Source organism: Bos grunniens, chromosome 15, assembly GCF_055505025.1.
Source record: "Bos grunniens cultivar Pamir isolate PY7600 chromosome 15, Bosgru_T2T1.0, whole genome shotgun sequence".
Lineage (NCBI taxonomy): Eukaryota > Metazoa > Chordata > Mammalia > Artiodactyla > Bovidae > Bos > Bos grunniens.
This window is the reverse complement of record NC_141179.1, coordinates 49,537,186-49,591,899: the sequence shown is the minus strand read 5'-3', so window position 1 is coordinate 49,591,899 and position 54,714 is coordinate 49,537,186. Positions and strand designations below refer to the sequence as shown.

At 38.4% G+C, this 54,714-nt stretch overlaps 3 protein-coding genes, 1 non-coding gene and 2 pseudogenes across 5 annotated transcripts in view; 3 read left to right on the top strand and 3 right to left on the bottom strand.

The window, feature by feature from the left end:
• The window catches only part of LOC147358045 (olfactory receptor 51G2-like), a 933-nt gene extending 449 nt beyond the window's left edge, over positions 1 to 484 (top strand). Inside the window, exon 1 of the mRNA XM_086340412.1 lies at positions 1 to 484. This exon is cut by the window's left edge and continues 449 nt beyond it. Coding sequence (XP_086196538.1) covers positions 1 to 484 — 484 coding nt within the window.
• Positions 485 to 5,392: 4,908 nt separating this feature from the next.
• LOC147358044 (olfactory receptor 51A7) lies at positions 5,393 to 6,331 on the bottom strand. The gene has a single exon (XM_086340411.1). The coding sequence runs from the start codon at positions 6,329 to 6,331 to the stop codon at positions 5,393 to 5,395; it is 939 nt and encodes a 312-aa protein (XP_086196537.1).
• A 15,178-nt stretch (positions 6,332 to 21,509) lies between these two features.
• LOC147358043 (U6 spliceosomal RNA) lies at positions 21,510 to 21,614 on the top strand. The gene has a single exon (XR_015142548.1). It is a non-coding gene; the product is annotated as a U6 spliceosomal RNA (small nuclear RNA).
• Positions 21,615 to 25,489: 3,875 nt separating this feature from the next.
• On the top strand, positions 25,490 to 27,163 carry LOC147358042 (olfactory receptor 51A7-like; annotated as a pseudogene). Its single transcript, XR_015142131.1, has one exon. The product of XR_015142131.1 is annotated as an olfactory receptor 51A7-like (transcript).
• A 10,718-nt stretch (positions 27,164 to 37,881) lies between these two features.
• On the bottom strand, positions 37,882 to 38,919 carry LOC147358041 (olfactory receptor 51T1-like). The gene has a single exon (XM_086340410.1). The coding sequence runs from the start codon at positions 38,917 to 38,919 to the stop codon at positions 37,882 to 37,884; it is 1,038 nt and encodes a 345-aa protein (XP_086196536.1).
• A 6,582-nt stretch (positions 38,920 to 45,501) lies between these two features.
• On the bottom strand, positions 45,502 to 46,451 carry LOC147358040 (olfactory receptor 51H1-like; annotated as a pseudogene).
• Between the last annotated feature and the right edge of the window lie 8,263 nt (positions 46,452 to 54,714).

Genomic DNA, 54,714 nt, shown 5'->3' with positions numbered 1-54,714 from the left:
GGGTCGCAGTGTAGCACTCATTATTCCTTTACCTTTTATGCTCAAAAGATTCCCATATTGTGGCTCCCGAGTCCTCTCACATTCCTACTGCCTCCACCAGGAAGTGATGAAGTTGGCCTGTGCAGACATCAGAGCCAATAGCATTTACGGCATGTTTGTCATCGTTTCTACAGTGGGTATGGATTCACTGCTCATTCTCTTCTTCTATGCCCTGATCCTGCGCACCGTACTATCCATCGCATCCAGGGCCGAAAGGCTCAAAGCTCTTAACACCTGTGTTTCCCACATCTGTGCTGTGCTCCTTTTCTATACTCCCATGATTGGTCTGTCTGTCATCCACTGCTTTGGGAAGCAGGCACCTCATCTGCTCCAGGTGATTCTGGGCTTTGTGTATCTTCTCTTCCCTCCTCTGATGAATCCCATCATCTACAGTGTGAAGACCAAACAGATCCGCGATCGTGTGACCCACGCCTTTTGTTCCTAGCTGGGTCTAATCTTGGAGGCACTGTTTTTTTAAATGTACCCTTACTCTTCTACTCTTTATAATATCTAATGTGCATGAAGTGGAAGAGATTGTTATTTATTTACTGAACAAATAAGTCACAGCTGTCATGGAACCCTCACTGTGGTATCAAGGAAATACATGGCAATAGGACATGGTGGCTTGTATTTTCCAAAGAAGGACACAGGGTTACGTCTCATCCTCAATTCTCTTCCAGAAATGCCCGAGTCCTCCAAAAGGGGTTGGAATATATTGCTTCTCCCCTTGTAACTGGCTCAGACTCAGCAGCTTAATGGATTGGTTGCTGAGGTAGACTTCTGAGGCTGGGTCATATGAGGTGATATGTTACTCATTGATATTCACTCTCTTTCTCTCTCCCTCCTTTTCTGTCTCTCTTTCAATATGTATCTATAGCTTTCACTCAGTGCTTGCTTTTGAAACCTGGCCATCATACTGAGCAGAAGCTCAAACCCCATGGAGAGGTCACATTTAGGTGTTTTAGCCAATAGACTCAGCTGAGGCCTCAGACTTGGTTGGATCATTATCAGCTACTAATGTCAATAAATCTTCAAATTATTCTAACACCCAACCTTCCTGTCTTTCCCACTTGCACCTGGTGAAACAACCAATGTACTCTGAGTCCAGCCCAAATTGCAGATTTGTAAGTTAAATAAATATCTGTTTGTTTGTTTGTTTTGTTGTTGTTGTTGTTTGTATGTATGTATGTTTTTAAGACACTACCTTTTGGGATTCTTTGTTAACCATACGTTAACTGTGTTCCGTATGTTAACTGTGTTAAAGTGAAAAATGTTTATATAGAAGCTAAAAGAAAGATTTCTTCCTCCAGCTAGGGAAAGAAATGGAATGAAAGATTTCCTTGAGTTGGCATAGAAGGCAGCCTTCAGGGATGTATTGAAGTTAGACAGGCAAACTGGAAAGTGATGGTCCAGCCTGAGAGAACAGCATTTGCTAACCTGACACAGAGGTGAGGGAGAGGACCCTGTCTTCAGGAAAATATCTGAAGTTGTTCTTATTGCCATTGTTCTTCCCTAGCAAGTCAGAGAAGAGTAGATAACGTGGGGCTGGGTGGTGGTAAGTGGACTGAGGTGGAGGCACTGACCCTATCGTTATAAGCCAATGAACTAAAAGGAGAGAATTCCTTACACCCTCCTATTGTGCACTGCAGCTCTACTACATTGCTCCAGACTTTTTTTTAATGGATCTTTTGAATAATGCTTGTCAGAACAGTATTTGTAATTTTGACTTGGAGATCTTTGCAAGGAAAGCAGGCCTGGATAAGATACTACCAAGGGTAGTTTTGAACATCTAGAGAGAAGCATGAGGATGTTGTGTTCCTGCATAATTTTAGTTCAGGGTCTAGAAAGAGAGTGACAGAGGGCCAAGGATAGAATTCTCTACTAGGACCTTTATGTGGAGGCTGTTCTCTCTCACTGGAAGTTAGTCTCATTCAAGGCTACCTATCACATTTGGCATTTAACATTTCATGTGTCATGCCCCACTGCCAACCAGTGCTTCATCCAGTCTGGCATAAGAAAACTGTTTCCAATGACAGCTATGTGGGAACCTTCGATGATACCACTTGAAAGATCCAAGATTACTTATAGACAGCAAATAGAATATGTCCTTGAGTATCATGAGTGGTTTATGGATTGAACCCACTGCTCATGTGTTTCCCTCATTGTCAGGCAGGTTCTTTATCACTAGTTTCACTTGAGAAGCCCCCACGAAACTTCAAAACAATCACAAAGCCACTACAAATACTGAAGCATACATTGCAACTCCACATCTGCAAACAATACGTATGCCATCTACAGGCAATTTCAATCCTTCAGTGGGAGTCATGTTCTCTTATATCTTATAATGAATTAAAGAGTTATTGTGATATACTAGTCAGTAGAGTAAACTTGGAGTCAGTTTTGAGAAAGTTCTGCATTCTAACTGTGAACTTAGGAACTTTTTCTATTAAAATGGATCTAACAATGTCTATCCCACAAGGCTTTTTACATAGTCCAAGTATTATATATATATATATATATATATATATATATATGAAAGTTTCAAAACAAGTCTTAGCATGTTTTTTAGCTTCAAATAAATTTTAGTTACTTTCATTTCTAAAACAAAGCCTAATGACACAGAATAAAACATACCATGGAGACTGTGTAATCAGTCAGAGAAGAACCTCTGAAACAGCCCTGAGGTGAAGGAGAACAACTTCCTACAAAAAAAAAAAAAAAAAAAAAAAATGAAAGAATTTCCAAGGGGAATGTCCTAGCTGATTCTTAAAGAACAAGCAGAATTTAAGTAGACAAAACTCTGTGCTGTACTGTGCTATGCTTAGTCATTCGGTGGTGTCCAGCTCTTCATGACCACATGATCTGTACCCCACCAGGCTCCTCTGTCCATGGGATTTCCCAGGCAAGAATACTGGATTGGGTCTCCATTTCCTTCTCCAGTGGATCTTCCTGACCTGGGAATTGAACTGGGGTCTCCTGCATTGCAGGCGGATTCTTTACCAGCTGAGCTACCAGGGAAGCCCAAACTGTGTGAGTGAAGGAATGTTCCCTCAGGACACAAGTATTTGTTGAGTGTGTGTGTGTGTGTGTGTGTGTGTGTGTGTGTTTTCCTAGGCAGAGTCTGCATCCTAGAAACACAGTGGGCAAAATATTAAAGAAAGACTTTGTTCTTGGTTTATATTTTTGTTTTTTTGTTTTATTTTTAACTGGAGGATAATTGCTTTACAGCATTGTGTTGGTTTCTGCCAAATATCATCATGAATCAGCCACAGGTATACCTATGTCCCCTCCCTCTTGACTATCCCTCCGCCTCCTTCCCCATCCCTCCCCTCTAGGTTGTTACAGAGCTGAGAGACACAGACAATAGAAAAATCAGTGAGTAACCATTTCAGATAGCACCAAGTGCTCTGAAGGAAACCAAATGGGGGGGGTTCAATAAAATTCTAAATTATGTGAGATATGAAATGATTGAAAGGAAAAGCATTCCAAAAATGCAGAATAAATGTCAATGGTCTGAGGTGGGGAAAAAAAACAAAGACAAAGAAAAAAAACCCAAAACTGAAAGGTTGTAGGAAAAACAAAAAGACCAGTGCCAGTACGGCTAGAGCTAAGTGAGTAAACATTAACCAGTGGAAAATTAGAAAGCAATAATTTGATATTAGATACAGGGGACAGGAATGCTAGGCAAAGCTGATGTTTTAAGGTCACTGTCAGAAAAGATTCCTTGATTTAGGCGAAACACAAGCTGGAACCAAGATTGCCGGGAGAAATATCAATAACCTCAGATATGCAGATGACACCACCCTTATGGCAGAAAGGTAAGAGGAACTCAAAAGCCTCTTGATGAAAGTCAAAGTGGAGAGTGAAAAAGTTGGCTTAAAGCTCAACATTCAGAAAATGAAGATCATGGCATCTGGTCCCATCACTTCATGGGAAATAGATGGGGAAACAGTGGAAACAGTGGCAGACTTTATTTTTCTGGGCTCCAAAATCACTGCAGATGGTGACTGCAGCCATGAAATTAAAAGACACTTACTCCTTGAAAGGAAAGTTATGACCAACCTAGATAGCATATTGAAAAGCAGAGACATTACTTTGCCAACAAAGGTTCGTCTAGTCAAGGCTATGGTTTTTCCTGTGGTCATGTATGGATATGAGAGTTGGACTGTGAAGAAGGCTGAGCGCCAAAGAATTGATGCTTTTGAACTGTGGTGTTGGAGAAGACTGTTGAGAGTCCCTCGGACTGCAAGGAGATCTAACCAGTCCATTCTGAAGGAGATCAGCCCTGGGATTTCTTTGGAGGGAATGATGCTAAAGCTTAAACTCCAGTACTTTGGCCACCTCATGCGAAGAGTTGACTCATTGGAAAAGACTCTGATGTTGGGAGGGATTGGGGGCAGGAGGAGAAGGGGACGACAGAGGATGAGATGGCTGGATGGCATCACTGACTCGATGGATGTGAGTCTGAGTGAACTGGAGTTGATGATGGACAGGTAGGCCTGGTGTGCTGCGCTTCATGGGGTCACAAAGAGACAGACACGACTGAGCAACTGATCTGATCTGATCTGAGAGTTTAAAATGCTCTGAGGGACTTAGGATGAAGTCCTTTGTGTCTAATATTGTAATTGTTAAACTTTGCAACGTATGCAACCCAGAAATTATGGGAAAAGGGAAGAAATGAACTGCAACTTCCTGTGAGAATTCTGAGGCTCAGACTCCTGTGAAGACATTTAAAAGTACCAAAATCTGGTTCACTCATACTACTTATAAATATTCCATCACTATTTGTCAAATTAAATGCTCTATTCATAATGTATTCTTGACTTTATAATAAATTCCATACTGCACAGCTTTTCACTGTCCCCCCAGTCTTCCATTAAATGGTAAATGCTGTGGCATTGAGTACACTGTGTGTGCTTAGTTGCTTATCCATGTCCAACTCTTTGTGACGCCATAGACACTACCTTGCCAGGCTCCTCTGTCCGTGGGATTTTTCAGGCAAGAATATTGGAGTGGATTGCCATTTTCTTCTCCAGGGGATTTTCCTGACCCAGGGATTGAACTTGCATCTCCCGTGTCTCCTGCATTGCAGATGAATTCTTTTACCTGTTGAGCCATCGGGGAAAGTCCTGAATATATTGTAGATGCCAATAAATACTGGTCAACAGTTTACTGCCTAAATATTCAGTGCTTATCTCTTGTTGTTGTCGATCAGTCACTAAATTGTGTCCGACTCTTTGCAACCACGCGGACTGCAGCACACCAGGCTTCCCTGTCCCTCACTATCTCCTGGAGTTTGCCTAAGTTCATGTCCATTGAATTGGTGATGCCATCCAACCATCTCATCCTCATCTTATCTCCTATATATGTTAGATAGCTTCCCCAAGACCTTCTCCCAGATTTGTTGAGTCTTTACACAATACACAATGGGGTTCATTAGGGGTGGCAACAACAAGAATATGTCTGCAATAAGGATTATAGCGAGGGGGCTTTTGTGCTTGGCAAAGCGATGCATGGCAGCCAGAGTAATGATGGGCACATAGAAAATGAGTACAGCACAGAAATGGGAGACACAGGTGTTCAGGGTCTTATGTCTCTCTGCCAAAGATGCAATGCTGAGTACAGTCTTCAGGATCAGTGTATAAGAAAGAATAATGAAAGCCAAGTCCAGCATAGTACAGAGAGCAACAAAGAAACCATAGATAACATTGATCTTGTTGTCAGAGCAGGCCAGCTTCATGGTATCCTGATGAAGACAGTATGAGTGAGAAAGGACATTCTTCTGACAATATTTCAATCTCCTTAGCGTGAAAGGAAATGGAAGCACTAAGAGAAGGCTCCTGGTGGCTAAAATCGGTCCCATTTTAGCAACTCTGTTGCTAGTGAGGAGAGAATTATATCTCAGGGGATTGTGAATGGCAAGAAAGCGATCCAAAGACATAACCAGCAGTACTGAGGACTCCATGACTGTGAATCCATGGATGAAAAATTCTTGAGCAAAGCAGGCATTGGGTGAAATTTCCATGGCATTGAACAAGAAGATTCTCAGCATGGTAGGGAGAGAGGAGAAGGACAGGCCCAGGTCAGAGATAGCCAACATGGCAAGAAAATAATACATGGGTTCATGAAGTGAGGGCTCTGTCTTTATGATAAAGAGAATGGTACTGTTGCCCATGATGGCAACCAGATATAGGAGGCAAATGGGAATGGAGATCCGCTCGTGGGCATGTTCCAATCCTGGAATTCCAATCAGAAGGAAAAGTTGGACCTCAGAGTTATTGAGGACAGCCATGAGAAGTGGGAATATGAACTCTTTAGCCAGATCTGAAATCACATAAACAAAAAGCAGTAACACTTTTGGATAAAGCTCAGTGCTGACAGGAGTGGGGAGGGGCAGAGGGAGATGAGCAGTTTTTCTTACACTATATACAGAAGCATATATTTGACAAAATATTAATAAAAAGGAACTGCCAACATTTATCAAAAAGCCTTAAACATGTTCGTGTCCTCTAACATAGAAATTTTACTTACAGTAATTTATCCTAAGGTGGTGGTTTTCCAACATTTCTAGCCAAATATGAAACTCATGTCAAAGCAGAGCTGCTTTGATTGAGGTACTGACAGATACTCAGAATCTTTTCTACAGCTTTTCCACATGATCTTCAGTAGTTCTCCTGCACAGAGATCCCTGTAGATATCTACACTATGGTGAATATCAAATGCTAGAAAGTAAATTTATAAACTAATTTAATTCTTAAATTTATGATCTTGGTATTTATTATTCAATTTTATACATGAGCATAAACACCACTCTAGGCTCAAAAAATCATGAACAAGTATCTGTAGTATACTAATATTGATGATATAGTGGTTTTCAAATGAAAAGCTAGGAGAAATGGAACATGGATACACCCTTGGGAGTTATTTATCCATAATGCCTTCATTTTCAAACACAAAATATGATAGTTTCTAGCTCAAATACCTTTGGCCCACACTTCAAGTTATTATTTATTATTTCAAGAGAAAATGGTGAAGCCATACATTAGTATCATTTTCATCTTGTTTCTCTTGATCAGTTATCTTATATTTTTATCTCTATGACTGAATTAGTCAAAGAAATTCAAAATGAAAAATATCCCAATCATTCTATTTACCTTTGTAAGGTAAAAATTTTAACTCCACCTATGCATTAAACTAAATTTTGATTTTACTGTTAAAGTCTCTTACATGAATCTGAACAAACTGGGAGACAGTGAATGACAGGGGAGCCTGAGTGCAAAGAATTGGACACAACTTATCAACTGAACAATGTCATTAAAAAGTTCACAGATTATGTTTTCAAAGGTAAAATATACAGTCTTGCAGCTTATGAAAGTTTTGAGCTTTAAGATATCCCAGTGTTGGATAACTGATATAAATTACCAGAGAAATACACATATTTAAGCTAACCATTATAAATCCCATTTGTATTTGGTAAGCATAATGAATACATGCATATGTAAATACAACTTATTAAAGTAATAACTTCAATTGCACAAAAATAATGGCAAAACACAAAAATAAAGGGAGAAACAAAGGAAGTCAAGAGTTCATGTGAGGCATTAACCTCATTAGAGAATTTATTTTCAAGTTCAAATTGCAACAGATGAAAAATCATCAGTCTCCAAGGGAAAATATAGGGGACATTGGAAATCATTTGGCTAAATTGAAGTTTGTGAATTGATATTTTATTTTGTAATTCTTTAGAGGATAACCAAGAAAATCAGCAGCCCTTGGCTCATATTATATATCAACATTTTGGGGTATTTTCTATGCAGTTCTGTTTTGTCAGCTTGTAAATGAGCCTCACCTGCCGACTTGGAGCCCCTAAGCAGTTGGATAGATCTTATTTATCTCCCACCATGGCAGCAAGCCTCCTTCCAAGTCCAAAGAAAGTGCATTTTGGAGATGGTAGTAGATTTTCAAATGCTGTAAACCTCATTCTGTATGTAATCTGTCAAACTTTGCCTATTTAGCAAATTTTACGGTGATCCTTCCACCCCAGGAGGAAGTCCTCATTTCCCAAAAGCATATAACCCTTTACTTTTTTGCTTTTTTTGGCTAAGGGGTATTGCTTTTGGTCTTCCAGGGAATATTTAAGCTGTGCAGTTTTTACTATAGTCTCTTCTATACTTTTATAATGTACTATTTTCATGTATACCTACCCAATCAAACCCCCATCATATACACAGACTGCTAAATACTGTAAAACATAGATGGGATTTTATTTGTCTTCACATATCTGCCATCAACATAGTTTCTAGAATATGAAAGTTTCTTGGGAGGCATGCAAAGAGTGAATGTGAGTGGAACAAATATAAGACATAGAATCATTTCTTCGTGCCATCTCCCTTTCTTTTGTAGTGGTAAACAAGGGATATTTATGCTCAGTCCATTCACGTACATTTTCAGTGGTAAACTTGTTCTTACACACTATGCTTTTGAATACAGAGTCTGAACTTCAGGAAAAACAGCTCAACAGAAATACTGGTCATCAAATCAGAAATATTGAACTGGTAGTTGATATCTATGGTCATTGGAATAGATGAGATCCCTTAGGACACTGTGCAAAATACAAAATTGAAATCTCAGATTGAACCCTGAAGAGTAACAAGATTGTTGAGAGCATCTTGCTCAAGAACATCCAGACATCAGGAAGAAAAATTATGAGAGTGGGATAGAGTATACTCCCATGGAATATTTCAAGGAGATGGTCATCAGTTCAAACATTGCCTAGATTTCTTAGAATTTCCATTCTTTAAGGTAAAAAATAAACCCTCAAGTCTGATACAGAAACATCTGGGTACATGTCTCATCTTTGCAGATTACCAGCTGTGTGAACTTGGGTAAGCTTCTGGTGTTTACTCTTCTGTTAAATATTGTAAACAATAATATCTATCTAACATAGTTATCTTAGAAAGTCTGATATAGTTTTTGCATACTGAATATATTAGTAACTATCAGCTACTATTAAATATTTCAACAAAAATTTCCTAACCATTTCTTCTTCACATCAAGTCCTAGACTGGCCAAAGAAGGTTTTTTATTTTTTCAGTTGACATTAAGGCTTGTTATTACTTTTCATATTATCCAATAAATGGGATCCTGCTAATATCAGATTTAATAAAATTATTTTTAACCATCAGACCACACAACCCCATCAATACTCCCTTTATACACACACACACACACACACACACACACACATACAGAGACTCTCTCTCTCTCAAGCTACTTCTTCCTCCTCATAGTCATTTCTTCAAATATGAAGTGTTTCACAAAGCCTTAGCTTTGGGTTTTCAAGAGGAGTTTTAACTACTTGCACATACCAATACTGGATGCTCAGTATATCCCTGAATGACAAGAGCAAGAAATTTCAACTTTAACACTTAATTTATCTAGATGCACCTACTTCTATTTCCCTCTGGGATGCAGCCCCTTGGGTTGAATAAAAAAGTAGCCAGCTCTCTGTAATTTCCCAGGAAACTTAAGTAGAAAGGGTTTGACATAGTACATTAACTCTTTGGTACCCAGGAACCCCAATAGGAGCTAGAGACCAATTGAGGCAAAATACAATTAGAAAACTACTCAAGTTAAAAGTATGCTGGAAATCATATTGATGAAGGATGCTCGATATGTGTCAGTCAGAGACTAAGCAATATAGGCAAAAGAATAGGCTATTTGTTATCAAAATATTTGAGTTCTAATTTGAGATTATACCACCTACCTTTTACTTCAGTTTAATCATCGACAAAATGGAAAAATAATACACAAAATATCAAATGTTTATGAAGGCATTTTATAAACTATAAGATAGTTTATCAGTGATTTCACTAATTTGACCCATTTTTGGCAAATGTGATTAGATGAGCCTTGAAATAGATATGTTCTGCCACTTCCTGTTAGATTTCTAACCAAGTATTCCAAAATTATACGCACTCCAGGATGATGTAAAATAGTACAAGATGGAGACTTAGATTAAACAGAAAAGAATGACATTTATTAAAAGGGGTGAATATGTGAGTAAACATAAAATATTTTTATCCTTTCTCATTTGCTAGGAAAGAGGATTAACTTTTTAAGGTTAAAAAAAAATACAGTACATTGAGAGATTTGTAACAAAGGTAGAAATATGTACTCAGCAATAATTGCATACAGGTCAAAATGAGATAAACAAATGTATACTGTTAAAAGATTCTTACATTACCTATGGGGTAGTATAATATTTTATTTTGTTTCTTCAAATTTATGTTTTGATTGGTGAAAAATTGCTTTTCAATTTTGTGTTGGTTTCTGCTGTGCAACAGTGCGAATCAGCCATAATCATACATATACCCCGTCTCTATTGAGCTTTCCTCCCCTCCCCTCCCCCACCATTTTAGGTCATCACAGAGCTCCAGGCTGCAGGCCGCCTTGTGTTATACAGCAGCTTCTCACTGGGGATCTGTTTTCCATACGTAGTGTATATATGTCAGTGCTTTCCTCCATTTGTCCCACTCTCTTCTTCCCCTACTGTATCCACAAGCCCATTTTCTACATGTGTGTCTCCATTTCTTCCCTGTAAATAGGTTCATCAGTATCATTTTTCTAGATTCCATGCATTAATATATGACATTTGCTTTTCTCTTTCTGACTTGCTTTACTCTATATAACAAATTCTAGGTTCATCCACCTCACTAGAACTAACTCAAATGTGTTCTTTTTATAAATAAGTAATATTCCATGGTATATATGTACCATAGCTTCTTTATACATTCATCCATAGACGCACATCTAGGTTGCTTCCACAACATGGCTATTGTAAATAATGCTGCAATGAAGATTGTGGTACACTGTGTCTTTTAGAATTGTGGCTTTCTCAGGGTATATGCCCAGTAGTAGGATTTTTGGGTGGGCTAGAATATATTAATTCATGGGTGAACTCTGATAAGTTAGGGTGGCATTCCATAACCCACGGAGCAACTACAAAAAACAGAAACAAAAAAGTATAGCCAAACAGTCAACTGAATAAATAAAATGGAATACCAAAACTTACTTGAACTGATTTGATTTAAAGACTCAAAAGAAGTGAGTAAAGTTGTGACAGAGAAGAGAAAACAGATGACATAATGAGGAAACATAAAATAATGACAAACATAAATCAAAGTATTAATCATTGTATTAACTATATTGGGCTAAAGATTCCAAAGAACTCGTGTGACACAAGATTAAAAAACATTCTGACTACATTGCATGGGAAATAAAAAGACACAGATAAGTTTAGTGTAAAAGGATGGGGAAAATGTCATGCATTCCAATACAAATGGTGAGTGTGACCATAAATTCCAGGGCACATGGGATTTAAAGTAAGAAAAGGCAGAGGAACAAGAGATCAAATTGCCAACATCCATTGGATCATTTAAAAAGAAAGAGTTCCAAAAAAATATCTACTTCTACTTTATTGACTATACCAAAGCCTTTGATTGTGTGGACCACAACAAACTTGGGAAACTTCTTAAAGAAATGGGAATACCAGACCACCTTACCTGCCTCTTGAGAAATCTGAATACAGGTCAGGAAGCAATAGTTAAAACTGGACATGGAACAACAGACTGGTTCCAAATGGGAAAGGAGCACATCAAGGCTGGATATTGTTACCCTGCTTATTTAACTTATATGCAGAGTACATCATGAGAAATGCTGGATTGGATAAAGCTGGAATCAAGATTGCCAGGAGAAATACCAATAACCTCAGATATGCAGATCACACCACCCTTATGGCAGAAAGTGAAGAGGAACTAAAAAGCCTCTTGATGAAGGTGAAAGAGGAGAGTGAAAAAGTTGGCTTAAGACTCAACATTCAGAAAACTAAAATCATGACATCTGGTCCCATCATTTCACGGGAAATAGATGGGCAAACAGTGGAAACAGTGACAGACTTTATTTTACGGGGCTCCAAAATCTCTGCAGATGGTGAATGCAGCTATGAAATTAAAAGACACTTGCTCCTTAGAAGAAAAATTATGACCATGCTAGACAGCATGTTAAAAAGCAGAGACATTACTTTGCCAACAAAGGTCCGTCTAATCAAGACTATGGTTTTTCCAGTAGTTATGTATGGATGTGAGACCTAAGCGCTGAAGAATTGATGCTTCTGAACTGTGGTGTTGGAGAAGACTCTTGAGAGTCCCTTGGACTGCAAGGAGATCCAACAAGTCTGTCCTAAAGGAAATCAGTCTTGAATATTCTTTGGAAGGACTGATGCTGAAGCTTAAACTCCAATATTTTGGCCACCTGATGCAAAGAACTGACTCATTTGAGAAGACCCTGATGATGGTAAAGATTGAAGGTGGGAAGAGAAGGGGCCAACAGAGGATGAGATGGTTGCATGGCATTACCAATTCAATGGTCATGAGTTTGAGTAAACTTTGAGAGTTGGTGATGGACAGAGAGGCCTGGCATGCTGCAGTCCAGTTCAGTTCAGTTCAGTTCAGTCACTCAGTCATGTCCAACTCTTTACAACCCCATGAATTGCAGCACACCAGGCCTCCCTGTCCATCACCATCTCCCGGAGTTCACTCAAACTCATGTCCATCGAGTCAGTGATGCCATCCAGCCATCTCATCCTCTGTCATCCCCTTCTCCTCCTGCCCCCAATCCCTCCCAGCATCAGGGTCTTTTCCAATGAGTCAACTCTTCAAATGAGGTTGCCAAAGTACTGGAATTTCAGCTTCAGCATCATTCCTTCCAAAGAACACCCAGGACTGATCTCCTTTAGGGTGGACTGGTTGGATCTTGCAGTCCAAGGGACTCGCAAGAGTCTTCTCCAACACCACACTTCAAAAGCATCAATTCTTTGGCACTCAGCTTTCTTCACAGTCCAACTCTCACATCCATACATGACCACTGGAAAAATGAAAGCCTTGACTAGATGGACCTTTGTTGGCAAAGTAATGTCTCTGCTTTTGAATATGCTATCTAGATTGGTCATAACTTTCCTTCCAAGGAGTAAGCGTCTTTTAATTTCATGACTGCAATCACCATCTGCAGTGATTTTGGAGCCCAGAAAAATAAAGTTTGACACTGTTTCCACTGTTTCCCCATCTATTTCCCATGAAGTGATGGGACCAGATGCCATGATCCATGCGGTCGCAAAGAATTGTACAAGACTGAGCAACTGAACTGAACTGAAGTGAACTGTGTCATCAAGTTAAAAGGAAATATTTTGCAATGATAAAAGCTTCAGTTCATTAAGATGTCATAGCAATCTTAATATTATACATGTGTGCTCAGTCATGTCCAACTCTTTGGGACCTATTGGACTAGCCTGTCAAGTTCCTCTGTCCTTAGACTTTCCCAGACAAGTATACTGGAGTGGGTTTTCATTTCCTTCTCCAGTGGATGTCCTGACCCAGGGATCAAACCCACATCACTTGTGTCTCCTGCTTTGGCGGGTGGATTCTTTACCACTAGGGCCACCTGGGAAGCCCCCCCCCCCCTTTTTTTTTTAATTTTTATGGCTATACAGTTGATTTACAATGTTGTTCTAGTTTCTGCTATACAGCAAAATGAATCAGTTATACATACACATTCATCCACTCTTTCCTACATTCTTTTCCCATGTAGGTCATTACAGAGTACTGAGTAGAGTTCCCTGTAGATACAGTAGGTCCTTAGTAGTTATGCATTTTTTATATAGTAGCGTGTATAGGACACATGATTTCTCATTCAGTGGGTTCATTACCATCATTTATTTTGATGCTCAAATTTCCTGAGGTTTGATTTGCAGGAGTCCCATCCAGACAGCTCCTAAATCCTTTTGACCTGCCTCCCATAATTTTATTGAGCAGTTCCTTCTTTTCGGGTACAACAAGATGTTCTAAACTCATCTTTTACCTTCTTTTCTCCAGACTGGAAATCAGCCATGTCTTCAAGGAATTCTTTTGTTTGTTTGTTTGTTTTCAGTGAGAGCTGGTATTTCAAAATCAAGATCTGAATGCTGGTTGCATGCATTCATTGCTACCAGTGTGTCACTGTTTCTAGATCCTTTCAGGTGCCATATAAGAGGTTCAGAAACATGTATTTTAGAAATTATGAATTCATAATTATGCCTCCAGTTCTAATCCTGCCTTGCAGTATTCTTCCTTGGCTTCCCAACTGAAATATTTACTTTCAAAATTATTGAAATATTTACTCATTTCCTTAGTTCTGTAATATACAAAAAATAGTTTCAGAATTGCTATATATTTGTACTCTGAAAAATAAACCTATTAAGAGTTCAAGATTTGTAGGGACTTCCTTGGTGGTCCAGTGGTTAAGACTGCACGAATTCAATCCTTGGTTGGAGAACTAAGATCCCACATGCCATGTGGTGTGGCCAAAAGATTAAAAAGATTTCAAGGTTTGTATGTCCTTTTTGTCTTTAAATGCATGTATATGATCAAAGTATTCTCTTCAGGAGTTATGTGGAATAGGTTCTCACTTGCTCCTCCTCCCTTCACCCCATAATTTTTATTCATTTGAAATGCTTCTCGTTGAATTGAGTTTTTCCTCTAATGTTGATTTAATTTTCTGAATATATAAAATTATTTCAAAAGTCAAAACTATAATAAAAGTTGTATTCGTAGATATCATTCCTTCCCTGACTCCCATTACTCATTTCCCTCACTCCTTAATCAATTTCATTAATTTCTGGCTCACTCTTCCAGTGTGATTTGCCAAGATAAGCAGAAAAAGTGGAATGTTCCAAATTTAAATCAAAAAAAAAAAGGAATGTATGTGAAGGTAATATGAAACAATTAAAATATCTGTTGCTTACAATGAAAAACAAGTTACTTTATTTCAAAGCCAATTAGATTTTCATGTCTTAATTGCATGGTAAAGCCCTTATCTTTATTTTGAATCTAAAAATATTTTCTTCACTTAAACTAGGAAACAGCAAACAATGGTTCTCAGGTCGAGTATGGTCTACAACTTGCTTTTATACAACCGATGAGTTACAAATGGCTTTACCTTTTTTAGTGGTCAGGAAAAAAATAAAATAATATCTATAACATGTGAAAATTATACAAAATTTAAATTACAGTGTCCATAAGGGAGGTTTCACTGGAAGACATCTATGTCTTTTTTTTTTTTTTTTAATTTTTTATTCCTTTATTTCTCATGTGTTCCCCATCCTGAACCCTCCTCCCTCCTCCCTCCCCATACCATCCCTCTGGGTCATCCCAGTGCACCAGCCCCAAGCATCCAGCATCGTGCATTGAACCTGGACTGGCATCTCGTTTCATACATGACATTTCACATGTTTCAATGCCATTCTCCCAAATCTTCCCACCCTCTCCCTCTCCCACAGAGTCCATAAGCCTGTTCTATACATCAGTGTCTCTTTTGCTGTCTCGTATACAGGGTTATCATTACCATCTTTCTAAATTCCATATATATGCGTTAGTATACTGTATTGGTGTTTTTCCTTCTGGCTTACTTCACTCTGTATAATAGGCTCCAGTTTCATCCACCTCATTAGAACTGATTCAAATGTATTCTTTTTAATGGCTGAGTAATACTCCATTGTGTATATGTACCACAGCTTTCTTATCCATTCATCTGCTGATGGACATCTAGGTTGCTTCCATGTCCTGGCTATTATAAACAGTGATGCGATGAACATTGGGGTACATGTGTCTCTTTCCCTTCTGGTTTCCTCAGTGTGTATGCCCAGCAGTGGAATTGCTGGATCATAAGGCAGTTCTATTTCCAGTTTTTTAAGGAATCTCCACACTGTTCTCCATAGTGGCTGTACTAGTTTGCATTCCCACCAACAGTGTAAGAGGGTTCCCTTTTCTCCACACCCTCTCCAGCATTTATTATTTGTAGACTTTTGGATCACAGCCATTGTGACTGGTGTGAAATGGTATCTCATAGTGGTTTTGATTTGCATTTCTCTGATAATGAGTGATGTTGAGCATCTTTTCATGTGTTTGTTAGCCATCTGTATGTCTTCTTCGGAGAAATGTCTATTTAGATCTTTGGCCCATTTTTTGATTGGGTCATTTATTTTTCTGGAGTTGAGCTGTAGGAGTTGCTTGTATATTTTTGAGATTAGTTGTTTGTCGGTTGCTTCATTTGCTATTATTTTCTCCCATTCTGAAGGCTGTCTTTTCACCTTGCTAATAGTTTCCTTTGATGTGCAGAAGCTTTTAAGTTTAATTAGGTCCCATTTGTTTATTTTTGCTTTTATTTCCAATATTCTGGGAGGTGGGTCATAGAGGATCCTGCTGTGATGTATGTCAGAGAGTGTTTTGCCTATGTTCTCCTCTAGGAGTTTTATAGTTTCTGGTCTTACGTTGAGATCTTTAATCCATTTTGAGTTTATTTTTGTATATGGTGTTAGAAAGTGTTCTAGTTTCATTCTTTTACAAGTGGTTAACCAGATTTCCAAGCACCACTTGTTAAAGAGATTGTCTTTAATCCATTGTATATTCTTGCCTCCTTTGTCAAAGATAAGGTGTCCATATGTGCGTGGATTTATCTCTGGGCTTTCTATTTTGTTCCATTGATCTATATTTCTATCTTTGTGCCAGTACCATACTGTCTTGATAACTGTGGCTTTGTAGTAGAGCCTGAAGTCAGGTAGGTTGATTCCTCCAGTTCCATTTTTCTTTCTCAAGATCGCTTTGGCTATTCGAGGTTTTTTGTATTTCCATACAAATTGTGAAATTATTTGTTCTAGCTCTGTGAAGAATACTGTTGGTAGCTTGATAGGGATTGCATTGAATCTATAAATTGCTTTGGGTAGTATACTCATTTTCACTATATTGATTCTTCCAATCCATGAACATGGTATATTTCTCCATCTATTAGTGTCCTCTTTGATTTCTTTCACCAGTGTTTTATAGTTTTCAATATATAGGTCTTTAGTTTCTTTAGGTAGATATATTCCTAAGTATTTTATTCTTTTCGTTGCAATGGTGAATAGAATTGTTTCCTTAATTTCTCTTTCTGTTTTCTCATTATTAGTGTATAGGACTGCAAGGGATTTCTATGTGTTGATTTTATATCCTGCAACTTTACTATAATCATTGATTAGTTCTAGTAATTTTCTGGTGGAGTCTTTAGGGTTTTCTATGTAGAGGATCATATCATCTGCAAATAGTGAGTTTTACTTCTTCTTTTCCAATTTGGATTCCTTTTATTTCTTTTTCTGCTCTGATTGCTGTGGCCAAAACTTCCAAAACTATGTTGAATAGTAATGGTGAAAGTGGGCACCCTTGTCTTGTTCCTGACTTTAGAGGAAATGCTTTCAATTTTTCACCATTGAGGATAATGTTTGCTGTGGGTTTGTCATATATAGCTTTTATTATGTTGAGGTATGTTCCTTCTATTCCTGCTTTCTGGAGAGTTTTTATCATAAATGGGTATTGAATTTTGTCAAAGGCTTTCTCTGCATCTATTGAGATAATCATATGGTTTTTGTTTTTCAATTTGTTAATGTGGTGTATTACATTGATTGATTTGCGGATATTGGAGAATCCTTGCATCCCTGGGATAAAGCCCACTTGGTCATGGTGTATGATCTTTTTAATGTGTTGTTGGATTCTGATTGCTAGAATTTTGTTTAGGATTTTTGCATCTATGTTCATCAGTGATATTGGCCTGTAGTTTTCTTTTTTTGTGGGATCTTTGTCAGGTTTTGGTATTAAGGTGATGGTGGCCTCATAGAATGAGTTTGGAAGTTTACCTTCCTCTGCAATTTTTTGGAAGAGTTTGAGCAGGATAGGTGTTAGCTCTTCTCTAAATTTTTGGTAGAATTCAGCTGTGAAGCCGTCTGGACCTGGGCTTTTGTTTGCTGGAAGATTTTTGATTACAGTTTCAATTTCCGTGCTTGTGATGGGTCTGTTAAGGTTTTCTATTTCTTCCTGGTCGAGTTTTGGAAAGTTGTACTTTTCTAAGAATTTGTCCATTTCTTCCTCGTTGTCCATTTTATTGGCATATAATTGTTGATAATAGTCTCTTATGATCCTTTGTATTTCTGTGTTGTCTGTTGTGATCTCTCCATTTTCGTTTCTAATTTTATTGATTTGATTTTTCTCCCTTTGTTTCTTGATGAGTCTGGCTAATGGTTTATCAATTTTATTTATCCTTTCAAAGAACCAGCTTTTGGCTTTGTTGATTTTTGCTATGGTCTCTTTTGTTTCTTTTGCATTTATTTCTGCTCTAATTTTTAAGATTTCTTTTCTTCTACTAACCCTGGGGTTCTTCATTCTTCCTTTTCTAGTTGCTTTAGGTGTAGAGTTAGGTTATTTATATGACTTTTTTCTTGTTTCTTGAGGTGTGCCTGTATTGCTATGAACTTTCCCCTTAGGACTGCTTTTACTGTGTCCCACAGGTTTTGGGTTGTTGTGTTTTCATTTTCATTCGTGTCTATGCAAATTTTGATTTCTTTTTTGATTTCTTCTGTGATTTGTTGGTTATTCAGCAGGGTGTTGTTCAGCCTCCATATGTTGGAATTTTTAATAGTTTTTCTCCTGTAATTGAGATCTAATCTTACTGCATTGTGGTCAGAAAAGATGCTTGGAATTATTTCTATTTTTTTGAATTTACCAAGGCTAGCTTTTTGGCCCAGGATGTGATCTATCCTGGAGAAGGTTCCATGTGCGCTTGAGAAAAAGGTGAAATTCATTGTTTTGGGATGAAATGTCCTATAGATATCAATTAGGTCTAACTGGTCTATTGTATCATTTAAAGTTTGTGTTTCCTTGTTAATTTTCTGTTTAGTTGATCTATCCATAGGTGTGAGTGGGGTATTAAAGTCTCCCACTATTATTGTGTTATTGTTAATTTCTCCTTTCATACTTGTTAGCATTTTTCTACATACTGCGGCGCTCCCGTGTTGGGTGCATATATATTTATAATTGTTATATCTTCTTCTTGGATTGATCCTTTGATCATTATGTAGTGACCTTCTTCGTCTCTTTTCACAGCCTTTGTTTTAAAGTCTATTTTATCTGATATGAGTATTGCTACTCCTGCTTTCTTTTGGTCCCTATTTGCATGGAAAATCTTTTTCCAGCACTTCACTTTCAGTCTGTATGTGTCCCCTGTTTTGAGGTGGGTCTCTTGTAGACAACATATGTAGGGGTCTTGTTTTTGTATCCATTCAGCCAGTCTTTGTCTTTTGGTTGGGGCATTCAACCCATTTACGTTTAAGGTAATTACTGATAAGTATGATCCCGTTGCCATTTACTTTATTGTTTGGGGTTCGAATTTATACACCATTTTTGTGTTTCCTGTCTAGAGAATATCCTTTAGTATTTGTTGGAGAGCTGGTTTGGTGGTGCAGAATTCTCTCAGCTTTTGCTTGTCTGAGAAGCTTTTGATTTCTCCTTCATACTTGAATGAAATCCTTGCTGGGTACAATAATCTGGGCTGTAGGTTATTTTCTTTCATCATTTTAAGTATGTCTTGCCATTCCCTCCTGGCTTGAAGAGTTTCTATTGAAAGATCAGCTGTTATCCTTATGGGAATTCCCTTGTGTGTTATTTGTTGTTTTTCCCTTGCTGCTTTTAATATTTGTTCTTTGTGTTTGATCTTTGTTAATTTGATTAATATGTGTCTTGGGGTGTTTCGCCTTGGGTTTATCCTGTTTGGGATTCTCTGGGTTTCTTGGACTTGGGTGATTATTTCCTTCCCCAGTTTAGGGAAGTTTTCAACTATTATCTCCTCAAGTATTTTCTCATGGTCTTTCTTTTTGTCTTCTTCTTCTGGAACCCCTATGATTCGAATGTTGTAGCATTTAATACTGTCCTGGAGGTCTCTGAGATTGTCCTCATTTCTTTTAATTCGTTTTTCTTTTATTCTCTCTGATTCATTTATTTCTACCATTCTATCTTCTAATTCACTAATCCTATCTTCTGCCTCTGTTATTCTACTATTTGTTGCCTCCAGAGTGTTTTTAATTTCATTTATTGCATTATTCATTATATAGTGACTCTTTTTTATTTCTTCTAGGTCCTTGTTAAACCTTTCTTGCATCTTCTCAATCCTTGTCTCCAAGCTATTTATCTGTGATTCCATTTTAATTTCAAGATTTTGGATCAATTTCACTATCATTATTCGGAATTCTTTATCAGGTAGATTCCCTATCTCTTCCTCTTTTGTTTGGTTTGGTGGGCATTTATCCTGTTCCTTTATCTGCTGGCTATTCCTCTGTCTCTTCATCTTGTTTAAATTGCTGAGTTTGGGGTGTCCTTTCTGTATTCTGGCAGTTTGTGGAGTTCTCTTTATTGTGGCTTTTCCTCGCTGTGTGTGGGTTTGTACAGGTGGCTTGTCAAGGTTTCCTGGTTACGGAAGCTTGTGTCGGTGTTCTGATGGGTGGAGCTGTATTTCTTCTCTTGTTCAGTCGCGCTCCTTTCGAAGAGTTGGATTGCTTTTCTGGGTGCCTGATGTCCTCTGCCGGCATTCAGAAGTTGTTTTGTGGAATTTACTCGACGTTTAAATGCTCTTTTGATGAATTTGTTGGGGAGAAACTGTTCTCCCCATCCTACTCCTCCGCCATCTTGGCTCCTCCTCCGACGTCTATGTTTATTGTTTAAGTCTTATATGTAACTTTTTGTGCTACAATGTCAAGTTGAGTAGTTGCAACAAAGACTGTATGACCCTAAATTTTAAAGAAGCCTAAAATATTCACTATCTAACCCTTTATAGAAAATGTACCCCAACTCTAGTATTAAACTATTTTAGGAATTTGCAAAGTTAGTTGTAAATATACTCTGACTTTTCTGATTAAGTTATTTATACACTTTTTCCTGGGAAATATTAACACTTGGGTACAAAAGTTACAAATATGTAAGTCTGCTGTCTCTCCACCTGAAGAGGCTCATCTATGAGAACCATGCAGTACTATTTTTTTTTCAATTTTTTTTAATCAGAGGACAATTGCTTTACAATGTTGTGTCGATTTCTGCCATACAACAACATGAATCAGCCATCAGTATACATATATCCCTCCCTCTTAGACCTCCCTCCCACCCCTCTCATCCAACACCTCTAGTGTGAGCACCACACAGTACTATCAAATACATCTCTCTGCCATCAGTCTCATCTTCTAATTATGTGACAATTTGCTGTTATTAAGATATTAGCTATCAATTATAGGTACTCTCAAACACTGCAGGTGTGTCATTAGTTTATACCCAAATAATCGTATAGAGTAGGTGCTAATATTCCTATCTGAAAGAAGGCATACAATGATTTGTCTAAGGTGTCACCCAGCATGTAAATAAATGATGGAAACAAGAGTGAAAACAGACTTGATTCTAAAGCCCATGGTCCTGTGGGCCACACTGCACTGCCTTCTTAATCAGGGACTCCTGCCTCCTTACCCTTATCTGAATCCCCTTGCATCCTCTTACATCAACCTACTCTGACTTCCAACCACTGCTAAAAGCATGTAAGTACTCATTTCAGCAGCACATACACTAAAATTGGAAGCATAGAGAAGATTAGAACAGCCCCTGAACAAGGATGACATGCAAGCTCTTGGAACAAGCCCTTTGTTTATACATGTAATAGGAAAGGTTCAAAATACACAAAGAAAAAGTAACAGTACTAAAAAGAAAAAGACAGGTTTTTTTTAACTTTTAATTTCATATTGGGGTATAGCCTATTAATAATATTGTGATAGTCGCAGATGAACAGTGAAGGGACTCAGCCATATACATGTATCCATTCACCTGAAATACCCTTCCCATCCAGGCTGCCACATAACATTGAGCACAGTTCCCTGTGCTGTACAGTATGTCCTTGTTGGTTATCCATTTCAAATGTAGTAATCTGTATATGTGCATCCCAAACTAATTATCCCTTCCCCCCATCCTTCCCCCTGGCAACCATAAATTCTTTCTCTTAGTCTGTGAGTCTCCTTCTTTGTAAGTTAAGTTATTTGTTTTTAGAATCCACATATAAGGGATGTCATATGATATTTCTCCTTCTCTGGAAAAAGACAAATTCTTAATCAGATTTGGAGATTTTAGCACTTTCCTGTTTCTGTGCTAATTTGTTGCATGTGTAGATAAAAATGAAATTGAGCTGTACACTCCAGATGTATCCATCTTACTCTATGTAATTTACATTTTAAAAATTAAAAAGGGAAAACATCTTCATTGACTGTAAGAAAATAAAAAGAAACTAAGAAGTGATGAGCCTAAAATCATGTATCAGTTAATTTGGAATTAAATAATGTATTGGTAGCTTCAACTGCTTTCTCTGATCTCTCAGGCAGGCTCTCCTTGATATGTTCAAGTCTCCAAAACCTGTGGAATATTGCAGTCTGACCTTTTCATGTTCTTATGGGAACCAGTGAGTTAAAACTACAATCCTGTATTAGGCTCTCTTCTGGGAATTTCTAGGAAGTTTCTCGGGTAAATCATTTGTTTACAGAGGATAGCAGAGCTATAGGAATTGGTGTGCCATAAGTACAAAACTCAAAAGACAGCTCAAAGAGTGATCTGTAGATGAAGGTTGGTCAATAGATGTGGTACACTGAGGCTGAGAAGCCTCTAGCCTAAAATCATTTCTGTTTCACTGTGTGGTTACGTTGTAAGTGCAGTAGGGCCCTAACATAACGTTGTCTTATAATATGGCTTTGTATCATGAGTGTGTCTGAAACATGGAAAATGAACTGGGCTTAGAGAGGATGATGAATAAGTGTCAGTAATGCCTAACGCGGCTCAATAAGGATGACTTTTTGACATAGGAAGGGCTCAAAGGTAAAAAACAAAAACAAAAAGATTGCAATGGAGGAAGGGGGTAGGGGAGCTTCTCTTGATGATATGTTTACCGGATAAGAAGATACTTTTAACTTAAATTTGGAGAAGAAGCTATGAAGATGTAAAAACGAACTAAAATGCTTTTAGCCATCCATTGCCACTGTTCAATTCACCTTTCTATGGTTCATCTGAGAAAGCATCCAGTTGTTCATGCACAGTCAGAGAAAATGCTGGATAGAGTTAGAACTCTATGTGAGATAGGAACTGGGAAATACACAGACTCATCAGCTGTAAGAGTAAAGTGTATTCATCTAAGCAAAGACTAGGAAGGTAGACATGGGTACAGAAGTCAGGCCATGGATGACAGGATCTTAGTCACTAGACTCAAATCAGAGAGGACTTTGTTTAGTCTTGGAAGAAAGGGCAGGTGAGAGGATATTAAGGCCTCATGTTAATTGGAAGAGGGGCCTGGAAACAATCTAGCTACTCCAGGTAAGTCGTATGTGACTGCAAGGAAAGTACTGTAAGGTGCAGTCTAAGACAGTCCTTAGTATTCTGTCAGAGAATAAGACACACCTGGGTTTGAATTCTAGCTCCAACCATGACTGGGGCTTCCCAGATGGTGCAGTGGTAAAGAATCCACCTGCCAACACAGGAAACACAAGAGATGCAGGTTCGATCCCTGGGTCAGGAAGACCTCCTGGAGCAGGGAATGGCAACCCACTCCAGTATTCTTGCATGTAAAATTCCATGGACAAAGGAGTCTGTTGGGTTACAGTACATGGGGTCACAAAGAGTTAGAGACAACTGAGTATGCAGCACATATATGCATATCTATCCATGATTAGCTATTTATTTCTTTTTTTTAATTTATAAAACAGAGATAATAGCAGTACCTGCTTCACAAGGTTTCTCTGAGAATTAAATGAAGTGTATATGAAGAGTCTGAGATATCATTCATCTTAGAGATAATATCCCTGAATTTTAATTCTTTTTAGTAATAACATGTAAGACTGTCTCCTCTCAAGGCAATAAATTTACTTGAAATTCTTGAGTAATTTCTCCACATGAGTCACTGCACTTGAGAAACAAATGCACTGGGCCCTTTATACACTAGTAAAGTAACGCTCGTGTTCCAAGCCAGGCTTCAGCAATACGTGAACCGTGAACTTCCAAATGTTCAAGCTGGTTTTAGAAAAGGCAGAGGGACCAGAGATCAAATTGCCAACATGTACTAGATCATCATAAAAGCAAGAGAGTTCCAAAGAAATATCTATTTCTGCTTTATTGACTATGCCAAAGCCTTTGACTGTGTGGATCACAATAAACTGTGGAAAATTCTGAAAGAGATGGGAATACCAGACCACCTGACCTGCCTCTTGAGAAAGCTATATGCAGGTCAGGAAGCAAAAGTTAGAACTGGACATGGAACAACAGACTGGTTCCAAATAGGAAAAGGAGTACGCCAAGGCTGTATATTGTCACCCGGCTTAGTTAACTTATATGCAGTGTACATCATGAGAAATGCTGGGCTGGAAGAAGCACAAGCTGAAAACAAGATTGCCAGAAGAAATATCAATAACCTCAGATATGTAGATGATACCATCCTTATGGCAGAAAGTGAAGAGGAACTAAAAAGCCTATTGATGAAAGTGAAAGAGGAGAGTGAAAAAGTTGGCTTAAAGCTTAACATTCAGAAAACGAAGATCATGCCATCTGGTCCCATCACATCATGGGAAATAGATGGGAAAACAGTGGAAACAGTGTCAGACTTTATTTTTGGAGGGCTCCAAAATCACTGCAGATGGTGGTTGTAGCCATGAAATTAAAAGACACTTACTCCTTGGAAGGAAAGTTATGACCGACCTAGATAGCATATTCAAAAGCGGAGACATTACTTTGCCAACAAAGGTCCGTCTAGTCAAGGCTATTGTTTTTCCAGTGGTCATGTATGGATGTGAGAGTTGGACTGTGAAGAAAGCTGAGTGCCAAAGAATTGATGATTTTGAACTGTGGTGTTGGAGAAGACTCTTGCGAGTCTCTTGGACTGCAGGAGATACAACTAGTCCATCCTAAAGGCGACCAGTCCTGGGTGTTCTTTGGAAGGACTGATGCTGAGGCTGAAACTCCAATAATTTGCCACCTCATGCAAAGAGTTGACTCATTGGAAAAGACCCTGATGCTAGGAGGGATTGGGGGCAGGAGGAAAAGGGGATGACAGAGGATAAGATGACTGGATGGCATCACTGACTTGATGGACATGAGTTTGGGTAAACTCCACGAGTTGGTGATGGACAGGGAGGCCTGGCGTGCTGTGATTCATGGGGTTGCAAAGAGTCGGACATAACTGAGAGACTGAACTGAACTGAACTGATTGTTATTAGGAGATTTATTATGTTTCAGACTGATCAGGACTTTGCCCACTATCTCTCATCCTCAAAGTAATTCTGCTATTTTACTATCTCCTGTTCATCAGTAAGTGTATGAAATTTCACAGATAAACATTTATTTTTAAGTTCACATAAAAATGGAACAAATATTTTGAAAGTGAAACTATGTGTAAAAATTGTCTAAAGAATGTCTAGCACAGAGTAATAGTTTCCGATGTTTTCTCTTTTTAATCTCTCTAACATATTTATTCCTTTTTTTCCCTCTTTCAGCTTGTTAAGAGCCGTCTCTCATTTTCATCTCTTGATCTGACTGAGCAAGTGTTGATTTTATACCTTTACGATGTCACAGCTGTTTCTACTTGGTGGATGGTGTTACCAACAATGGTAGCAAGCTCTACAGAGAGTTTGCAAGTGAAATCAGCTTTAGAAGCCCGGCCTGAAAAGTGTTTGGAGCAAACATCTCTAGAAATCGGAGAAACCACTTCCTAACTGCTTTACTAAAATCTATTTCTTGCCGTTTTTTTTTTTTTTTTCTTTTTTCTTAATTCTACCTTCATTTTGGATCAAGCAGAAAGAGCTACCCTATAGTTCAGCCTGACTGTATAAATCATTTAATTAGATTATAGGTGGGGAGGGGCAAAACCTAATAGTAAAAGGGGAATTTATTTGCAGGACATATCTTTGTGTGGGTACTTTTTTCCTCAGGACCTGATGGGGAAGTGTGACATCCATGGTTCTCCTTGTCAGTTAACATTATCTGACTATATTATCAATAGTCTATTTGTAAGAAATACCTCATTCTTTTATTCTTTTACTCTATTATGAGAAGTCTTTCAAAACTTCTTTATTCCTCGTTCTTTTATTCCTTTATTCTTTTATGAGAAGTCTTTCAAAACCGTGTTTTCTCTGTTTATGTCTCAGACAAAATTGCTGAAGGAAGGGAGAAGTGCATAACAGACCTACGCTGAAAGTGCCATTTCAGATCTGGGAATAAATACTTCCCAATCAATTTATCATGCGCACTCTCAGTTCCTCTAAGGTGGAGATCACCACCTTCTTCCTGATTGGAATCCCAGGACTGGAGCATGTTCACGTATGGATCTCTGTCCCCATCTGCCTCATGTACCTGGTGGCCATTCTTGGCAATTGCACCACCCTCTTCGCGATCAGGACAGAGCCCCCACGCCATGCACCCATGTACTACTTCCTTTCCAAGTTGGCTGTCTCTGACCTGAGACTGTCCCTCTCATCCCTCCCCACTATGCTGTTGATCTTTGCTCTCAATGCCACAGGAATTTCCCCAAGTGCCTGCTTTGCTCAAGAATTCTTTATCCATGGATTCACAAATCTGGAGTCCTCAGTGCTCCTGGTCATGTCTTTTGTTCGCTTTTTGGCCAGCCACAACCCCCTGAGATACAGCTCCATCCTCCCCAATGCCAGAGTGGCCAAAATGGGTCTGGTGTTCCTCATTAAAAGCATGCTCTTAGTGCTCCCATTTCCTTTCACTCTTAAAAGTTTGACCTATTGTAGGAAGAGCCTACTTTCTCACTCTCACTGTCTCCATCAAGATGTCATGAAGTTTGCCTGCTCTGACAACACAGTCAACTTTTTCTATGGCTTCTTTGTTGTTCTCTGTATGATGACAGACAGCATGTTCATTGCTGTGTTCTATGTATTCATCCTGAAGACTGTGATGGGAACTGGATCCCACAAGGAGCAGCTCAAGGCCCTCAACACCTGTGTCTCCCACATCTGTGCTGTGCTCATCTTCTACATGCCCATCATCGCTTTGGCTTCCGTGCACCACTTTGGCAAGCTCAAGTGCCCAGTGGCCATGATCCTCATTGCTGACATTTTCTTGCTAGTGCCACCTCTGATTAATCCCATTGTCTACTGTGTGAAGACACACAAATTTGTGAGAAGGTTCTGGGGAAATTTGATCTAAAATAAAGGTATGGGGAAAAGTGAGGCAGGGTCAGCCAGGTTCAGGGAGTAAAACATACCTTTCTAAGCAAAGTATTATGGATGGGTCATTCTTGTCTTTCCTAATCATGATTGTAATCAGTACAACAGCATGTGGTCTGGGCATTGAGGTCTGTGAGCTTAGGACTTACATGGGCATTTATAGGTATGTATGGGATAATTTTGTAATATAATTAAAATCATGAACCAATACATGGATGTGGAATTTTAGTTACAGTGTTTACAACACACGGATGTAAAAATGGAAGTAGAGATTGTTTTCCCTTATAGAGAATGAATATCAGAGGAGCTGGAGTCTAAAGACATTACTCCAAACCAGTTACTGATTTTCTTTCCTGCAGCCTTCAGACATGTATTTACTGTGGGGACTCAATTTAAATTCTTGATTTCCCATTTAAATTAAAAAAGTCTGTTTTCAAATATGAGTTGCTTGTATATTTGCTCCCTTTGCTCTTTTTTTATTTTTATTTTTTTTTTTTAATTTTACGTTGGGTTATAGTTGATTTGGGCTTCCCTTGTGGCTCAGCTGGTAAAGAATCTGCCTGAAATGTGGGAGACCTGGGTTTGATCCCTGGGTTGGGAAGATCCTCTGGAGAAGGGAAAGGCTACCCACTCCAGTATTCTGGCCTGGAGAATCCCATGGACTATAGTCCATGGGTCGCAAAGTGTTGGATACGACTGGGCAACTTTCACTTTTCATAGTTGATTCACAATGTGGTGTTAGTTTCAGGTATACAGCCAAGTGATTCAGTTACATATTCTTTTTCAGATACTTTTCCCATTTATGTTAATACAGAATATTGAGTAGTGTTTTTCATGTTATATAGTAGGTCTGTATTAATTATCTCTCTTATATACAGTAGTGTGTATTTTAATCTCAAATTTCTAATTTATTTATCCTCACCACCTTTCCCCTTTGATAACCTAACCCTGTCTTCTAAGTCTGTGAGTCTGTTTTTGTTTTGTAAATAAGTTCATTTGTATCTTTTCATAGATCACACATGTAAGTGGTATCACATGATACTTGTCTTTCTCTATCTGGCTTACTTCACTTAGTATGATAATCTCCAGGTCCATCCATGTTGCTGCAAACTGCATTATTTCACTCTTTCTAACGGCTGAGTAATATCTCACTGTATAAATATACCATATCTTCTTTATGCATTCATCTGTCTATGGGCATTTAGGTTGCTCCCATGTCTTGGCTATTGTAAATAGTGCTGTTATGAACATTGGGGTGCATGAATCTCTTTGAGTTGGTGTTTTTTCTGGATATATGCCAAGGAGTGGGATTGCTGGAACATATGGTAACTATCAATTCCTGGGTTGGGAAGATCCCCTGGAGGAGGGCATGGCAATCCACTCCAGTATTCTTGCCTGGAGAATCCTATGGACATAGGAGCCTGCTGGGCTACATTACATAGGGTCTCACAGAGTCAGACATGACTGAAGCAACATAGCAGGCATGCAAGCATGGTAACTATATTTTAGTTTTTTAAGAAACTTCCATACTGTCTTCATAGTGACCACCAATTTACATTCCCACTAACAGTATAAGAGGATTCCATTTTCTCTATACCCTTTTGTTATCTGTAGATTTTTTGATGATGGCTATTCTGACCAGTGTGAGGTGATACCTCATTGTAGTTTAGTTTTGATATACATTTCTCTAATAATCAGTGATGTTGTCTTTGCTCTATTCTTAACCATCAAATAGAGACAAAGTGTCTCAGCAGTAAAGAATCTGCCTGCCAATGCAGGTGACACAGGAGACATGGGTTTGATTCCTGGATCAGGAAGATCCCCTGGAGGAGGAACTGTCAACTCACCCCAGTATTCTTGCCTGGAAAATCCCACTGACAGAGGAACCTGGTATACTATAATCTATGGGGTCACAGAGAGTCAGACACAGTTGAGCATGCATGCAGCCTTGAACTGACAATAAACTCATAATATTCTTTAAGATAGAGTAGGTTTGCTTTTCTTTTCCTCTAACTTACAACAGGGTTCCAAAAAGCCATATTTACTAAAAGAACAGAGGGGCAGTTCTGCTATTAGTAAGAAATAGGAAAGCTCTTAATAGTAGCATGGTAATTTTTAAAGCATTGATATTCTTAGATGCCTTAAAATATATGTTCTAAAATAATGATTTCAATGCTTTTAGATACTTGGTATTTTGGTATTTGGTATTTGGCATGTTCAATTACATTAAGAATGCTAGAAATAATTTTGAGCTAATAGAAAAAATGACATATTAGACATATATTAAGGAATATAAAATAATATTCATGCATATATAATTGCACTTTTAAAAAGGTAAATTATTTCCTATAAATTATGTCATTTGGTTTTTGTTCATGTTTTACTCACGAGTATTTAGTTGGGGACAAAAATAGAAAGCATAAAATTTAGAATAAGCTAACCAACAATTCAGAGAAGGCAATGGCAACCCACTCCAGTACTCTTGCCTGGAAAAATCCCATGGACAGAGGAGCCTGGTAGGCTGCAGTCTATAGGGTCGCATAGAGTCGGACATGACTGAGAGACTTCACTTTCACTTTTCATTTTTCATGCATTGGAGAAGGAAATGGCAACCCACTCCAGTGTTCTTGCCTGGAGAATCCCAGGGAGGGCGGAGCCTGTTGGGCTGCAGTCTATGGGGTCTCACAGATTCAGACACGACTGAAGCACCCTAGCAGCAACCAACAATTTGTACTGTGCAGTGAGAGAAAATTACTGTTAATAAATTGCAATGTTTTACTTCGTGAGTCAAAATCACAAATAATAGTATTGATGTTCCCAAAAAGCATTTGAAGAAGTTGTTCTCAGATGGCTAAATATTACTATAGATTTGATGTCCCCAGGTGAATTTCACTGAGTTCTTGTTAAACAACTGATGTCTCAATGTCTATAGCTTCTTTAGGAAAATGAAGGACAACCTTTTGTACATCCTCCCAGTTTGTACTATTAATTCTCTGAGGACCCTAACAGTTTCCAATTATGTTATGTTTATTAGTTCACATGTCTGCCTCTCTTGTAATTCATTTCTTTAAAATAACTGCACACATCACCCTGATTGGCATATCTCCAGCAGTTGTATGGAAATGACATCTGAATAGTAGTCTGACACATTTCTCAACTCTCAACACATTTTATTGCTGAACAACAGCAGTAAAAACCCTTAACAATTCAGAATATGGTAATAAATTTCAGGCATACAGAATATCCAGAATGATAGAAAACCTACTGCCAAAATCATTAAGGAGTAACTATATATTTTAGGTTAATGAAGCTGTCCTAAAAAACAGTTAATGTTCTGTTTAACCACAAGAAAGAGCAAATACATTGTCGTGAAAAACATGAGAAAGAATACTTATTCTCTTTTTAGTGTTTACCCTCAACTCAGAAATTCAAATCCTTACAATAACTCAAGTCATAAGATGTCAGTAAACGTTTCTTGATCAGAAGAGTACGTTTCAGTTTGTCACTTTTCCTCAATTACCATACAGGTTTAACGCATTTTCAATCAAGCTCCCAGTAGCATATTTAGAAATTCATCCGCTCTTTGTTCGCTGAACACGCGCAGAGTAAAAATGGTTCTCCGGCAGTTCCCCAGTCGTCTGCTGCGGAACCTTCGCCAAACCAGGGGGAGGCTACAGCCTGCGCCGTCTTTGCACAGCTACCTGCGTGCAGGCTCCTGATTCTCGAAGGAGGGTCCGAGGCACCACGAGGGAGTTAAAGAGTCCACCGGTGTGTTATTCTTAAAAGAAGGCCTGAGAGCTTGGGAAGCCCGGCCAGGGCAGTACTCCTTCACAGAGATTCCAGGCTAGCCTGGTGACTGAAGGCCTAAGGTTTAGAATTCTCTTGGAGAAGCACTTTTGGGGTGGCTGGGATGTCCAGGTGATGGTTCCTGCCACTTCAGCAACAGGCTGGGACAAGAAGTGGAGAGCAACATGCCTTCTACCTGGGTACTGTGTTTTAGGATTTTGCTGATGCAGAGGATGTCCTACCTGGTGTTGGTCAGATCCTTGGAACTTCACATGTTTCCTGCATGAACCTGTGTGAGCAGCTGTCAAACTCCGGTGGAGAGGGGATGCGCTGATTAGAAGTTTGGGGACCAAAATCAATTAGGTGATCTTTATTAGAAAGATTGCAATAAAATGTTTTAAAGCAAATAAAAATAGGTGGGTCTGAGTAAAAACAAGAGGGTACAGAAAGATTTAGGGATGTGAAAGTGAATGAGCATCAGTTGACATCTAGCTGTATGTACCTCTTTCCAGCTACATTACAAAAAACTAAAATTAGGTTTGTCATATATTGACACCAGTGTTGAGGATTTCTAGATGGAGTACCATAATATTTTTAATATTTGAGGTTTTAATTATACTATTAACACAATCATCGAGTTTTCTTTTTGATGAATTGGTGAAAACATAGGTTGTCTGGGTATATTCTTAGAAGAAGAATAATCCTGGTGGTTGTCAGGAACTGGGAATGAGGAAGTGAAGAAGTATTTAATGGGTATTGTTTCACTTTTACAAGGTGAAAGAGCTCATGGGGATGGATGGTGGTGATAACTGCTCAGTGTTATGAACATAGTTATTACCACTGAACTGTATGCCTAGAAGTGGTAAAGATTTGGGGCGGGATAAATTGGAAGATTGGAATTGATACATACACACCACTAAGTATAAAATAGATAACTAATAAAGACCTGTATAGCACAGGAAATTGAGTGCTCTGTAATAGTCTATAAGAGAAAGAGGATCCCAAAGTGTATGTATAACTGATTCAGTTTACTGTATACTTGAAACTAACACATTGTAAATCAACTATACCCCAATAAAAATTTTTTAATGGTAAAAAAAAAAAGAAATTCACCCAATAATTCCAAAAATAGATGTATAAGATTAAACTGAAGAGTATGATAATAATAAAAATTGTAACAAGGCTCTTTATAGTAAGAACAACTATTACTCAGCTATAAATTCTGTGTAGTTTGGTCAATGAATCAATGGGAAAAGCAAGGAAATATAAAAAACACACTTCAATATACCATACCTGATATGAAAACAATATATAATTAAGAAATATCAAAACAATATTGAAATAGGTTGACTATTCAAATAATTATGGTAGAAAAAGTCAGCACCTATTTAAACTACACATGTGTGGTGATCTTTAATCACACACAAAAATAAGATAAATGAATAAGTATGTTCAAAGCTAACTTTTAAATCTACTTTAATATAAGTAAATAAATTAACCTCTGGATGGGAACAATTTTCTAAAGAAATAAGAAAAATGTAAAAGCTGAAAGGAAAAGTGAAAAGCAATTAGATATTTGAATGCCTTTTAAATCATTACAATTTAGAAGATAATAATATGATATATGCAACGTTCACCATTTACCAGGTACCAGACTTTGGATTAAATATTTACCTGCATTAACTCCATTAATTTTTGCAAGAGCATGGTAGATTTTATGAGTTCCCCCCTGTTATGGGGATTAAGAATTTAAAGCTTTGAGCAGTTAGCTTATCCAGGGACACAGAACTATGGTGTTAGAAACTTGAAGCTACCCCAGGCAGTGTGTTTCCAGAGCTTACAAACTAACCCATTCAATTTAACAATTCACATTCTATGTGTGGTCAAATATGTATTTATAAGAATATATTTTGAGAATTATTTTCTATGATAAAAATACTATAAAATACTGAAATGTTAAATAATAGGAAGTATAATATAAACCATGATATACAAATAATATTAAATATTATTCACCCATACAACACAGCAGTCAGAACTAAGCGGTATTTGCTAAACACTAAATTAGATGTTTAGGATTAAATGAAAATAAAACATAGGCCTACTCTCAAGCTTATAGTCTGGTGGTAGGGAGAACAAACAAATAGTTAAATTCACTGAGTAAAGTACGGTAAGTTTAAGCATGAATGTAAGAAAGCACAAATAAAAGAATGGCAGTTTGCCTTTTTTAGTGAAGAATCAGAGGAAAGCTTCCTAAAGGAAGTTAATCTAATATAAAATATGATTTAATGGAGAATAGTGAGTAACATCAGGCAAATCTACAAGTAGAAATATATGTTGAAATATACACTACTACCCTGGTTCATAAATATATGTTGTGTGTGTACTACGTTGGCTTATTAAAAAGAGTTTAGGTCATAGATCATATAATATTTCTCAATGATAGAATTATGAATGATTTTTGTTATCTTTTAAATACTTTTCTGTATTTCCCAACACATTCACAAAAGTTTAATTATATATAAATATACATATATATGACATTTATAATTTTTTAAGAAAATCCCAAATATATTAAATGCATTGCTTGAAATAACACCAAAATGCAAAGTCATCTACTAATAGCAACTACTATAGAGTACACTGATAAAAGTGTTTCAACACTGAGCAGGCAATTTTGGTATTGAGCAATTGAATTTTGAGTTGAATATGAAAAGTACCTTCGGAGGAATGAAAGATTAACACACAGAGCAGGCTGCTTTATATACTGACCATCATAAAACTGGAAGAACGATTACACATTTCTATAATTGCTCACCCAAAACGTTCAGAACTCAGAATTTTTTATACTTTAGAAAGGCCCTGTAACACTTGGGGCCTTATCCTGTATTCTAACACAGTTATATTACTGAAGTGAAATGTGTTAATATTCACACAGTTGAAACAAATAATGTCCATAAGTATATTCACAACAGTTCATATTAGCATGGTTGTTTGCTGCTAATGCATTTGGGTATCAAACATGAAAATTTTTAATATGTATATATATGTATTTTTCGAGTTGTTTTTAAATATATGAATTGTGAAGTGTTGCGGATCTACAAAAAAAAAAAAAAAAGAAAAAAAAAAAAAACTTAGAAATCTCTTCCAAAGAAGCAATTAAAAAGCCATTGATATTGGTAAGAACTGGTGAAGGAATGTTTGGATGGTTAGCTTAGGGTGTGGTGTGGGCTGTCTGCTCTGCCACAGGACGGTTTCAGAGTGATAATCTCTGCTGTAGTGTGATGCTCATTAAAGAAAAATATTTTTCTTTCTTGTTTCATAGTTCTTCATTTCCACCAGCCTTTCATAGCTGCTATACAAGCCCTCTTTCTTCTCTAGGCGGAGTAATGTCTGGACTCAAAAACATAAATATTGAAAAACATTGTTTGGTATTTTACATCATTCCCTGGAGTCCTCAAAGAGTACTGTGTAACTTCATCTAGAGCATGCCCAGTTTTGTGACAGTTTTTCTGCCTCACCCCATTCCTACAATTCTTACCTAAATTCACAAAATTCTCTTACTTAAGTCTCCTTCCTTAAGTTTTTTTTTTTTTTTTTTATTCTGGGCTTACTAATAGGCTGCCTGACTAATAAAAATCTCTTCCATTATTAATCCTTTTTTTCTATGATGAGGTATAGATATTTTATGTCTATACCTTGGGACTATTGAACTTTTACATAATAGTTATATTCTATCCCATTGAAGGGGTTATAACCAAAGAGACATTTGGCAGCAACATGAAGATGCAACATTGAAATCTGAAATACTGAATTGTGGTATGATGAAATATAAAGGTTTCCCACAAAATGCCCAAGGCCAAAATAGCTTCTTTGCTGTTATGCTGGTCTTGGAGTCTAAAAAAACAAATGTTATTTCCATTTGCACTACTTTCTGCATGTTCATACATTGGTTTTTCTCCATGTAAAATACTGGCTTCAGGCATACACGTTTGTGTGACATTTAAGTGATTCCAGTGAGATATCAAAAAAAAATCTGAATATTCTGTATAAAAAGGAAATCATACAGATAATATTTACTATAAACAATACGTGGATATCATTGCTTATGGTTAGAAAAAAGCGGGTTGGGGTTTGGGCAAAGCAGAGTTACAGGGTTGTTAGTGCTTGAGCTGAACAGAAAGCTGAGGCAAACATACCAGAATTTGGGAGTGGGGTTCCCTGTCTGGTTTTCCAGGCAAGAATACCAGAGTGGGTTGCTATTTTGTTCTCCAGTGGACCACGGGTTGTCAGAACTCTTCACTGGGACCCATCCATCTTGGGTGGTTCTGTGCAGCCTGGCTCATAACTTCATTGAGTTATGCAAGCCCCATCACCACGACAACGCTGTGATCCATAAAGTTACAATACTTGGGCCACCTGATGCAAAGAACTGACTCATTGAAAAAGACCCTGATTATGGGGGGAAATGAAGGTAAAAGGAGAAGGGGATGGCAGACGGTGAGATGATTAGATAACATTACTGAATCAATGGACATGAATTTGAGCAAACTCTGAGAGATAGGGGACTTCAGAGGAGCCAGGCATGCTGCAGTCCATGGAGTCACAAAGAGTCAGACACAACTTAAGATTAAACAACAACTCCCTGTCTACTAGAAATAGGAAGCTGGCTTAGAGGGAGGAGATAAGTGGCTTAGATCAGAGTGTCTGTTTGGTCCATTGAGCTTACACGTGAATTTCTGAGTGGAATTAAGATTTCATAACCCTTTGTGTGAAACAAAAGTTGGGAGAATTCTCTCAATATCCTGTCAACTCTATACTGAGGTTCAATTCAGTTCAGTCGCACAGTCGTGTCCGACTCTTTGCAACCCCATGAATTGCAGCATGCCAGGCCTCCCTGTCCAACAGCAACTCCCGGAGTTGACTCAGACTCACATCCATTAGGTAGGTAATGCCATCCAGCCATCTCATCCTCTGTGGTCCCCTTTTCCTCCTGTCTTCATTCCCTCCCAGCATCAGAGTCTTTTCCAATGAGTCAACTCTTCGCATGAGGTGGCCAAAGTATTGGAGTTTCAGCTTTAGCATCATTCCTTCCAAAGAACACCCAGGATTGATCTCCTTTACAATGGACAGGTTGGATCTTCTTGCAGTCCAAGGGACTCTCAAGAGTCTTCTCCAACACCACAGTTCAAAAGCACCAATTCTTCAGTGCTCAGCTTTCTTCACAGTCCAACTCTCACATCCATACATGACTACTGGAAAACCATAGCCCTGACTAGACGGACCTTTGCTGGCAAAGTAATGTCTCTGCTTTTCAATATGCTATCTAGGTTGGACCTAACTTCCCTTCCAAGGAGTAAGCGTCTTTTAATTTCATGGCTGCAGTCACCATCTGCAGTGATTTTGGAGCCCTCCAAAATAAAGTCTGACACTGTTTCCACTGTTTCCCCATCTATTTCCCATGACGTGATGGGACCAGATGCCATGATCTTAGTTTTCTGAATGTTAAGCTTTAAGCCAACTTTTTCACTCTCCTCTTTCATTTTCATCAAGAAGCTCTTTAGTTCTTCTTCACTCTCTGCCATAAGGGTGGTGCAATCTGTATATCTGAGGTTATTGATATTTCCTCTGGCAATCTTGCTTCCAGCTTGTGCTTCTTCCAGCCCAGCATTTTTCATGATGTACTCTGCATAGAAGTTAACTAAGCAGGGTGACAATATACAGCCTTGCTCCTTTACTTTTTCACAAAATAAATATTGTTAATAGAGGTAACCCACATGTGTCATATTAAAAACTATCAGAACCACTGTGTACTTCTATGGTAACAAGTACACAAAAAGGTCAAGGAGCCTAACAGTTAGGGAGAAAATTAACAACTCAAGAAACCAAAGTGAATAGAGAGCAGTTTCAGTCCTGAGGTACAGTAGGTACTGAAGAGGGGCACAGAATCAGAATCAGAACTATATTAAACTGTCAAGGCAGTGGGAAAATAATAAAACGCAATGTGTGATTTTATAAATTGCACTCATTGGAGTTGTAACAAATCAGAACTTGGAAAGTTTCATTTTTGTTAAGGAGGAAAAAGATTAAAGGGAAAAAACAAAAAGAGAAATTCAGGGCATGTATCCAGAAGGAGGCAGTGGTCTCTGGAAGTGATTTAGGAAATGAAGCCAGTGTACAATAATTACCTAGGTTTAAATTACAAATTTCTATGTGTGAACCTTTGCACACACATGTAACTCTTCTGTTTACCAGCTCAACCAAAAATCTTCTATTACCACTGGGAAATTTGACCACAGAAATAAATGGTTTTGTTCAGTGAATGAAAAATAAAATTATTGTCATTTATTTTGGTCTTAGAATTATCATTTTTAAGCAGATAATTAAATTGTTTGACTGAATGGATGAAGATGACTTCACTCTGTGTGTGTTTAGTCTTTCTGTGCTTTTAATATGCACAAAAGTCCACATAGTGGTTTTAAATGTTTGAAGCTGTGCTGTGCTGTGCTTAGTCGCTCAGTCATGTCTGACTCTTTGCCACCCCATGGACTCTAGCCTGCCAGGCTCCTCTGTCCATGAGAATTCTCCAGGAAAGAATACTGGAGTGGGTTGACATGCCCTCCTCCAAGGGATCTTTCTAACCCAGGGATCAAACCTAGGTCTCCCACACTGCAGGCAGATTCTTTACCAACTGAGCTACCAGGGAAGCCCCAAATGTTTGAGGGACTAATACACAATTATTTTGGTTTTGAATATTGTTTATTTGTTTGAACTCTTTGATAAATTTAGGGGATTCTCATCTTCCTACTCCTATAATTTTACTGAAATTGTCTTAGTAACTACAGTGCCTGAGGATGACATGGATATAAATCCCTCTCTTACTTAAATATACTTTATGTACTGACAATTTCTCCCCTTCAGTCCCATGATCCTCTAAGACCCCTCACATTACGGCTCCATGAACCTTTAGTTTGAAGTAGCTGGAGCATAGCCTGGCGGATCGTCCTGGTCTTCAAGCTGTAAATGATAGGGTTCACTACAGGTGGTAAGAGCAAATACACATTGGCCAAAATACTACAGATCACCCTCGGAGTAGAGCTAAGGAGGCGATGTGTAAAGGACAGGCTGATCATTGGCACGTAGAAAATAGTGACAGCACAGATGTGACACACACAAGTGTTGAGAGCTTTCTTTTGCTTCTTGGGGGCCACAATGCTCAGGACAGCACGGATTATCAGGACATAGGAGACAAGAATGAACATTAAGTCAGTACCAGTCATGTAGAGCTGAAGAAACAAGCCCAAAAAGCTGTTGATCCAGGGGTTGGAATATGTATCTCTGATTATATCTGGGTGGTAACAAAATGGATGGGAAAGCTCCTTTCTTTCCTGGAAAGATACACTCTTCAAGGCTAGAAGCATGGGAAAGATGAAAATTAGTTGTCGTACGCAAATGAATAGTCCGATCACCATGATCATCATGTCTTTGAGGACAGTGGCATATTTCAGTGGGTTACAGATAGCCATGAAGCGGTCAAAAGCCATAATTGCCAGCACTGAGGACTCCAGGAAGGAGAAAGCATGTACAAAGAACATTTGAATGAGGCAAGCTTTAAAGCTGATTTCCCGGGCATGAAACCAGAGAACCCCAAGCACAGTGGGGAGGGTCGTGATGGTCAGACACAAATCAGCAGCTGACAGCATAGAGAGGAAATAGTACATGGGCTTGTGGAGACGCTGCTTAACAAAGATGACAAACAGGATCATAGTATTTCCCAAGAGAGCAATGATGTAGAGACAGCAGACAGGGATGGAGATCCAGACATGAGCGAGTTCCAGCCCAGGGAATGCAGTGAGGAGGAAGGTTGAAGGGGAGGATGTGGTGTTATTGAAAATCATCATGGTGGGTTGAGGACATGCCCTGAAAAAAGAGATAACAATAATAGTATTTGTCATATTGATCCTTTTTCAAGCACTAACTCTTCTATAAACTCTTCCCAAATTACACTTGTCTCTGTATTCAAAACCTCTAATTTAATCATGATACCTATCACATAATTCTACAGTATCTTAAATTTTTCTTATCAGACTTGGCCCTGTTTTTCTTTCTCTACCATCTCCCATTTAAAACCATCAGTCTCTCTAGGTTCATCCCACCCTATTGCCCAGACCAGCCCTGACTTGAAGTAGGAAATACTTATAGACATGTCACACACATGCACACACACCAACAAAACAGCAACTGTGATTACAACTGTTGGGTCTTAGTATTAAATCTCCAAGCTGGGACTTCTCTGGTGGTCCAGCTGGTAAGACTATGAGCTTCTGCTGCAGGAACAATGGGTTCCATTCCTGGTTGGGGAGCTAAGATCCCACATGCTGTGTGGTGCACTCAAGAAAAAAAGTCTCCAAGCTATATGAGTTGTTATAGAAGTAATGGAGAAGTGCTTAAGGGCACTTCTTAAGGGCATCTGTGAAAGCATACTTCATAATGCTCTTGCTGGAAGATGGGCTAGGATTTTATATCCAGAAATACCCTTGTACCTGAGTTATTAGCCATTCTTTCCTAGTGGACTCTATTAGAAATGTCCTTTAGGTATCAGAGCTTCTTTATTTCTTTTCCTTTAATGGAGTAGCTTCCTTAATTCCTCTCTCCTCTACTCCACATCATCTGTGCTCTAATTCTGTTTCTCTGAATCCTGTTCCTGGTCTATTGAAATAAAAAGACCTTGTCTTCCTTTTCTCCAATCTTACACTTTAGTACTTCTTTCTACTCCTTCCCATAGGTCTCTAACATGTAACTTGTAACCAACTCACTGTGAGTAGATTGCCCTAATGAATCCTGTGAAAAATTTCAAATCATATTCTAGAATACATGATTTCAAGAATCCTAATCTAGGGATAGTGGGTAAGGCTAGACAAAATACTTGTATAAAAAAAATGTGAGAGGCCCTCAACAAAATGAAATGAATGACTGTAAAAAGCATTAATGGAATGGGAGTAGGGACTAAGAGCTTAAAGAGAGACACTCAGAGACAGACAGGATGAGGTGCTATCATAAACTGGAATATCAGGTAGTTCGCTGAGTGAGAAAGCCCATAGAATAATAGCTGCACACACACACACACATACACACACACACACACAGATGATGTCAGAAGGGAGGCAGAATCTGTAACTGATATTTAAGACAAGCATTGCAATTCTATTTAGGACTGTTTCAATAAGCTCTAATGTCATTGCTCATTTTAATTTTTCACTTGGGACATTTAGTTATCAAGAAAAAACAAAAAGGAATGATATTCCTAGCCTAACCATTGTGTAGATACAGCCAATCATAATATTCTTACTCTTATTTTTCACTAGTCTAGGCTTTCTGCCCCAGTGACAGAATAGATACAAAGAATTTGTGAGTAACAGATCCTTCCAGTTGTTTTATAAAGATAAATGAGGGATTGCTGGTTATTTTCTTCCCATCCTTCAATCTACTCTAGATGGTTACAGATAAAATTACTTGTTACACCAAAGGAAAAAATTAATTGCTTTTTCTGCTATAATATTTCGTATTGTTATATTATAGTTGATTGAGAATAAAACACAAAGAATCAGGAAGACTAGTGACAACTTCTTTTCAATTTGATAAGCAAAGATACTAAAAGTGAATTCCTTTTCTGTGATAACCATCCTGGAATCTCTCTGCAATAAAGGGGCTCGATCTACTGACTGTCTTTCAACAGTGCTTTACACATGCTTTTTTATTACATTAGTATTCTATTGGTTGATCACATTTCTTTCTTCCTCTAAAATTCTGGCTCTCTGGATATAAAACATATGTGTTCATCTTTATATTTTCTCCAGAGACAAAGCATGGTGATAAAAGTTCAGATAAACTAGTTTTTATTAGATGTATTAACAGGTGGATAGATAGATAACAGAGAGGTAGATAAAGACTAGATGAGAGAAATACAAATTGAGACTGAAAGTTTTGAGGGCAAATTGTTTCCGTAGATATGGGGAGCATAAGGAAAGTAATTATCCTCTTATTGATTGGGAGAAGAAGGAGGGTAACTTAAGAGAAAAGGAAAAGAATTAAAGTATTTTATATGTGTCACCATTTGCTAGCCAATTTATATGTAATTTTATATAATACCAGGAAAAATTGATACAGATGTTTATTCTTCTATTTTAGAGAAAGGAAATAAAACTGACAAGGTAAAATTGTACATACACATTCAAAATTCAAAGCCGCATTTACTAACTGCAAAATCCATTAAACCATTTTTTATTAAACCATAGACCATTCGAGAAACCATGCTTATGAGAGAAGTTAAACAGTTGAACACTGTGATATTCTTCCTTAAAAATGAAAGAACAGTTTCTATTATATACTAGTATGTGACTTAGAGGAAGTATAGAGATGAGAAATAAGTAAAACACAGAACAATGTCTTTATGGCTTATTTAAAGAATATTTGTGGAGTCAATCAGTATAAAAATATGCATGGATGTCCACATATATTTGTATTGTGTATACCTCCATGTGCTCGTGGATGTAGAGAGGAGTTTTAGAATGGGAATGTTATCAAAAGATGACCAAAAATCAGACATCAATTATCTTCTCTTATTTGAAATATACCTCATAAAGGATAAAAAGATAATATGGGATGATATGAGGGGTTAGGAGGAAAGGAGATTCATTTCAGTTCATGATGCTACTGGAAAAATTGTTTCCAATGGGATAGGGATATGGAGGAAGGAGAAGCCTTTCTCTCCAGCTCACGTAAGCCCATGCACTCTGGAACAAGTTATAGGACAAAGCTCAGTGCCTAGTTTTGTCAAGATTTTCTCCCTACTACCTACTAACGAGAAGAGTAGGTAGTGCTTTATAGCACCAGTTGTCGACCTGACAGGTCAGGCAGAAGGTAACATCTATCAATTCACATACAGAAAGCTAGATTCAATGACTTGGATAAGATCCACCCAACTAAATAATGTAGTGATCCAAAGGACAGCATCACTGCTTACTGGCATGAGTAAAGTATAGATCAATCCCCACCTTTTTCCATTCATTTCTCAACACTGAAATCTATTCTTTCCACAATCTGGAACCCTGTCACGACAGACCCAGGCCATATTAACCTGAAACTTCGCCTCCACTTCTCTGTACCACTTTATGGTTGGATCTTACATTTGACTCAATAATGAGGTATGGTTGATATCGATCGGTAAGTTACATATGCAAGCACCATCTCCTTTTTTTGCCTCGAGTGTGAGTTTCTTAAACTTACACTTAAACCTTTCGAGTGTGAGGTTTGGAAATGCCTGATTTTCTTCTCTTAGTGCCAGCTACATAAACGAGGATATGGAATAACACAAATCTTTAATTATTGTTGACTGATTTCTAAATGATCGTGACCACAGGCAGAGAGTTATGAATTCTATCCCTTTTTCTCTTCCTTCCTCCCATTGCCTTATGTCCTTCATTTTCCTGTCGCAATTTCTTCAAGGCTCCATCACAACCCTCTGTTTCTTCATCCTACCTTATTTTATAGTTTCCATCACTTCACTGATCTTCTCTTTCCCTCTTTCTCCTAGCATTTCTCACTTTTTAATCCCTTCCCTTCTGTTCCAACCCACTAATGTATTCTTACCTGCTCAAGTCATCAGGGTATAGCACCAACTTCTCTTAAGTCCCACCACGGAGCAGGGACTAAGCCAGCTCCCAATAGTGGGGGCTTTATAGGAAGATTTGTAGAGTCACCAGGCAACAGAGGGCTGGTGGTTGGATCAAGAGTTATGGCGCCCATAACACTGTGTTCCTCTCCAACAGCTCAGACACATCTCCCTGACATGCTTCCAACCCTGCTCCCAGGCCCAGGCAAATTCCATATATCAGGGGCTGTAAGCACAGCCCTGGCCCTGGGGGCTGACAGTAATGGGTGTCTTCAAAATCTGCCTGCCTGGGTCAGAAAACTGCAACCATTCCTCTTCACCCTGCCTTAGGCTACAGATTCTTAGCCCGGGATGCTCCCTGATGTCAGAGCAGGCTTAGGAGAGTGCAGACAGAGTAATCCCTATGTTCTCAGCTCCAGTGTGTACTCTTTCTAACAAATCTTGTTGTCCTCCTTGTCATTCCTGTGTTCCTCCTCTTACTCAGGATCCCTTTCTAAGAAACCATCTTATTATCTGAATCACATCTGCAGCCCACCTACCATTCTAGGCATAATTAAACTAGCATTTGATGAGCTCATAACACTTGCCAAAAATAATGCTAACACTTGAAACACATTGTTGTATTTATTTATTATCTTGCTTATGGGTCAAGTATTATTCTCCATTATTCCACAGTTGATGAAATTGAAACTCAAAGAGGTTTTGAATAACTATAAAAGTTAGCTAGTTACAGAACTGGTATTCACCCATGTCTATCTTACTCTAAAGCTGTTAATCTTAAACAATATGTTATACTGTCTTCTCTGGTCAACCGCTTCCACTGACATTTCAGAAAATGTGATTGTAACACATGGTTCTTGATCTATCCATTCTATAGATTGCTTGATTCTCAACTATGTGCTTATAGTTCATTTTAGCCTCATTTTGACAAGAATTTGTCTCTCCATAGTAGGCAATAAATTAATAAATCTTACTATATCTAATGGGCTTCCCAGGTGGTGCTAGTGGTAAAGAACCCACGTGACAATGGAGGATACTTAAGAGACATGGGTTCGATCCCTAGGTCAGGAAGGTGCCCTGTAGGAGGGCTTGGCAACCCGCTTGTTGCCTGGACAATCCATGGACAGTGGAGCCTTGTGGGCTACAGTCCATAGGGTCCCTAAGAGTGAGACACAACTGAAGCGACTTAGCATGTGTGCACCATATCTAATCATTCTTGACTTTTTAATCCTTCTTGAAACATTTTTCCAACCATGTCTCATTATATCATAGCCAGATGCACTGGGCAAAGATGGAGATACCATCCCAATGTATATCTAGAGAGATTAAGTTATAGCATAAACTTTTTATACAGCAAGTAATGTTTAGATTTCTATGTAAATACCATCCTTTCCCACTGGCTCTTCTCAGCAAAAATGAGTGACTGGAAATTTCAAATGAGAGTTACTAAAATTAAATGAGACAGAGAAGTTAGGCAGCATGAAATCAATCTTAATAAAATAGAGTTTTCACTCATTCATTAATTCACAAAGAACATATCTTATGAACTATATTAAGTACATACTTGAGATAGACAGATGTATAAAAAGGGTCTCTCATGGTATGGTTCTTATGAAGTATGTAGAATAGCAGGGACACAATGCCATTAGGTAATTAGAGCATATATACTGTTAGAAACTCTAACATAATAAAGGGCATGTCAGAAAAGTCTTCTGGACAGAAATAAAGTTGAAATTTATATCAAAAATTTATACAGAGTTCCCTATTATTCTAGCTCACTGAATTCATCATACTTTTTACTTGCTATTTTATTTTTAATATATTTCTCTCCTGCTTCCAACCCATTGTATATGCCTACACTATTTTATGAATATATTTACAGAACATATAAATAAACACTAAAGACAAAAGAAGACATATCCTATATTCAACAATATATGTCAGCATGTTTGCAATGGAGCAAAAACAATCTGAGAATTTTTCTTAAATAAGTTGTTAAAGATTGGCATGCAATGGAATACTAGTCAGCAATAAAGAGAAATAAACTACAAAGACCCACAACAACATGAGTGAATCTCAAATGCATTACACTATGAAGCCAGATGTGGAAGATTATGTGCTGAAGGGCCCATGGCATTCTGGAAAAACAAGAATTATATGCATGGAAACAAATTAGAGCTTCTCAGGGTTGGGCATAGATAGAGGGGTTGACTAAAGGGGCAGCATGAGATAATTTGAAAGAGTGATATAATTTTTCTGTATCTAGGTATCAGTGGTGGTTGCGTGGCTATGCATCTGTGAAAACTTAATAGAACTATATACCAAAACCAATAAATTTTATTGTATATAAATATTGAAAAGTTGCTATACACCATTTTGAGAAAGAAACATTCATATTTGTATCAAGTTAAACTTTTGCTTTCATCAAAACTACTATGCAATGGCATATAAAAACCTAGTGCACTGGGACGACCCAGAGGGATGGTATGGGGAGGGAGGAGGGAGGAGGGTTCAGAATGGGGAACACATGTATACCTGTGGCGGATTCATTTTGATATTTGGCAAAACTAATACAATTATGTAAAGTTTAAAAATAAAATAAAATTAAAAAAAAAAACCTATTAGGTGCTTCTCACACATGTGACTATTTAAATCTTCATTTCAATTTATTAGAATTGAATATAATTTAAAAATTCAGTTCCTTGGTTGCACTAGCTAAGTATCAGGTGCTCAATAGCCATGTGTGGCTAGTGGTTACTATATTAACAACAGAGATTTAGAACATTTAACATCACTGCAGGAATTCCTATTGGACAGTGCTGTACTTTATCCTCTTCTCTGACTCGATTGTGTTTGCACAAAAGTCCTAAGAGCCCACCCTGCCCCCACGGAACACTTGGACAATCCACTGATGGATCTGCTTGGTCCTAACACTGTATACAATTAGACTGAGCACAGGAGGCAGTGGCAGGTAGGTACTGGCCATGACTGTGTGTACCATTGGTGACAAATGCTTCCCAAAGCAGTGAATCACAGTCATGCCAATGAGAGGTACATAGAAGAGCAGCACGGCACAGATATGAGAGAGGCAGGTATTGAGAGCCTTGAGTCTCTCTTCCCAGGAAGCAATGCCCAATACTGCCTAGAAGATTAGAAAGAAAGAGGCCAAGAGGATCAAGGCATCTAGCACAATGATGAAGATCACCGCCAGGAGGCCGTAGATGCTGTTGACACAGGTGTCAGCACAGGCAAGCCTCATGGCATCCTGATGGAGGCACTATGCATGGGAGAGGGTGTTGGAGTGGCAGAAAGTAATCTTTTGATGAGGAAAGGCACAGGGAGCACAGTCCCCACACTCCACAGCAGGACTGCTGCTCCAATCCTGCCAATGACTCCATGAGTGAGAATGGTAGCATAGTGCAAAGGAAAGCAAATAGTCATAAAGCGATCAGAGGCCATGGCCACCAAGACACCTGATTCCCCTCCCCCAAAGGTGTGGATAAAGAACATTTCAGTGACGCAGACATCAAGGGTTACTGAGCACCAGCTGAGCCAGTGAACACTGATCATGGTGGACATGAAAGACAATGAAAGGTTGACATCAGTGGCAACTAGCATTGCCAGAAAATAATACATGGGCTCATGGAGATGTTGTTCTACTTTGATGTCAGCTAGGATGGTGACATTACCCAGGAATGTGAAACTGTAAAGAAGACAGAGGGACAGGGCCAACCAGAAGTCCTTCTCTGGCATTCCTGGAATCCCAGTAAGGGTGAAGGTCTGATGGTTGTTAATAGTTTGGTTGAATGACAGCATTGTGCATCAAAGGTTTGACTAGGCAAAAAGAGAAAAACTCATTAAGCCTATCAGCTTCAATTAGAATCACTGACAATGTTTTGAGATGGTAACCATGAGAGGCAGTGACAAATATTTTATGTTTGCCGTCTGATACAGAAACTGATATCCCCACCCCCATGAAGCAATTCTATTACTGACCACCAGATGCTAAATTACCTAGGAGAACAACAACAAAAAACTTTAATCAACACCTAAGCTAATTGGAATACAATTCACCTAGAAATATGGAGTAGTTGCTTGCCTCCTTCCTAAGGAAAACATGATGCTGTACATTTATCTGGGTCATAAAAACTGATGCAAATAACCAGAAAAGAAATATTATCAGGCACAAACAAGACATAAAGAGTGTTTATGAACACATATATGAAGACCTGTATGTATCTTAATTATAATCTTAAATTGTTGTGATTTAGACAAATTCCTCATTGAGACTCAAGTTTTCCACTTGCATGACGTGGGACAGAATAAGAAAGATAGTCTTCAAGGACTAAACTTCTGCCTATCTGCATTCCTGGTAGTATATGGGTACTAAAAGGACCTGAGATTACAGCAGGTGATGAAGGAAGGAATTATTTGGCTTTCCTCGGAATTTTATAAGGACCCACTATGATAGACAAAATAACAGTCTCTAAGGATGTTCACCTCCTAATTATTGAAACCTGTGAACAAAATGGCTTGCATGGCAAAAGAAACTTTGAAGATGTCATTAAAGTTAACGGCTTCAGATGGAAGTTCACCCTGGATTACCCAGATAGGTCAAATCTGATCATATGAATCCTCAAAAGTGAAGAAAATTCCCCAGCTGCAGAAAACCAGAGAGACAACAACTTGAGAAAGACTCATCAGGACTTGTAAAAATGAAGGAGGGGGACCAAGAGCCAAGGAATGTGAGTAGCCCCTAGATGCTGGAAAAGGCAAGGGAGTAGAATTTTCCCTGGAGTCCTCTGAAAGGAATGCAGACTTGGTGAGACCTTGATTTTAGCCCGGTGAGAACCGTGTGGTTCTCTGACATGCAGAACTGTAAGGTAATAAATATATGTATGCTGAGTCACTACATTCATGGTAATTTGTCGTGGGAGAAGAAGAAAACTAATATCCAGAGGAGCCAGAGGAGAGTTGCTTTAACCCCTTTTCAGAAATATTCTCAATCTTCCCATTCAGTCTCATTTATTCAGACCCTGTCCTTTTTCTTCATGGAAATTATTTTTTAATATAAATGTATTTATTTTAATTGGAGGTTAATTACTTTACAATATTGTATTGGTTTTGCCACACATCAACATGAATCAGCCACGGGTGTACATGTGTTCCCCATCCTGAACCCCCCTCCATCCTCCCTCCCCGTACCATCCCTCTGGGTCATCCCAGTGCACCATGGAAATTAGACTTCTTTGTCCTAAGGTATACCTGGAAAAGAATTCTGAGATCCATTTCTGTGTTACACCTGAAAGAACAGAATGCCAGATAGAACTTGCGATGAGATTTACAACTAACAACTGATCCAGTCAGGTGAAATCCATCTCTGGAGAATCTCCCAAAAGACAGATTCAAACATTACTCACATTGATGAAGTCATTGGCCTTGGTGTTGAGAACACAATTGGACTTAGTTTTCCTGTTCCTTCATAGAGATCTCTCATTCTATGCATTCCTAGTACTGTGCAGCAACTTTAGTAATCTCCTTGAGTTTCCAGCAGCTCTATTTCCTATTGTAATTCTGAGTAAGACCTAGATGAACTTATAAATCATTCTAGATGTTAGTGCCTAACAGTTGCAGTAACAAAGATCAGTATTAAAATCTTGGTGTCATACAATTAAATATCTTCTATTTCAATTGCTTGTTATCTTTAGAAGATGTATCAAAATGCACAGCTGATACATCACTTTTGAGGGATCAGTCTAGCCACAAATGATAAGAATTCAGGATTGAAGGAAAAAACAGTGCTATAATGACTCTTAACTGTGTGTTATGATCCTTACTGAGCATCTCATAATGAGTTTCTAAAATAAAAGTGTTCATATATACACAAACATGAATACAAGCAAAATTCTGCTTGGAAATTAAGTGAATTCACATGTTATTGAAGCCCATCTCAGGATCCATATTAAAGAAAATGGAACAAAAGGCCGAGTCACAGAAAGAGCAAAGTCACTAGAAAAAGTCCAGGGTTGGACACAAAAGGCAGAAAACTCTGGATGCTTGGGAATAAATGCAGACAGGAAAGAGTTGCTCCAAGTTTCTTGAGAGTCGATAGCTTAGTGCTGCACTGTCCACTCTGGTAGCCACTAGATGCTATGCTATGCTAAGTCACTTCAGTCATGTCTGACTCTGTGTGACCCCAGAGATGGTAGCCTACCAGGCTCCCCCATCCCTGGGATTCTCCAGGCAAGAACACTGGAGTGGGTTGCCATTTCCTTCTCCAATGCATGAAAGTGAAAAGTGAAAGTGAAGTCGCTCAGTCGTGTCTGACTCTTAGCGACCCCATGGACTACAGCCTACCAGGCTCCTCTGTCCATGGGATTTTCCAGGCAAGAGTACTGGAGTGGGGTGCCATTGCCTTCTCTGAGCCACTAGATACCTGTGCCCATTTTTCTTTATATTAATTAAGCTAATTACATCATCAGTACCTTAGTTGCCCTCGCTGTGTTTCAAGCATTCAGTAGCTACATGTTGCCAGTGAGTGCTGTATTTGGAAAGTACAGATGTAGAATGTTTTCATCATTCCAAAAAATTCTATTAAGATTTGAAAAATTAGCGATGCAGACTGCAAATTTAGAGAATACCAACATTCTAGCTGACCTCTTGCCAAATCTTAGCTCCAAGTGGATTTAAGAGTCTTTCATACTGCATAACCTCTGCCTCTCTTTACCTATCTCTCTGTCTTTGTCTCTTTTTTGGGGGGAATTAAATAGGAAAGTACCACTAAAACCGAAGATTCTGGAGAGAAACCACCTGTGTTTGAATCATAGTTCTATTTCCTTAGACAAGTTACTTAAGAATCTCTGTGATTTATTCCTCACCTTTTAAAAATGAGTGGGATAGTTACAAGAGTATTCACTGGGGATATTGGGCATTTTGTTAAGCACCAGACAAATTAACACTCAAAATTTAGCTATAATTAATGAGCATCTTTTTTTCTCTGAACTTTGTCATATTTGGCTAACTGTGAAAATTAATCTCAAAAATATCAATAGACTATGGAATTTATTTACACACTGATAGATATATCTACCTATCTATATATTACTCATATATTTTAATCAAATTCTATATTATCTAAATCTTTGTATCCATCAGTGAATTTATTCCATCACTCAATATCAGTGGCTTGCATGCAGTGACTGTTGCAGTGCTCAAGATCATGAACTCTACTGATATGTGCTCAGTGACATGGATGCTTATTGTGAAGAATTTATTGGAAGCAGATCCTAGGTAAAATAGAGATGAAGGGATAATACACTAGTAGAAATCATAGGTAGAGAAAGTCAGTAAGAGGAAGAGAGGAATAAAGAACATTGATTCTGAGGGACTAGGAGTACAGAACAAACACTGCACTGACCGTCTGAGGAGATTCATCCCAGAGATTAACACAGCCCATCCAAAATTCAAGATGAGGTTTGCATATAAGCCTGTCGATTCCTTAAGATCTGATGAACCCAGGAAAGCTTTCATGTTTAACTAATTTACTGATAAATGACTTTGTTGAATGCCTACTACGTTCTAGACAAGTCACAAAAATCAGAGGCTCAAAATGAGATTTTTTTTTTTTTGTCTTCCAAGACCCTTAGCAAAGAATGCATGAAAAACAAGATCAGAAAGAGGAGTAGAATGTGTGCCTGGGTTGAATAAAAACAAGCTTTACAGATGGGTCAGTACGTTCACCTTGTTCACCTATGTGTCCTCGGCTGGACTCAGATTAACTCTGTCTCCATCAGTACTAGTGACAGACAATGGAGAAGATCAAACGTAAACTTCCCTCACAGCAAAAGGACAGAAACTTTATGGCTTAAGAAGAGTACGTGGGGAGGTGGAGGAGAAGTAGGAAATAAAATTTTTCCCTTTTCTACTCACAACATTGAAGAACACTGAAGTAGCATTCAGTCTTCTTTACCAGCCAGGCAGGCAGGGAGAAGAACTATTCCCAGAAAGACTGACTGAGAAATCTATACTCTTAAAGTGTCTGAGCTGCAGGCTGAAACAGAGCTCTGGTCCCTTGGATTTGTCTTCTGAGGAACCATAGACCAGTCTTTCACTTTGAGAAGAAATGTATTTGCTATTGGCCTTGAGCTGGAACTTAGGAGGGAAGGGCAAAATTTTGGGGGATCTTGTTACTTCTCTAATTGGCCTTTGGTAAAATGACACACTCTCCACCTAATGCTCTCATTTATAGTTAGAAATGTTATTTCTCTACTAATAATATATATATATATATATATATATATATATATCAGTTTAGTTCAGTCGCTCAGTCGTGTCCGACTCTTTGCGACCACGTGAATTGCAGCACGCCAGGCCTCCCTGTCCATCACCAACTCCCGGAGATCCTCAAACTCATGTCCATCGAGTCGGTGATGCCATCCAACCATCTCATCCTCTGTCATCCCCTTCTCCTCCTGCCCCCAATCCCTCCCAGAATCAGAGTCTTTTCCAATGAGTCAACTCTTCATGTGAGGTGGCCAAAGTATTGGAGTTTCAGCTTTAGCATCAGTCCTTCCAATGAACACCCAGGACTGGTCTCCGTTAGGATGGACTGGTTGGGTCACCTTGCAGTCCAAGGGACTCTCAAGAGTCTTCTCCAACACCACAGTTCAAAAGCATCAATTCTTCGGCGCTCAGCTTTCTTCACAGTCCAACTCTTACATCCATACATGACCACTGGAAAAATATAGCCTTGACTAGACTGACCTTTGTTGACAAAGTTATGTCTCTGCTTTTTAATATGCTGTTTAGGTTAGTCATAACTTCTCTTCCAAGGAGTAAGCATCTGTTAATTTCATGGCTGCAATCACCATCTGCAGTGATTTTGGAGCCCCCCCAAAAATAAAGTCTGACACTGTTTCCACTGTTTCCCCATGTATCCCATGAAGTTATGGGGCCAGATGCCATGATCTTAGTTTTCTGAATATTGAGCTTTAAGCCAACTTTTTCACTCTTCTTTTTCACTTTCATCAATAGGCTTTTTAGTTCCTCTCCACTTTCTGCCGTAAGGGTGGTGTCATCTGCATATCTGAGGTTATTGACACTTCTCCCAGCAATCTTTATTCCAGCTTGTGTTTCTTCCAGTCCAGCATTTCTCATGATATACTCTGCATGGAAGTCAAATAAGCAGGGTGACAATATACAGACTTGACAAACTCCTTTTCCTATTTGGAACCAGTCTGTTGTTCCCTGTCCAGTTCTAACTGTTGCTTCCTGACCTGCATACAGGTTTCTCAAGAGACAGGTCAGGTGGTCTGGTATTCCCATCTCTTTCAGAATCTTCCACAGTTTATTGTGATCCACACAGTCAAAGGCTTTGGCATAGTCAATAAAGCAGAAATAGATGTTTTTCTGGAACTCTCTTGCTTTATCAGTGATCCAGTAGATGTTAGCAATTTGATCTCTGGTTCCTCTGCCTTTTCTAAAACCAATTTGAACACCTGGAAGTTCACTGACCTTCCCCCCCTCCAAAAAAAAAAACTGTATATACTACAGTTCCCTGCATTCTGTGACAGCATCCTAGAAAAAGCATCACCCAAGTCTTGGTCTCCAACTTACCAAAAATCCAGTCTAGGAAATGAGAATCACTTCTGATGCTGACTGACAGCCACAGCAGTAAAACTGGGATTATAAACTAGCAGCATCTAGTCTAGAATCCCCTCCAGGGTGATCTTCTGGAGACAAGAGTAGGTCTTGCTGAAGATGTCACCAGGGGCATAGACCATATAGACCCAGGCTTCTGGGCATATTGGACCTAATTTTCCCTAATGCAAACCTGTGATGACAAACATTCAAATACAGAATCAATCTAAATCTCATATGAATGGTACTTCATCAACTGTATCAAATTACAGATATACTTTACTGCCTAATCTTTACAATTCAGTCAAAAAAAAGGGGGGGGGAGGGAGAGTGGGATGCAGGGAGAGAGAGGAAGGAAGGAAAGAAGAGAGAAAGGGAAAGAAACTAAAAGAAAATGTGGAGCTCAGTCTTGTATCCACATACTATCTTGTTTCTTTTTTCTGCTTCATGATTGTAAAGCCTTTCACTGCTGTGATCTGTGGTCCCTCTTCCCACTTGCTTCCCATTTTCTCTTCAGTCAGCTTCAGTGAGAGTTCTTTCCCACTCCTCTGACACTATCTTTGTGTACGTCACCAATGGTCTGCTTATTGCCAAATATTCCTCATCTTACTTTCCTTTTCAGCAAAATTCAATACAGTGGAAAATTGCCTTGATGTTGAATTGCTTTCTTTTCTGTTTTTCTCACTGTTTGTTTTCTTTTTTATGTGTGGGACACCATGTTTTTCTCCAGCTTTAATGTCCACTCTTCAGTATCCTTTGATGGCTTATCTTCTTCCTACATCACTAAATGTTAATGTATCTCTTATTAGGTCCATTCTTCTGCTGAAGGATATTATCAAGTCCCATTGCTTCACATACCATCTATACACTGATTTAGTTCTGCCTTAATCTCCAGGATCAGCTTTCTACTTGATAATTCCACTTGGATATCAAATAGGAAGCTAAAAATTAGCATGATGAATACTGTAAACTTTTTTGCTGGTTAATTTCAAGAAATCAGACTAACTATATAATTCACTCAGCTGCTCAAATCAGAACTACAGATTTTTTTCCCCTTCTTCCTTCTATCATTGTCAATTCCTATTAAGTCCAAACCAAAATATTTTCCACATACTTCAAATTCTCTTCCTCTTCATCCCTATCATTTTAGTAAAGTCACCATGACCCCTCATCTGTAGTATAGCAATGCTAAATCACTTCAGTCGTGTCCGACTCTGTGCGACCCCATAGACGGCAGCCCACCTGGCTCCCCTGTCCCTGGGATTTTCCAGGCAAGAACACTGGAGTGGGTTGCCATTTCCTTCTCCAATGCATGAAAGTGAAAAGTGAAAGTGAAGTTGCTCAGTCGTGTCCGACTCTTAGCGACCCCATGGATTGCAACCTAACAGGTTCCTCCGTCCATGGGATTTTGCAAGCAAGAGTTCTGGAGTGGGGTGCCATTGCCTTCTCTGAGTATAGCAATAACCTCCTAATTATTGATTTTTTAAAAATTTTCTTACTTGTTTGTTTCATTGTGGTATAACTTATGGGCCATAGAATTTATCCATTTTAGATGTACAATTTGAAGAGTTTCAGTAAATCTATACAACTGTGAAACTATCATAGAAAACTGATTTTAAGACTTTCATCACATAAAAATATTCCCTGATGGTGGTTTGTCAGTCCTGGGCCTGTCTCTAGCTCCAGGAAACCACTGATACACTTTCTATCTATTTAATTTGCCTTTACTAGAAATTTCATGTAAATGGAGACATATTAATACAATATATTATCATGTAATATTATCAATATCTTTCACATAATGCAGTGTTACAAGTTTTACTCCTGTTGCTGAATATATTCATAATTCATTCATTTCCTTTAATGAACAGTATGTCACTGTACAAATAAAGCATGTTTATTTATCCAGTCACTAGTTGATATATATTTGGATTATTTACAGCATTTGACTGTAAACATTTATAATAATGCCACTACAAACATTAATGGACAGTCTTTGTGTTGGCATGTTTGGGTACATATCAGGGAAAGGAATTACTGGATAGTGTGACAGGTGTTTGTCTAATTGTAAAGATGTCAAACTGTTTACCAGTGTGCTGAATAATTCTACATTCATATCAACCAGTTTTCAAATCTCACTTTACTTTCACTTTCCAGCAGAATCCTTGGCTGCCAACTTACATTTTTCCTTGATGAAACAGAAAGAATATCTGGACATCTGAGAAGCTCCAAGACTCAGTAAGTCTCCCGGTGTGGACCCAGGCAAACTTCTCTTTTGAGCACGAAGTGTTATTTGGGCATTTTGCCAGTTGGTTCTGACATGTATCTGACACCGAAGACAGTTTGTGAGCAGAGTGTCATTTGGGCATTTTGTCAATTGGTTCTGATGTGTATCTGACGTCAAGGACCATCTGTGAGCATGGAGTACTATTTGGACATT

Coding starts and splice junctions, on each gene's coding strand:
- LOC147358044 (XM_086340411.1), bottom strand. CDS start 6,331: ATGGCTGTCCTCAATAACTCTGAGGTCCAACTTTTCCTTCTGATTGGA.
- LOC147358041 (XM_086340410.1), bottom strand. CDS start 38,919: ATGACAAATACTATTATTGTTATCTCTTTTTTCAGGGCATGTCCTCAA.